The sequence below is a fragment of the Mesoplodon bidens genome (assembly GCF_964165515.1).
Source record: "Mesoplodon bidens genome assembly, contig: HAP1_SCAFFOLD_200, whole genome shotgun sequence".
Lineage (NCBI taxonomy): Eukaryota > Metazoa > Chordata > Mammalia > Artiodactyla > Ziphiidae > Mesoplodon > Mesoplodon bidens.
In genome coordinates this window covers 493,331-565,052 of record NW_027672322.1, presented here as the reverse complement: position 1 = coordinate 565,052, position 71,722 = coordinate 493,331, and positions in this window count along the sequence as shown.

Genomic DNA, 71,722 nt, shown 5'->3' with positions numbered 1-71,722 from the left:
CAGGGTGTCCCGTGTGGCACGAACAGCCTCAAACATAGCAGGCTCTACTGTGGTTTCTAAGGCTTTCCTCTCTGAAACCGCGGCACTTTTACCCAAAGAACTCTGCCTTAAATGCAGGTGGAACACAAGCTGCATTTCTCCCACACTGTACACGAAGGGCCTTTCCCCGAATGAACTTCTATATGCAGGGTGTCCACAGTGCAGCGAACTGCCTCAAGCAAGGCAGGCTCTAGTAAGGACTGTAAGCATTTCCTCTCCCAAAACACGCAGTTTTACCCGAAGAACTCTGCTTTAGTTGCCGGTGGAACACAAGCAGCTTTTCTCCCACAGTGTACCCAAAGGGCCTTTGCCCGTAAGAACTTCTATGCTCAAGGTGTCCCGCGTGGAGTGAAATGCCTGAACCAAGGCAGGCTCTAGTGAGGCCTGTAAGCATTTCCTCTCCCAAAACACGGCAGTTTTACCCAAAGAACTCTGCTTTAGTACCAGCTGTATCACAAGCAGCATTTCTAAATCAGTGCACACAATGGGCATTTCCCGAATGATCTTGTTGTATACGCAGGGTGTCCCGCGTGCAGCGAACAGCCTCAACCATGGCAGGCTCTACTGTGGTCCCTAAGGCTTTCCTCTCTGAAAACACGGCACTTTTACCCAAAGAACTCTGCCTTAATTGCAGGTGGAACACAAGCTGCATTTCTCCCACACTGTACACAAAGGGCCCTTCCCTGAATGAACTTCTATATGCAGGGTGTCCCACGTGCAGCGAACTGCCTCAAGCAAGGCAGGCTCTAGTAAGCACTGTAAGCATTTCCTCTCTCAAAACGCGCAGTTTTAACCGAAGAAGTTTGCTTTAGTTGCCGGGGGAACATAAGCACCTTTTCTCCCACAGTGTACCCAAAGGGCCTTTGCCCGAAAGAACTACTATGCTCAAGGTGACCCGCATGGAGTGAAATGCCTAAACAAAGGCAGGCTCTAGTGAGGCCTCTAAACATTTCCTCTCCCAAAACACGGCAGTTTTACCCAAAGAACTCTGCTTTAGTTGCAGGTGGAACACAAGCAGCATTTCTGCCACTGTGTACTCTTTGGGCTCTTCCACGAATGAACTTCTATATGCAGGGTTTCCCACGTGGTGAGAACTGCCTCAACCAAGGCAGGCTGTAGTGAGGACTGTAAGCATTTCCTCTCCCAAAACACGCAGTTTTAACGGAAGAACTCTGCTTTAGTTGCAGTTGGAACACAAGCACCTTTTATCCCAGGGTGTACACAATGCTCCTTTCCCCAAATGAAACTCTATATGCAGGTTGTCCCGCGTGGAGTGAACTACTTCAATCAAGGCAGGCTCTGCTTATGCCTCTAAGAGTTTCCTCTCCCAAAACACGCAGTTTTGCCCAAAGAACTCTGCTTTAGTTGCCGGTGGAACACAAGCAGCTTTTCTCTCACAGTGTACCCAAAGGGCCTTTGCCCGACAGTACTTCTATGCTCAAGGTGGCCTGCATGCAGTGAAATGCCTAAACCAAGGCAGGCTCTAGAGAGGGCTCTAAGCATTTCCTCTCCCAAAACACGGCAGTTTTACCCAAAGAACTCTGCTTTAGTTCCAGGTGGAACACAAGCAGCATTTCTGCCACTGTGTACTCTTTGGGCTCTTCCACGAATGAACTTCTATATGCAGGGTTTCCCACGTGGAGCGAACTGCCTCAACCAAGGCAGGCTGTACTGAGTACTGTAAACATTTCCTCTCCCAAAATATGCAGTTTTAACGGAAGAACTCTGCTTTAGTTGCAGGTGGAACACAAGCAGCATTTCTCCCACAGTGTACACAATGCCCTTTCCCAGAAGAAGTTCTATACTCAAGGTATCCCGCGTGGAGTGAAATGCCTAAACCAAGCCAGGCTCTAGTGAGGCCTCTAAGCATTTCCCCTCCCAAAACACGGCAGTTTTACCCAAAGAAATCTGCTTTAATTACTGTTGTAACACAAGCAGCATTTCTCCATCAGTGCACACAATGGGCACTTACACGAATGTACTTGTTCTGTATGCAGGGTGTCCCGCGTGGAGCGAACTGCCTCAACCAAGGCAGGCTCTAGTAAGGACTCTAAGCATTTCCTCTCCCAAAACACGCAGTTTTACCCGAAGAACTCTGCTTTAGTTGCACGTGGAACACAAGCAGTTTTTCTCCCAGAGTGTACACAATGGGCCTTAACCCGAATGAATTTCCATACGCAGTTTGTCCCGCATGGAGTGAACTGCCTCAACCAAGGCAGGCTGTACTGAGTACTGTAAGCATTTCCTCTCCCAAATATGCAGTTTTAGCGGAAGAACTCTGCTTTAGTTGCAGGTGGAACACAAGCAGCATTTCTCCCACAGTGTACACAATGCCCTTTCCCAGAAGAAGTTCTATACTCAAGGTATCCCGCGTGGAGTGAAATGCCTAAACCAAGCCAGGCTCTAGTGAGGCCTCTAAGCATTTCCCCTCCCAAAACACGGCAGTTTTACCCAAAGAAATCTGCTTTAATTCCTGTTGTAACACAAGCAGCATGTCTCCATTGTGCACACAATGGGCACTTCCCCGAATGTACTTGTTCTGTATGCAGGGTGTCCCGCGTGGAGCGAACTGCCTCAACCAAGGCAGGCTCTAGTAAGGACTCTAAGCATTTCCTCTCCCGAAACACGCAGTTTTACCCGAAGAACTCTGCTTTAGTTGCAGGTGGAACACAAGCAGTTTTTCTCCCAGAGTATACACAATGGGCCTTAACCTGAATGAATTTCCATACGCAGGTTGTCCCGCATGGAGTGAACTACCTCAACCAAGGCAGGCTCTACTTATGCCTCTAAGCGTTTCCTCTCCCAAAACACGCAGTTTTACCCGAAGAACTCTGCTTTAGTTGCAGGAGGAACACAAGCATCTTTTCTCCCACAGTGTACCCAAAGGGCCTTTGCCCGAAAGAAATTCTATACTCAAGGTGTCTCACGTGGAGTGAAATGCCTAAACCAAGGCAGGCTCTAGTGAGGCCTCTAAGCATTTCCTCCCCAAAACACGGCAGATTTACCCGAAGAACTCTGCTTTAGTTCCAGGTGTAACACAAGCAGCATTTCTCCATCAGTGCACACAATGGGCACTTCCCCGAATGAACTTGTTCTATACGCAGGGTGTCCCGCGTGGAGCGAACAGCGTCAACCATGGCAGGCCCTACTGCAGTCTCTAAGCATATCCTCCCCGAAAACCTGTCAGTTTTACCCGAAGAACTCTGCTTTAGTTCCAGGTGTACGACAAGCAGCATTTCTCCATCAGTGCACACAAAGGGCACTTCCCCGAATGAACTTGTTCTATATGCAGGGTGTCCCGTGTGGCGCGAACAGCCTCAAACATGGCAGGCTCTACTGTGGTTTCTAAGGCTTTCCTCTCTGAAAACGCGGCACTTTTACCCAAAGAAATCTGCCTTAAATGCAGGTGGAACACAAGCTGCATTTCTCCCACACTGTACACAAAGGGCCTTTCCCCGAATGAACTTCTATATGCAGGGTGTCCAGCGTGCAGCGAACTGCCTCAAGCAAGGCAGGCTCTAGTAAGGACTGTAAGCATTTCCTCTCCCAAAACACGCAGTTTTACCCGAAGAACTCTGCTTTAGTTGCCTGTGGAACACAAGCGGCATTTCTCCATCAGTGCACACAATGGGCACTTCCCCGAATGTACTTGTTCTGTATGCAGGGTGTCCCGCGTGGAGCGAACTGCCTCAACCAAGGCAGGCTCTAGTAAGGACTCTAAGCATTTCCTCTCCCGAAACACGCAGTTTTACCCGAAGAACTCTGCTTTAGTTGAAGGTGGAACACAAGCAGTTTTTCTCCCAGAGTGTACACAATGGGTCTTAACCCGAATGAATTTCCATACGCAGGTTGTCCCGCATGGAGTGAACTACCTCAACCAAGGCAGGCTCTACTTATGCCTCTAAGCGTTTCCTTTCCAAAAACACGCAGTTTTACACGAAGAACTCTGCTTTAGTTGCAGGAGGAACACAAGCATCTTTTCTCCCACAGTGTACCCAAAGGACCTTTGCCCGAAAGAAATTCTATACTCAAGGTGTCTCACGTGCAGTGAAATGCGTAAACCAAGGCAGGCTCTAGTGAGGCCTCTAAGCATTTCCTCCCCGAAAACACGGCAGATTTACCCGAAGAACTCTGCTTTATTTCCAGGTATAACACAAGCATCATTTCTCCATCAGTGCACACAATGGGCACTTCCCCGAATGAACTTGTTCTATACGCAGGGTGTCCCGCGTGGAGCGAACAGCGTCAACCATGGCAGGCCCTACTGCAGTCTCTAAGCATATCCTCCCCGAAAACCTGTCAGTTTTACCCGAAGAACTCTGCTTTAGTTCCAGGTGTACGACAAGCAGCATTTCTCCATCAGTGCACACAATGGGCACTTCCCCGAATGAACTTGTTCTATATGCAGGGTGTCCCGTGTGGCGCGAACAGCCTCAAACATGGCAGGCTCTACTGTGGTTTCTAAGGTTTCCTCACTGAAAACGCGGCACTATTACCCAAAGAAATCTGCCTTAAATGCAGGTGGAACACAAGCTGCATTTCTCCCACACTGTACACAAAGGGCCTTTCCCCGAATGAACTTCTATATGCAGGGTGTCCAGCGTGCAGCGAACTGCCTCAAGCAAGGCAGGCTCTAGTAAGGACTGTAAGCATTTCCTCTCCCAAAACAAGCAGTTTTACCCGAAGAACTCTGCTTTAGTTGCCGGTGGAACACAAGCAGCTTTTCTCCCACAGTGTACCCAAAGGGCCTTTGCCCGTAAGAACTTCTATGCTCAAGGTGTCCCGCGTGGAGTGAAATGCCTGAACCAAGGCAGGCTCTAGTGAGGCCTGTAAGCATTTCCTCTCCCAAAACACGGCAGTTTTACCCAAAGAACTCTGCTTTAGGACCAGGTGTATCACAAGCAGCATTTCTCAATCAGTGCACACAATGGGCATTTCCCGAATAATCTTGTTGTATACGCAGGGGGTCCCGCGTGCAGCGAACAGCCTCAACCATGGCAGGCTCTACTGTGGTCCCTAAGGCTTTCCTCTGTGAAAACACGGCACTTTTACCCAAAGAACTCTGCCTTAATTGGAGGTGGAACACAAGCTGCATTTCTCCCACACTGTACACAGAGGGCCCTTCCCTGAATGAACTTCTATATGCAGGGTGTCCCACGTGCAGCGAACTGCCTCAAGCAAGGCAGGCTCTAGTAAGCACTGTAAGCATTTCCTCTCCCAAAACACGCAGTTTTACCCGAAGAAGTCTGCTTTAGTTGCCGGTGGAACACAAGCAGCTTTTCTCCCACAGTGTACCCAAAGGGCCTTTGCCCAAAAGAAATACTATGCTCAAGGTGACCCGCATGGAGTGAAATGCCTAAACAAAGGCAGGCCCTAGTGAGGCCTCTAAACATTTCCTCTCTCAAAACACGGCAGTTTTCCCCAAAGAACTCTGCTTTAGTTGCAGGTGGAACACAAGCAGCATTTCTGCCACTGTGTACTCTTTGGGCTCTTCCACGAATGAACATCTATATGCAGGGTTTCCCACGTGGAGAGAACTGCCTCAACCAAGGCAGGCTGTAGTGAGGACTGTAAGCATTTCCTCTCCCAAAACACGCAGTTTTAACGGAAGAACTCTGCTTTAGTTGCAGTTGGAACACAAGCACCTTTTATCCCAGGGTGTACACAATGCTCCTTTCCCCAAATGAAACTCTATACGCAGGGTGTCCCGCGTGGAGTGAACTACCTCAATCAAGGCAGGCTCTACTTATGCCTCTAAGAGTTTCCTCTCCCAAAACATGCAGTTTTGCCCGAAGAACTCTGCTTTAGTTGCCGGTGGAACACAAGCAGCTTTTCTCTCACAGTGTACCCAAAGGGCCTTTGCCCGAAAGAACTTCTATGCTCAAGGTGGCCCGCATGCAGTGAAATGCCTAAACCAAGGCAGGCTCTAGAGAGGGCTCTAAGCATTTCCTCTCCCAAAACACGGCAGTTTTACCCAAAGAACTCTGCTTTAGTTCCAGGTGGAACACAAGCAGCATTTCTGCCACTGTGTACTCTTTGGGCTCTTCCACGAATGAACTTCTATATGCAGGGTTTCCTCGTGGACCAAACTGCCTCAACTAAGGCAGGCTGTACTGAGTACTGTAAGCATTTCCTCTCCCAAAATATGCAGTTTAACGGAAGAACTCTGCTTTAGTTGCAGGTGGAACACAAGCAGCTTTTCTCCCACAGTGTACACAATGCCCTTTCCCAGAAGAAGTTCTATACTCAAGGTATCCCGCGTGGAGTGAAATGCCTAAACCAAGCCAGGCTCTAGTGAGGCCTCTAAGAATCTCCCCTCCCAAAACACGGCAGACTTACCCAACGAAATCTGCTTTAATTCCTGTTGTAACACAAGCAGCATTTCTCCATCAGTGCACACAATGGGCACTTCCCCGAATGTACTTGTTCTGTATGCAGGGTGTCCCGCGTGGAGCGAACTGCCTCAACCAAGGCAGGCTCTAGTAAGGACTCTAAGCATTTCCTCTCCCAAAACACGCAGTTTTACCCGAAGAACTCTGCTTTAGTTGCCGGTGGAACACAAGCAGCTTTTCTCCCACAGTGTACCCAAAGGGCCTTTGCCCGTAAGAACTTCTATGCTCAAGGTGTCCCGCGTGGAGTGAAATGCCTGAACCAAGGCAGGCTCTAGTGAGGCCTGTAAGCATTTCCTCTCCCAAAACACGGCAGTTTTACCCAAAGAACTCTGCTTTAGTACCAGGTGTATCACAAGCAGCATTTCTCAATCAGTGCACACAATGGGCATTTCCCGAATGAACTTGTTGTATACGCAGGGTGTCCAGCGTGCAGCGAACAGCCTCAACAATGGCAGGCTCTACTGTGGTCCCTAAGGCTTTCCTCTCTGAAAACGCGGCACTTTTACCCAAAGAACTCTGCCTTAATTGCAGGTGGAACACAAGCTGCATTTCTCCCACACTGTACACAAAGGGCCCTTCCCTGAATGAACTTCTATATGCACGGTGACCCACGTGCAGCGAACTGCCTCAAGCAAGGCAGGCTCTAGTAAGCACTGTAAGCATTTCATCTCCCAAAACACGCAGTTTTACCCAAAGAAGTATACTTTAGTTGCCAGTGGAACACAAGCAGCTTTTCTCCCACAGTGTACACAAAGGGCCTTTGCCCGAAAGAACTACTATGCTCAAGGTGACCCGCATGGAGTGAAATGGCTAAACCAAGGCAGGCTCTAGTGAGGCCTCTATACATTTCCTCTCCCAAAACACGGCAGTTTTACCCAAAGAACTCTGCTTTAGTTGCAGGTGGAACACAAGCAGCATTTCTGCCACTGTGTACTCTTTGGGCTCTTCCACGAATGAACATCTATATGCAGGGTTTCCCACGTGGAGAGAACTGCCTCAACCAAGGCAGGCTGTAGTGAGGACTGTAAGCCTTTCCTCTCCCAAAACACGCAGTTTTAACGGAAGAACTCTGCTTTAGTTGCAGTTGGAACATAAGCACCTTTTATCCCAGGGTGTACACAATGCTCCTTTCCCCAAATGAAACTCTATACGCAGGGTGTCCCGCGTGGAGTGAACTACCTCAATCAAGGCAGGCTCTACTTATGCCTCTAAGAGTTTCCTCTCCCAAAACACGCAGTTTTGCCCGAAGAAATCTGCTTTAGTTGCCGGTGGAACACAAGCAGCTTTTCTCTCACAGTGTACCCAAAGGTCCTTTGCCCGAAAGAACTTCTATGCTCAAGGTGGCCCGCATGCAGTGAAATGCCTAAACCAAGGCAGGCTCTAGAGAGGGCTCTAAGCATTTCCTCTCCCAAAACACGGCAGTTTTACCCAAAGAACTCTGCTTTAGTTCCAGGTGGAACACAAGCAGCATTTCTGCCACTGTGTACTCTTTGGGCTCTTCCACGAATGAACTTCTATATGCAGGGTTTCCCTCGTGGAGCGAACTGCCTCAACCAAGGCAGGCTGTACTGAGTACTGTAAGCATTTCCTCTCCCAAAATATGCAGTTTTAACGGAAGAACTCTGCTTTAGTTGCAGGTGGAACACAAGCAGCATTTCTCCCACAGTGTACACAATGCCCTTTCCCAGAAGAAGTTCTATACTCAAGGTATCCCGCGTGGAGTTAAATGCCTAAACCAAGCCAGGCTCTAGTGAGGCCTCTAAGCATCTCCCCTCCCAAAACACGGCAGACTTACCCAACGAAATCTGCTTTAATTCCTGTTGTAACACAAGCAGCATTTCTCCATCAGTGCACACAATGGGCACTTCCCCGAATGTACTTGTTCTGTATGCAGGGTGTCCCGTGTGGAGCGAACTGCCTCAACCAAGGCAGGCTCTAGTAAGGACTCTAAGCATTTCCTCTCCCGAAACACGCAGTTTTACCCAAAGAACTCTGCTTTAGTTGCAGGTGTAACACAAGCAGTTTTTCTCCCAGAGTGTACACAATGGGTCTTAACCTGAATGAATTTCCATACGCAGGTTGTCCCGCATGGAGTGAACTACCTCAACCAAGGCAGGCTCTACTTATGCCTCTAAGCGTTTCCTCTCCCAAAACACGCAGTTTTACCCGAAGAACTCTGCTTTAGTTGCAGGAGGAACACAAGCATCTTTTCTCCCACAGTGTACCCAAAGGGCCTTTGCCCGAAAGAAATTCTATACTCAAGGTGTCTCACGTGGAGTGAAATGCCTAAACCAAGGCAGGCTCTAGTGAGGCCTCTAAGCATTTCCTCCCCGAAAACACGGCAGATTTACCCGAAGAACTCTGCTTTAGTTCCAGGTGTAACACAAGCAGCATTTCTCCATCAGTGCACACAATGGGCACTTCCCCGAATGAACTTGTTCTATACGCAGGGTGTCCCGCGTGGAGCGAACAGCGTCAACCATGGCAGGCCCTACTGCAGTCTCTAAGCATTTCCTCCCCGAAAACCTGTCAGTTTTACCCGAAGAACTCTGCTTTAGTTCCAGGTGTAACACAAGCAGCATTTCTCCATCAGAGCACACAATGGGCACTTTCCCAAATGAACTTGTTCTATATGCAGGGTGTCCCGTGTGGCGCGAACAGCCTCAAACATAGCAGGCTCTACTGTGGTTTCTAAGGCTTTCCTCTCTGAAAACGCGGCACTTTTACCCAAAGAACTCTGCCTTAAATGCAGGTGGAACACAAGCTGCAATTCTCCCACACTGTACACGAAGGGCCTTTCCCCGAATGAACTTCTATATGCCGGGTGTCCACAGTGCAGCGAACTGCCTCAAGCAAGGCAGGCTCTAGTAAGGACTGTAAGCATTTCCTCTCCCAAAACACGCAGTTTTACCCGAAGAACTCTGCTTTAGTTGCCGGTGGAACACAAGCAGCTTTTCTCCCACAGTGTACCCAAAGGGCCTTTGCCCGTAAGAAATTCTATGCTCAAGGTGTCCCGCGTGGAGTGAAATGCCTGAACCAAGGCAGGCTCTAGTGAGGCCTCTAAGCATTTCCCCTCCCAAAACACGGCAGTTTTACCCAAAGAAATCTGCTTTAATTCCTGTTGTAACACAAGCAGCATTTCTCCATCAGTGCACACAATGGGCACTTCCCCGAATGTACTTGTTCTGTATGCAGGGTGTCCCGCGTGGAGCGAACTGCCTCAACCAAGGCAGGCTCTAGTAAGGACTCTAAGCATTTCCTCTCCCAAAACACGCAGTTTTACCCGAAGAACTCTTCTTTAGTTGAAGGTGGAACACAAGCAGTTTTTCTCCCAGAGTGTACACAATGGGCCTTAACCCGAATGAATTTCCATACGCAGGTTGTCCCGCATGGAGTGAACTACCTCAACCAAGGCAGGCTCTACTTATGCCTCTAAGCGTTTCCTCTCCCAAAACACGCAGTTTTACCCGAAGAACTCTGCTTTAGTTGCAGGAGGAACACAAGCATCTTTTCTCCCACAGTGTACCCAAAGGGCCTTTGCCCGAAAGAAATTCTATACTCAAGGTGTCTCACGTGGAGTGAAATGCCTAAACCAAGGCAGGCTCTAGTGAGGCTTCTAAGCATTTCCTCCCCAAAACACGGCAGATTTACCCGAAGAACTCTGCTTTAGTTCCAGGTGTAACACAAGCAGCATTTCTCCATCAGTGCACACAATGGGCACTTCCCCGAATGAACTTGTTCTATACGCAGGGTGTCCCGCGTGGAGCGAACAGCGTCAACCATGGCAGGCCCTACTGCAGTCTCTAAGCATATCCTCCCCGAAAACCTGTCAGTTTTACCTGAAGAACTCTGCTTTAGTTCCAGGTGTACGACAAGCAGCATTTCTCCATCAGTGCACACAATGGGCACTTCCCCGAATGAACTTGTTCTATATGCAGGGTGTCCCGTGTGGCGCGAACAGGCTCAAACATGGCAGGCTCTACTGTGGTTTCTAAGGCTTTCCTCTCTGAAAATGCGGCACTTTTACCCAAAGAAATCTGCCTTAAATGCAGGTGGAACACAAGCTGCATTTCTCCCACACTGTACACAAAGGGCCTTTCCCCGAATGAACTTATATATGCAGGGTGTCCAGCGTGCAGCGAACTGCCTCAAGCAAGGCAGGCTCTAGTAAGGACTGTAAGCATTTCCTCTCCCAAAACACGCAGTTTTACCCGAAGAACTCTGCTTTAGTTGCCGGTGGAACACAAGCAGCTTTTCTCCCACAGTGTACCCAAAGGGCCTTTGCCCGTAAGAACTTCTATGCTCAAGGTGTCCCGCGTGGAGTGAAATGCCTGAAACAAGGCAGGCTCTAGTGAGGCCTGTAAGCATTTCCTCTCCCAAAACACGGCAGTTTTACCCAAAGAACTCTGCTTTAGTACCAGGTGTATCACAAGCAGCATTTCTCCATCAGTGCACACAATGGGCACTTCCCCGAATGAACTTGTTCTATACGCAGGGTGTCCCGCGTGGAGCGAACAGCGTCAACCATGGCAGGCCCTACTGCAGTCTCTAAGCATTTCCTCCCCGAAAACCTGTCAGTTTTACCCGAAGAACTCTGCTTTAGTTCCAGGTGTAACACAAGCAGCATTTCTCCATCAGAGCACACAATGGGCACTTTCCCGAATGAACTTGTTCTATATGCAGTGTGTCCCGTGTGGCGCGAACAGCCTCAAACATAGCAGGCTCTACTGTGGTTTCTAAGGCTTTCCTCTCTGAAAACGCGGCACTTTTACCCAAAGAACTCTGCCTTAAATGCAGGTGGAACACAAGCTGCAATTCTCCCACACTGTACACGAAGGGCCTTTCCCCGAATGAACTTCTATATGCCGGGTGTCCACAGTGCAGCGAACTGCCTCAAGCAAGGCAGGCTCTAGTAAGGACTGTAAGCATTTCCTCTCCCAAAACACGCAGTTTTACCCGAAGAACTCTGCTTTAGTTGCCGGTGGATCACAAGCAGCTTTTCTCCCACAGTGTACCCAAAGGGCCTTTGCCCGTAAGAACTTCTATGCTCAAGGTGTCCCGCGTGGAGTGAAATGCCTGAACCAAGGCAGGCTCTAGTGAGGCCTCTAAGCATTTCCCCTCCCAAAACACGGCAGTTTTACCCAAAGAAATCTGCTTTAATTCCTGTTGTAACACAAGCAGCATTTCTCCATCAGTGCACACAATGGGCACTTCCCCGAATGTACTTGTTCTGTATGCAGGGTGTCCCGCGTGGAGCGAACTGCCTCAACCAAGGCAGGCTCTAGTAAGGACTCTAAGCATTTCCTCTCCCAAAACACACAGTTTTACCCGAAGAACTCTGCTTTAGTTGAAGGTGGAACACAAGCAGTTTTTCTCCCAGAGTGTACACAATGGGCCTTAACCCGAATGAATTTCCATACGCAGGTTGTCCCGCATGGAGTGAACTACCTCAACCAAGGCAGGCTCTACTTATGCCTCTAAGCGTTTCCTCTCCCAAAACACGCAGTTTTACCCGAAGAACTCTGCTTTAGTTGCAGGAGGAACACAAGCATCTTTTCTCCCACAGTGTACCCAAAGGGCCTTTGCCCGAAAGAAATTCTATACTCAAGGTGTCTCACGTGGAGTGAAATGCCTAAACCAAGGCAGGCTCTAGTGAGGCCTCTAAGCATTTCCTCCCCAAAACACGGCAGATTTACCCGAAGAACTCTGCTTTAGTTCCAGGTGTAACACAAGCAGCATTTCTCCATCAGTGCACACAATGGGCACTTCCCCGAATGAACTTGTTCTATACGCAGGGTGTCCCGCGTGGAGCGAACAGCGTCAACCATGGCAGGCCCTACTGCAGTCTCTAAGCATATCCTCCCCGAAAACCTGTCAGTTTTACCCGAAGAACTCTGCTTTAGTTCCAGGTGTACGACAAGCAGCATTTCTCCATCAGTGCACACAATGGGCACTTCCCCGAATGAACTTGTTCTATATGCAGGGTGTCCCGTGTGGCGCGAACAGCCTCAAACATGGCAGGCTCTACTGTGGTTTCTAAAGCTTTCCTCTCTGAAACCGCGGCACTTTTACCCAAAGAAATCTGCCTTAAATGCAGGTGGAACACAAGCTGCATTTCTCCCACACTGTACACAAAGGGCCTTTCCCCGAATGAACTTCTATATGCAGGGTGTCCAGCGTGCAGCGAACTGCCTCAAGCAAGGCAGGCTCTAGTAAGGACTGTAAGCATTTCCTCTCCCAAAACACGCAGTTTTACCCGAAGAACTCTGCTTTAGTTGCCGGTGGAACACAAGCAGCTTTTCTCCCACAGTGTACCCAAAGGGCCTTTGCCCGTAAGAACTTCTATGCTCAAGGTGTCCCGCGTGGAGTGAAATGCCTGAACCAAGGCAGGCTCTAGTGAGGCCTGTAAGCATTTCCTCTCCCAAAACACGGCAGTTTTACCCAAAGAACTCTGCTTTAGGACCAGGTGTATCACAAGCAGCATTTCTCAATCAGTGCACACAATGGGCATTTCCCGAATGATCTTGTTGTATACGCAGGGTGTCCCGCGTGCAGCGAACAGCCTCAACCATGGCAGGCTCTACTGTGGTCCCTAAGGCTTTCGTCTCTGAAAACACGGCACTTTTACCCAAAGAACTCTGCCTTAATTGCAGGTGGAACACAAGCTGCATTTCTCCCACACTGTACACAAAGGGCCCTTCCCTGAATGTACTTCTATATGCAGGGTGTCCCACGTGCAGCGAACTGCCTCAAGCAAGGCAGGCTCTAGTAAGCACTGTAAGCATTTCCTCTCCCAAAACACGCAGTTTTACCCGAAGAAGTCTGCTTTAGTTGCCGGTGGAACACAAGCAGCTTTTTTCCCACAGTGTACCCAAAGGGCCTTTGCCCGAAAGAACTACAATGCTCAAGGTGACCCGCATGGAGTGAAATGCCTAAACAAAGGCAGGCTCTAGTGAGGCCTCTAAACATTTCCTCTCCCAAAACACGGCAGTTTTACCCAAAGAACTCTGCTTTAGTTGCAGGTGGAACACAAGCAGCATTTCTGCCACTGTGTACTCTTTGGGCTCTTCCACGAATGAACTTCTATATGCAGGGTTTCCCACGTGGAGAGAACTGCCTCAACCAAGGCAGGCTGTAGTGAGGACTGTAAGCATTTCCTCTCCCAAAACACGCAGTTTTAACGGAAGAACTCTGCTTTAGTTGCAGTTGGAACACAAGCACCTTTTATCCCAGGGTGTACACAATGCTCCTTTCCCCAAATGAAACTCTATATGCAGGGTGTCCCGCGTGGAGTGAACTACCTCAATCAAGGCAGGCTCTGCTTATGCCTCTAAGAGTTTCCTCTCCCAAAACACGCAGTTTTGCCCGAAGAACTCTGCTTTAGTTGCCGGTGGAACACAAGCAGCTTTTCTCTCACAGTGTACCCAAAGGGCCTTTGCCCAAAAGAATTTCTATGCTCAAGGTGGCCTGCATGCAGTGAAATGCCTAAACCAAGGCAGGCTCTAGAGAGGGCTCTAAGCATTTCCTCTCCCAAAACACGGCAGTTTTACCCAAAGAACTCTGCTTTAGTTCCAGGTGGAACACAAGCAGCATTTCTGCCACTGTGTACTCTTTGGGCTCTTCCACGAATGAACTTCTATATGCAGGGTTTCCCTCGTGGAGCGAACTGCCTCAACCAAGGCAGGCTGTACTGAGTACTGTAAGCATTTCCTCTCCCAAAATATGCAGTTTTAACGGAAGAACTCTGCTTTAGTTGCAGGTGGAACACTAGCAGCATTTCTCCCAAAGTGTACACAATGCCCTTTCCCAGAAGAAGTTCTATACTCAAGGTATCCCGCGTGGAGTTAAATGCCTAAACGAAGCCAGGCTCTAGTGAGGCCTCTAAGCATTTGCCCTCCCAAAACACGGCAGTTTTACCCAAAGAAATCTGCTTTAATTCCTGTTGTAACACAAGCAGCATTTCTCCATCAGTGCACACAATGGGCACTTCCCCGAATGTACTTGTTCTGTATGCAGGGTGTCCCGCGTGGAGCGAACTGCCTCAACCAAGGCAGGCTCTAGTAAGGACTCTAAGCATTTCCTCTCCCGAAACACGCAGTTTTAACGGAAGAACTCTGCTTTAGTTGCAGGTGGAACACAAGCAGTTTTTCTCCCAGAGTGTACACAATGGGTCTTAACCCGAATGAATTTCCATACGCAGGTTGTCCCGCATGGAGTGAACTACCTCAACCAAGGCAGGCTCTACTTATGCCTCTAAGCGTTTCCTCTCCCAAAACACGCAGTTTTACCCGAAGAACTCTGCTTTAGTTGCAGGAGGAACACAAGCATCTTTTCTCCCACAGTGTCCCCAAAGGGCCTTTGCCCAAAAGAAATTCTATACTCAAGGTGTCTCACGTGGAGTGAAATGCCTAAACCAAGGCAGGCTCTAGTGAGGCCTCTAAGCATTTCCTCCCCGAAAACACGGCAGATTTACCCGAAGAACTCTGCTTTAGTTCCAGGTGTAACACAAGCAGCATTTCTCCATCAGTGCACACAATGGGCACTTCCCCGAATGAACTTGTTCTATACGCAGGGTGTCCCGCGTGGAGCGAACAGCGTCAACCATGGCAGGCCCTACTGCAGTCTCTAAGAATTTCCTCCCCGAAAACCTGTCAGTTTTACCCGAAGAACTCTGCTTTAGTTCCAGGTGTAACACAAGCAGCATTTCTCCATCAGAGCACACAATGGGCACTTTCCCGAATGAACTTGTTCTATATGCAGGGTGTCCCGTGTGGCGCGAACAGCCTCAAACATAGCAGGCTCTACTGTGGTTTCTAAGGCTTTCCTCTCTGAAAACGCGGCACTTTTACCCAAAGAACTCTGCCTTAAATGCAGGTGGAACACAAGCTGCATTTCTCCCACACTGTACACGAAGGGCCTTTCCCCGAATGAACTTCTATATGCCGGGTGTCCACAGTGCAGCGAACTGCCTCAAGCAAGGCAGGCTCTAGTAAGGACTGTAAGCATTTCCTCTCCCAAAACACGCAGTTTTACCCGAAGAACTCTGCTTTAGTTGCCGGTGGAACACAAGCAGCTTTTCTCCCACAGTGTACCCAAAGGGCCTTTGCCCGTAAGAACTTCTATGCTCAAGGTGTCCCGCGTGGAGTGAAATGCCTGAACCAAGGCAGGCTCTAGTGAGGCCTGTAAGCATTTCCTCTCCCAAAACACGGCAGTTTTACCCAAAGAACTCTGCTTTAGGACCAGGTGTATCACAAGCAGCATTTCTCAATCAGTGCACACAATGGGCATTTCCCGAATGATCTTGTTGTATACGCAGGGTGTCCCGCATGCAGCGAACAGCCTCAACCATGGCAGGCTCTACTGTGGTCCCTAAGGCTTTCCTCTCTGAAAACACGGCACTTTTACCCAAAGAACTCTGCCTTAATTGCAGGTGGAACACAAGCTGCATTTCTCCCACACTGTACACAAAGGGCCCTTCCCTGAATGTACTTCTATATGCAGGGTGTCCCACGTGCAGCGAACTGCCTCAAGCAAGGCAGGCTCTAGTAAGCACTGTAAGCATTTCCTCTCCCAAAACACGCAGTTTTACCCGAAGAAGTCTGCTTTAGTTGCCGGTGGAACACAAGCAGCTTTTCTCCCACAGTGTACCCAAAGGGCCTTTGCCCGAAAGAACTACAATGCTCAAGGTGACCCGCATGGAGTGAAATGCCTAAACAAAGGCAGGCTCTAGTGAGGCCTCTAAACATTTCCTCTCCCCAAACACGGCAGTTTTACCCAAAGAACTCTGCTTTAGTTGCAGGTGGAACACAAGCAGCATTTCTGCCACTGTGTACTCTTTGGGCTCTTGCACGAATGAACTTCTATATGGAGGGTTTCCCACGTGGAGAGAACTGCCTCAACCAAGGCAGGCTGTAGTGAGGACTGTAAGCATTTCCTCTCCCAAAACACGCAGTTTTAACGGAAGAACTCTGCTTTAGTTGCGGTTGGAACACAAGAACCTTTTATCCCAGGGTGTACACAATGCTCCTTTCCCCAAATGAAACTCTATATGCAGGGTGTCCCGCGTGGAGTGAACTACCTCAATCAAGGCAGGCTCTGCTTATGCCTCTAAGAGTTTCCTCTCCCAAAACACGCAGTTTTGCCCGAAGAAATCTCCTTTAGATGCCGGTGGAACACAAGCAGCTTTTCTCTCACAGTGTACCCAAAGGGCCTTTGCCCGAAAGAACTATGCTCAAGGTGGCCTGCATGCAGTGAAATGCCTAAACCAAGGCAGGCTCTAGAGAGGGCTCTAAGCATTTCCTCTCCCAAAACACGGCAGTTTTACCCAAAGAACTCTGCTTTAGTTCCAGGTGGAACACAAGCAGCATTTCTGCCACTGTGTACTCTTTGGGCTCTTCCACGAATGAACTTCTATATGCAGGGTTTCCCTCGTGGAGCGAACTGCCTCAACCAAGGCAGGCTGTACTGAGTACTGTAAGCATTTCCTCTCCCAAAATATGCAGTTTGAACGGAAGAACTCTGCTTTAGTTGCAGGTGGAACACAAGCAGCATTTCTCCCACAGTGTACACAATGCCCTTTCCCAGAAGAAGTTCTATACTCAAGGTATCCCGCGTGGAGTTAAATGCCTAAACCAAGCCAGGCTCTAGTGAGGCCTCTAAGCATTTCCCCTCCCAAAACACGGCAGTTTTACCCAAAGAAATCTGCTTTAATTCCTGTTGTAACACAAGCAGCATTTCTCCATCAGTGCACACAATGGGCACTTCCCCGAATGTACTTGTTCTGTATGCAGGGTGTCCCGCGTGGAGCGAACTGCCTCAACCAAGGCAGGCTCTAGTAAGGACTCTAAGCATTTCCTCTCCCAAAACACGCAGTTTTACCCGAAGAACTCTGCTTTAGTTGCAGGTGGAACACAAGCAGTTTTTCTCCCAGAGTGTACACAATGGGCCTTAACCCGAATGAATTTCCATACGCAGGTTGTCCCGCATGGAGTGAACTACCTCAACCAAGGCAGGCTCTACTTATGCCTCTAAGCGTTTCCTCTCCCAAAACACGCAGTTTTACCCGAAGAACTCTGCTTTAGTTGCAGGAGGAACACAAGCATCTTTTCTCCCACAGTGTACCCAAAGGGCCTTTGCCCGAAAGAAATTCTATACTCAAGGTGTCTCACGTGGAGTGAAACGCCTAAACCAAGGCAGGCTCTAGTGAGGCCTCTAAGCATTTCCTCCCCAAAACACGGCAGATTTACCCGAAGAACTCTGCTTTAGTTCCAGGTGTAACACAAGCAGCATTTCTCCATCAGTGCACACAATGGGCACTTCCCCGAATGAACTTGTTCTATACGCAGGGTGTCCCGCGTGGAGCGAACAGCGTCAACCATGGCAGGCCCTACTGCAGTCTCTAAGCATATCCTCCCCGAAAACCTGTCAGTTTTACCCGAAGAACTCTGCTTTAGTTCCAGGTGTACGACAAGCAGCATTTCTCCATCAGTGCACACAATGGGCACTTCCCCGAATGAACTTGTTCTATATGCAGGGTGTCCCGTGTGGCGCGAACAGCCTCAAACATGGCAGGCTCTACTGTGGTTTCTAAGGCTTTCCTCTCTGAAAACGCGGCACTTTTACCCAAAGAAATCTGCCTTAAATGCAGGTGGAACACAAGCTGCATTTCTCCCACACTGTACACAAAGGGCCTTTCCCCGAATGAACTTCTATATGCAGGGTGTCCAGCGTGCAGCGAACTGCCTCAAGCAAGGCAGGCTCTAGTAAGGACTGTAAGCATTTCCTCTCCCAAAACACGCAGTTTTACCCGAAGAACTCTGCTTTAGTTGCCGGTGGAACACAAGCAGCTTTTCTCCCACAGTGTACCCAAAGGGCCTTTGCCCGTAAGAACTTCTATGCTCAAGGTGTCCCGCGTGGAGTGAAATGCCTGAACCAAGGCAGGCTCTAGTGAGGCCTGTAAGCATTTCCTCTCCCAAAACACGGCAGTTTTACCCAAAGAACTCTGCTTTAGGACCAGGTGTATCACAAGCAGCATTTCTCAATCAGTGCACACAATGGGCATTTCCCGAATGATCTTGTTGTATACGCAGGGTGTCCCGCGTGCAGCGAACAGCCTCAACCATGGCAGGCTCTACTGTGGTCCCTAAGGCTTTCATCTCTGAAAACACGGCACTTTTACCCAAAGAACTCTGCCTTAATTGCAGGTGGAACACAAGCTGCATTTCTCCCACACTGTACACAAAGGGCCCTTCCCTGAATGTACTTCTATATGCAGGGTGTCCCACGTGCAGCGAACTGCCTCAAGCAAGGCAGGCTCTAGTAAGCACTGTAAGCATTTCCTCTCCCAAAACACGCAGTTTTACCCGAAGAAGTCTGCTTTAGTTGCCGGTGGAACACAAGCAGCTTTTTTCCCACAGTGTACCCAAAGGGCCTTTGCCCGAAAGAACTACAATGCTCAAGGTGACCCGCATGGAGTGAAATGCCTAAACAAAGGCAGGCTCTAGTGAGGCCTCTAAACATTTCCTCTCCCAAAACACGGCAGTTTTACCCAAAGAACTCTGCTTTAGTTGCAGGTGGAACACAAGCAGCATTTCTGCCACTGTGTACTCTTTGGGCTCTTCCACGAATGAACTTCTATATGCAGGGTTTCCCACGTGGAGAGAACTGCCTCAACCAAGGCAGGCTGTAGTGAGGACTGTAAGCATTTCCTCTCCCAAAACACGCAGTTTTAACGGAAGAACTCTGCTTTAGTTGCAGTTGGAACACAAGCACCTTTTATCCCAGGGTGTACACAATACTCCTTTCCCCAAATGAAACTCTATATGCAGGGTGTCCCGCGTGGAGTGAACTACCTCAATCAAGGCAGGCTCTGCTTATGCCTCTAAGAGTTTCCTCTCCCAAAACACGCAGTTTTGCCCGAAGAAATCTCCTTTAGATGCCGGTGGAACACAAGCAGCTTTTCTCTCACAGTGTACCCAAAGGGCCTTTGTCCGAAAGAACTTCTATGCTCAAGGTGGCCTGCATGCAGTGAAATGCCTAAACCAAGGCAGGCTCTAGAGAGGGCTCTAAGCATTTCCTCTCCCAAAACACGGCAGTTTTACCCAAAGAACTCTGCTTTAGTTCCAGGTGGAACACAAGCAGCATTTCTGCCACTGTGTACTCTTTGGGCTCTTCCACGAATGAACTTCTATATGCAGGGTTTCCCTCGTGGAGCGAACTGCCTCAACCAAGGCAGGCTGTACTGAGTACTGTAAGCATTTCCTCTCCCAAAATATGCAGTTTGAACAGAAGAACTCTGCTTTAGTTGCAGGTGGAACACAAGCAGCATTTCTCCCACAGTGTACACAATGCCCTTTCCCAGAAGAAGTTCTATACTCAAGGTATCCCGCGTGGAGTTAAATGCCTACACCAAGCCAGGCTCTAGTGAGGCCTCTAAGCATTTCCCCTCCCAAAACACGGCAGTTTTACCCAAAGAAATCTGCTTTAATTCCTGTTGTAACACAAGCAGCATTTCTCCATCAGTGCACACAATGGGCACTTCCCCGAATGTACTTGTTCTGTATGCAGGGTGTCCCGCGTGGAGCGAACTGCCTCAACCAAGGCAGGCTCTAGTAAGGACTCTAAGCATTTCCTCTCCCGAAACACGCAGTTTTACCCGAAGAACTCTGCTTTAGTTGCAGGTGTAACACAAGCAGTTTTTCTCCCAGAGTGTACACAATGGGTATTAACCTGAATGAATTTCCATACGCAGTTTGCCCCGCATGGAGTGAACTACCTCAACCAAGGCAGGCTCTACTTATGCCTCTAAGCGTTTCCTCTCCCAAAACACGCAGTTTTACCCGAAGAACTCTGCTTTAGTTGCAGGAGGAACACAAGCATCTTTTCTCCCACAGTGTACCCAAAGGGCCTTTGCCCGAAAGAAATTCTATACTCAAGGTGTCTCACGTGGAGTGAAATGCCTAAACCAAGGCAGGCTCTAGTGAGGCCTCTAAGCATTTCCTCCCCGAAAACACGGCAGATTTACCCGAAGAACTCTGCTTTAGTTCCAGGTGTAACACAAGCAGCATTTCTCCATCAGTGCACACAATGGGCACTTCCCCGAATGAACTTGTTCTATACGCAGGGTGTCCCGCGTGGAGCGAACAGCGTCAACCATGGCAGGCCCTACTGCAGTCTCTAAGCATTTCCTCCCCGAAAACCTGTCAGTTTTACCTGAAGAACTCTGCTTTAGTTCCAGGTGTAACACAAGCAGCATTTCTCCATCAGAGCACACAATGGGCACTTTCCCGAATGAACTTGTTCTATATGCAGGTTGTCCCGTGTGGCGCGAACAGCCTCAAACATAGCAGGCTCTACTGTGGTTTCTAAGGCTTTCCTCTCTGAAAACGCGGCACTTTTACCCAAAGAAATCTGCCTTAAATGCAGGTGGAACACAAGCTGCATTTCTCCCACACTGTACACAAAGGGCCTTTCCCCGAATGAACTTCTATATGCAGGGTGTCCAGCGTGCAGCGAACTGCCTCAAGTAAGGCAGGCTCTAGTAAGGACTGTAAGCATTTCCTCTCCCAAAACACGCAGTTTTACCCGAAGAACTCTGCTTTAGTTGCCGGTGGAACACAAGCAGCTTTTCTCCCACAGTGTACCCAAAGGGCCTTTGCCCGTAAGAACTTCTATGCTCAAGGTGTCCCGCGTGGAGTGAAATGCCTGAACCAAGGCAGGCTCTAGTGAGGCCTGTAAGCATTTCCTCTCCCAAAACACGGCAGTTTTACCCAAAGAACTCTGCTTTAGTACCAGGTGTATCACAAGCAGCATTTCTCAATCAGTGCACACAATGGGCATTTCCCGAATGATCTTGTTGTATACGCAGGGTGTCCCGCGTGCAGCGAACAGCCTCAACCATGGCAGGCTCTACTGTGGTCCCTAAGTCTTTCCTCTCTGAAAAAACGGCACTTTTACCCAAAGAACTCTGCCTTAATTGCAGGTGGAACACAAGCTGCATTTCTCCCACACTGTACACAAAGGGCCCTTCCCTGAATGTACTTCTATATGCAGGGTGTCCCACGTGCAGCGAACTGCCTCAAGCAAGGCAGGCTCTAGTAAGCACTGTAAGCATTTCCTCTCCCAAAACACGCAGTTTTACCCGAAGAAGTCTGCTTTAGTTGCCGGTGGAACACAAGCAGCTTTTCTCCCACAGTGTACCCAAAGGGCCTTTGCCCGAAAGAACTACAATGCTCAAGGTGACCCGCATGGAGTGAAATGCCTAAACAAAGGCAGGCTCTAGTGAGGCCTCTAAACATTTCCTCTCCCAAAACACGGCAGTTTTACCCAAAGAACTCTGCTTTAGTTGCAGGTGGAACACAAGCAGCATTTCTGCCACTGTGTACTCTTTGGGCTCTTCCACGAATGAACTTCTATATGCAGGGTTTCCCACGTGCAGAGAACTGCCTCAACCAAGGCAGGCTGTAGTGAGGACTGTAAGCATTTCCTCTCCCAAAACACGCAGTTTTAACGGAAGAACTCTGCTTTAGTTGCAGTTGGAACACAAGCACCTTTTATCCCAGGGTGTACACAATGCTCCTTTCCCCAAATGAAACTCTATATGCAGGGTGTCCCGCGTGGAGTGAACTACCTCAATCAAGGCAGGCTCTACTTATGCCTCTAAGAGTTTCCTCTCCCAAAACACGCAGTTTTGCCCGAAGAACTCTGCTTTAGTTGCCGGTGGAACACAAGCAGCTTTTCTCTCACAGTGTACCTAAAGGGCCTTTGCCCGAAAGAACTTCTATGCTCAAGGTGGCCTGCATGCAGTGAAATGCCTAAACCAAGGCAGGCTCTAGAGAGGGCTCTAAGCATTTCCTCTCCCAAAACACGGCAGTTTTACCCAAAGAACTCTGCTTTAGTTCCAGGTGGAACACAAGCAGCATTTCTGCCTCTGTGTACTCTTTGGGCTCTTCCACGAATGAACTTCTATATGCAGGGTTTCCCTCGTGGAGCGAACTGCCTCAACCAAGGCAGGCTGTACTGAGTACTGTAAGCATTTCCTCTCCCAAAATATGCAGTTTGAACGGAAGAACTCTGCTGTAGTTGCAGGTGGAACACAAGCAGCATTTCTCCCACAGTGTACACAAGGCCCTTTCCCAGAAGAAGTTCTATACTCAAGTTATCCCGCGTGGAGTGAAATGCCTAAACCAAGCCAGGCTCTAGTGAGGCCTCTAAGCATCTCCCCTCCCAAAACACGGCAGTCTTACCCGAAGAAATCTGCTTTAATTCCTGTTGTAACACAAGCAGCATTTCTCCATCAGTGCACACAATGGGCACTTCCCCGAATGTACTTGTTCTGTATGCAGGGTGTCCCGCGTGGAGCGAACTGCCTCAAGCAAGGCAGGCTCTAGTAAGGACTCTAAGCATTTCCTCTCCCAAAACACGCAGTTTTACCCGAAGTACTCTGCTTTAGTTAAAGGTGGAACACAAGCAGTTTTTCTCCCAGAGTGTACACAATGGGTCTTAACCCGAATGAATTTCCATACGCAGGTTGTCCCGCATGGAGTGAACTACCTCAACCAAGGCAGGCTCTACTTATGCCTCTAAGCGTTTCCTCTCCCAAAACATGCAGTTTTACCCGAAGAACTCTGCTTTAGTTGCAGGAGGAACACAAGCAGCTTTTCTCCCACAGTGTACCCAAAGGACCTTTGCCCGAAAGAAATTCTATACTCAAGGTGTCTCACGTGGAGTGAAATGCCTAAACCAAGGCAGGCTCTAGTGAGGCCTCTAAGCATTTCCTCCCCGAAAACACGGCAGATTTACCCGAAGAACTCTGCTTTAGTTCCAGGTGTAACACAAGCAGCATTTCTCCATCAGTGCACACAATGGGCACTTCCCCGAATGAACTTGTTCTATACGCAGGGTGTCCCGCGTGGAGCGAACAGCGTCAACCATGGCAGGCCCTACTGCAGTCTCTAAGCATTTCCTCCCCGAAAACCTGTCAGTTTTACCCGAAGAACTCTGCTTTAGTTCCAGGTGTAACACAAGCAGCATTTCTCCATCAGAGCACACAATGGGCACTTTCCCGAATGAACTTGTTCTATATGCAGGGTGTCCCGTGTGGCGCGAACAGCCTCAAACATAGCAGGCTCTACTGTGGTTTGTAAGGCTTTCCTCTCTGAAAACGCGGCACTTTTACCCAAAGAACTCTGCCTTAAATGCAGGTGGAACACAAGCTGCAATTCTCCCACACTGTACACGAAGGGCCTTTCCCCGAATGAACTTCTATATGCCGGGTGTCCACAGTGCAGCGAACTGCCTCAAGCAAGGGAGGCTCTAGTAAGGACTGTAAGCATTTCCTCTCCCAAAACACGCAGTTTTACCCGAAGAACTCTGCTTTAGTTGCCGGTGGAACACAAGCAGCTTTTCTCCCACAGTGTACCCAAAGGGCCTTTGCCCGTAAGAACTTCTATGCTCAAGGTGTCCCGCGTGGAGTGAAATGCCTGAACCAAGGCAGGCTCTAGTGAGGCCTCTAAGCATTTCCCCTCCCAAAACACGGCAGTTTTACCCAAAGAAATCTGCTTTAATTCCTGTTGTAACACAAGCAGCATTTCTCCATCAGTGCACACAATGGGCACTTCCCCGAATGTACTTGTTCTGTATGCAGGGTGTCCCGCGTGGAGCGAACTGCCACAACCAAGGCAGGCTCTAGTAAGGACTCTAAGCATTTCCTCTCCCAAAACACGCAGTTTTACCCGAAGAACTCTCCTTTAGTTGCAGGTGGAACACAAGCAGTTTTTCTCCCAGAGTGTACACAATGGGCCTTAACCCGAATGAATTTCCATACGCAGGTTGTCCTGCATGGAGTGAACTACCTCAACCAAGGCAGGCTCTACTTATGCCTCTAAGCGTTTCCTCTCCCAAAACACGCAGTTTTACCCGAAGAACTCTGCTTTAGTTGCCGGTGGAACACAAGCAGCTTTTCTCCCACAGTGTAGCCAAAGGGCCTTTGCCCGTAAGAACTTCCATGCTCAAGGTGTCCCGCGTGGAGTGAAATGCCTGAACCAAGGCAGGCTCTAGTGAGGCCTGTAAGCATTTCCTCTCCCAAAACACGGCAGTTTTACCCAAAGAACTCTGCTTTAGGACCAGGTGTATCACAAGCAGCATTTCTCAATCAGTGCACACAATGGGCATTTCCCGAATGATCTTGTTGTATACGCAGGGTGTCCCGCGTGCAGCGAACAGCCTCAACCATGGCAGGCTCTACTGTGGTCCCTAAGGCTTTCCTCTGTGAAAACACGGCACTTTTACCCAAAGAACTCTGCCTTAATTGGAGGTGGAACACAAGCTGCATTTCTCCCACACTGTACACAGAGGGCCCTTCCCTGAATGAACTTCTATATGCAGGGTGTCCCACGTGCAGCGAACTGCCTCAAGCAAGGCAGGCTCTAGTAAGCACTGTAAGCATTTCCTCTCCCAAAACACGCAGTTTTACCCGAAGAAGTCTGCTTTAGTTGCCGGTGGAACACAAGCAGCTTTTCTCCCACAGTGTACCCAAAGGGCCTTTGCCCGAAAGAAATACTATGCTCAAGGTGACCTGCATGGAGTGAAATGCCTAAACAAAGGCAGGCCCTAGTGAGGCCTCTAAACATTTCCTCTCTCAAAACACGGCAGTTTTACCCAAAGAACTCTGCTTTAGTTGCAGGTGGAACACAAGCAGCATTTCTGCCACTGTGTACTCTTTGGGCTCTTCCACGAATGAACATCTATATGCAGGGTTTCCCACGTGGAGAGAACTGCCTCAACCAAGGCAGGCTGTAGTGAGGACTGTAAGCATTTCCTCTCCCAAAACACCCAGTTTTAATGGAAGAACTCTGCTTTAGTTGCAGTTGGAACACAAGCACCTTTTATCCCAGGGTGTACACAATGCTCCTTTCCCCAAATGAAACTCTATACGCAGGGTGTCCCGCGTGGAGTGAACTACCTCAATCAAGGCAGGCTCTGCTTATGCCTCTAAGAGTTTCCTCTCCCAAAACACGCAGTTTTGCCCGAAGAACTCTGCTTTAGTTGCCGGTGGAACACAAGCAGCTTTTCTCTCACAGTGTACCCAAAGGTCCTTTGCCCGAAAGAACTTCTATGCTCAAGGTGGCCCGCATGCAGTGAAATGCCTAAACCAAGGCAGGCTCTAGAGAGGGCTCTAAGCATTTCCTCTCCCAAAACACGGCAGTTTTACCCAAAGAACTCTGCTTTAGTTCCAGGTGGAACACAAGCAGCATTTCTGCCACTGTGTACTCTTTGGGCTCTTCCACGAATGAACTTCTATATGCAGGGTTTCCTCGTGGACAAAACTGCCTCAACTAAGGCAGGCTGTACTGAGTACTGTAAGCATTTCCTCTCCCAAAATATGCAGTTTAACGGAAGAACTCTGCTTTAGTTGCAGGTGGAACACAAGCAGCATTTCTCCCACAGTGTACACAATGCCCTTTCCCAGAAGAAGTTCTATACTCAAGGTATCCCGCGTGGAGTTAAATGCCTAAACCAAGCCAGGCTCTAGTGAGGCCTCTAAGCATTTCCCCTCCCAAAACACGGCAGTTTTACGCAAAGAAATCTGCTTTAATTCCTGTTGTAACACAAGCAGCATTTCTCCATCAGTGCACACAATGGGCACTTCCCCGAATGTACTTGTTCTGTATGCAGGGTGTCCCGCGTGGAGCGAACTGCCTCAACCAAGGCAGGCTCTAGTAAGGACTCTAAGCATTTCCTCTCCCGAAACACGCAGTTTTAACAGAAGAACTCTGCTTTAGTTGCAGGTGGAACACAAGCAGTTTTTCTCCCAGAGTGTACACAATGGGTCTTAACCCGAATGAATTTCCATACGCAGGTTGTCCCGCATGGAGTGAACTACCTCAACCAAGGCAGGCTCTACTTATGCCTCTAAGCGTTTCCTCTCCCAAAACACGCAGTTTTACCCGTAGAACTCTGCTTTAGTTGCAGGAGGAACACAAGCATCTTTTCTCCCACAGTGTACCCAAAGGGCCTTTGCCCGAAAGAAATTCTATACTCAAGGTGTCTCACGTGGAGTGAAATGCCTAAACCAAGGCAGGCTCTAGGGAGGCCTCTAAGCATTTCCTCCCCGAAAACACGGCAGATTTACCCGAAGAACTCTGCTTTAGTTCCAGGTGTAACACAAGCAGCATTTCTCCATCAGTGCACACAATGGGCACTTCCCCGAATGAACTTGTTCTATACGCAGGGTGTCCCGCGTGGAGCGAACAGCGTCAACCATGGCAGGCCCTACTGCAGTCTCTAAGCATTTCCTCCCAGAAAACCTGTCAGTTTTACCCGAAGAACTCTGCTTTAGTTCCAGGTGTAACACAAGCAGCATTTCTCCATCAGAGCACACAATGGGCACTTTCCCGAATGAACTTGTTCTATATGCAGGGTGTCCCGTGTGGCGCGAACAGCCTCAAACATAGCAGGCTCTACTGTGGTTTCTAAGGCTTTCCTCTCTGAAAACGCGGCACTTTTACCCAAAGAACTCTGCCTTAAATGCAGGTGGAACACAAGCTGCAATTCTCCCACACTGTACACGAAGGGCCTTTCCCCGAATGAACTTCTATATGCCGGGTGTCCACAGTGCAGCGAACTGCCTCAAGCAAGGCAGGCTCTAGTAAGGACTGTAAGCATTTCCTCTCCCAAAACACGCAGTTTTACCCGAAGAACTCTGCTTTAGTTGCCGGTGGAACACAAGCAGCTTTTCTCCCACAGTGTACCCAAAGGACTTTTGCCCGTAAGAACTTCTATGCTCAAGGTGTCCCGCGTGGAGTGAAATGCCTGAACCAAGGCAGGCTCTAGTGAGGCCTCTAAGCATTTGCCCTCCCAAAACACGGCAGTTTTACCCAAAGAAATCTGCTTTAATTCCTGTTGTAACACAAGCAGCATTTCTCCATCAGTGCACACAATGGGCACTTCCCCGAATGTACTTGTTCTGTATGCAGGGTGTCCCGCGTGGAGCGAACTGCCTCAACCAAGGCAGGCTCTAGTAAGGACTCTAAGCATTTCCTCTCCCAAAACACGCAGTTTTACCCGAAGAACTCTGCTTTAGTTGCAGGTGGAACACAAGCAGTTTTTCTCCCAGAGTGTACACAATGGGCCTTAACCCGAATGAATTTCCATACGCAGGTTGTCCCGCAAGGAGTGAACTACCTCAACCAAGGCAGGCTCTACTTATGCCTCTAAGCGTTTCCTCTCCCAAAACACGCAGTTTTACCCGAAGAACTCTGCTTTAGTTGCAGGAGGAACACAAGCATCTTTTCTCCCACAGTGTACCCAAAGGGCCTTTGCCCGAAAGAAATTCTATACTCAAGGTGTCTCACGTGGAGTGAAATGCCTAAACCAAGGCAGGCTCTAGTGAGGCCTGTAAGCATTTCCTCCCCAAAACACGGCAGATTTACCCGAAGAACTCTGCTTTAGTTCCAGGTGTAACACAAGCAGCATTTCTCCATCAGTGCACACAATGGGCACTTCCCCGAATGAACTTGTTCTATACGCAGGGTGTCCCGCGTGGAGCGAACAGCGTCAACCATGGCAGGCCCTACTGCAGTCTCTAAGCATATCCTACCCGAAAACCTGTCAGTTTTACCCGAAGAACTCTGCTTTAGTTCCAGGTGTACGACAAGCAGCATTTCTCCATCAGTGCACACAATGGGCACTTCCCCGAATGAACTTGTTCTATATGCAGGGTGTCCCGTGTGGCGCGAACAGCCTCAAACATGGCAGGCTCTACTGTGGTTTCTAAGGCTTTCCTCTCTGAAAACACGGCACTTTTACCCAAAGAAATCTGCCTTAAATGCAGGTGGAACACAAGCTGCATTTCTCCCACACTGTACACAAAGGGCCTTTCCCCGAATGAACTTCTATATGCAGGGTGTCCAGCGTGCAGCGAACTGCCTCAAGCAAGGCAGGCTCCAGTAAGGACTGTAAGCATTTCCTCTCCCAAAACACGCAGTTTTACCCGAAGAAGTCTGCTTTAGTTGACGGTGGAACACAAGCAGCTTTTCTCCCACAGTGTACCCAAAGGGCCTTTGCCCGTAAGAACTTCTATGCTCAAGGTGTCCCGCGTGGAGTGAAATGCCTGAACCAAGGCAGGCTCTAGTGAGGCCTGTAAGCATTTCCTCTCCCAAAACACGGCAGTTTTACCCAAAGAACTCTGCTTTAGGACCAGGTGTATCACAAGCAGCATTTCTCAATCAGTGCACACAATGGGCATTTCCCGAATGATCTTGTTGTATACGCAGGGTGTCCCGCGTGCAGCGAACAGCCTCAACCAAGGCAGGCTCTACTGTGGTCCCTAAGGCTTTCGTCTCTGAAAACACGGCACTTTTACCCAAAGAACTCTGCCTTAATTGCAGGTGGAACACAAGCTGCATTTCTCCCACACTGTACACAAAGGGCCCTTCCCTGAATGTACTTCTATATGCAGGGTGTCCCACGTGCAGCGAACTGCCTCAAGCAAGGCAGGCTCTAGTAAGCACTGTAAGCATTTCCTCTCCCAAAACACGCAGTTTTACCCGAAGAAGTCTGCTTTAGTTGCCGGTGGAACACAAGCAGCTTTTCTCCCACAGTGTACCCAAAGGGCCTTTGCCCGAAAGAACTACAATGCTCAAGGTGACCCGCATGGAGTGAAATGCCTAAACAAAGGCAGGCTCTAGTGAGGCCTCTAAACATTTCCTCTCCCAAAACACGGCAGTTTTACCCAAAGAACTCTGCTTTAGTTGCAGGTGGAACACAAGCAGCATTTCTGCCACTGTGTACTCTTTGGGCTCTTCCACGAATGAACTTCTATATGCAGGGTTTCCCACGTGGAGAGAACTGCCTCAACCAAGGCAGGCTGTAGTGAGGACTGTAAGCATTTCCTCTCCCAAAACACGCAGTTTTAACGGAAGAACTCTGCTTTAGTTGCAGTTGGAACACAAGCACCTTTTATCCCAGGGTGTACACAATGCTCCTTTCCCCAAATGAAACTCTATATGCAGGGTGTCCCGCGTGGAGTGAACTACCTCAATCAAGGCAGGCTCTACTTATGCCTCTAAGAGTTTCCTCTCCCAAAACACGCAGTTTTGCCCGAAGAACTCTGCTTTAGTTGCCGGTGGAACACAAGCAGCTTTTCTCTCACAGTGTACCTAAAGGGCCTTTGCCCGAAAGAACTTCTATGCTCAAGGTGGCCTGCATGCAGTGAAATGCCTAAACCAAGGCAGGCTCTAGAGAGGGCTCTAAGCATTTCCTCTCCCAAAACACGGCAGTTTTACCCAAAGAACTCTGCTTTAGTTCCAGGTGGAACACAAGCAGCATTTCTGCCTCTGTGTACTCTTTGGGCTCTTCCACAAATGAACTTCTAAATGCAGGGTTTCCCTCGTGGAGCGAACTGCCTCAACCAAGGCAGGCTGTACTGAGTACTGTAAGCATTTCCTCTCCCAAAATATGCAGTTTGAACGGAAGAACTCTGCTGTAGTTGCAGGTGGAACACAAGCAGCATTTCTCCCACAGTGTACACAAGGCCCTTTCCCAGAAGAAGTTCTATACTCAAGGTATCCCGCGTGGAGTGAAATGCCTAAACCAAGCCAAGCTCTAGTGAGGCCTCTAAGCATCTCCCCTCCCAAAACACGGCAGTCTTACCCGAAGAAATCTGCTTTAATTCCTGTTGTAACACAAGCAGCATTTCTCCATCAGTGCACACAATGGGCACTTCCCCGAATGTACTTGTTCTGTATGCAGGGTGCCCCGCGTGGAGCGAACTGCCTCAAGCAAGGCAGGCTCTAGTAAGGACTCTAAGCATTTCCTCTCCCGAAACACGCAGTTTTACCCGAAGTACTCTGCTTTAGTTGCAGGTGGAACACAAGCAGTTTTTCTCCCAGAGTGTACACAATGGGTCTTAACCCGAATGAATTTCCATACGCAGGTTGTCCAGCATGGAGTGAACTACCTCAACCAAGGCAGGCTCTACTTATGCCTCTAAGCGTTTCCTCTCCCAAAACATGCAGTTTTACCCGAAGAACTCTGCTTTAGTTGCAGGAGGAACACAAGCAGCTTTTCTCCCACAGTGTACCCAAAGGGCCTTTGCCCGAAAGAAATTCTATACTCAAGGTGTCTCACGTGGAGTGAAATGCCTAAACCAAGGCAGGCTCTAGTGAGGCCTCTAAGCATTTCCTCCCCGAAAACACGGCAGATTTACCCGAAGAACTCTGCTTTAGTTCCAGGTGTAACACAAGCAGCATTTCTCCATCAGTGCACACAATGGGCATTTCCCCGAATGAACTTGTTCTATACGCAGGGTGTCCCGCGTGGAGCGAACAGCGTCAACCATGGCAGGCCCTACTGCAGACTCTAAGCATATCCTCCCCGAAAAACTGTCAGTTTTACCCGAAGAACTCTGCTTTAGTTCCAGGTGTACGACAAGCAGCATTTCTCCATCAGTGCACACAATGGGCACTTCCCCGAATGAACTTGTTCTATATGCAGGTTGTCCCGTGTGGCGCGAACAGCCTCAAACATGGCAGGCTCTACTGTGGTTTCTAAGGCATTCCTCTCTGAAAACGAGGCACTTTTACCCGAAGAACTCTGCTTTAGTACCAGGTGTATCACAAGCAGCATTTCTCAATCAGTGCACACAATGGGCATTTCCCAAATGAACTTGTTGTATACGCAGGGTGTCCCGCGTGCAGCGAACAGCCTCAACCATGGCAGGCTCTACTGTGGTCCCTAAGGCTTTCCTCTCTGAAAACACGGCACTTTTACCCAAAGAACTCTGCCTTAATTGCTGGTGGAACACAAGCTGCATTTCTCCCACACTGTACACAAAGGGCCCTTCCCTGAATGAACTTCTATATGCAGCGTGTCCCACGTGCAGCGAACTGCCTCAAGCAAGGCAGGCTCTAGTAAGCACTGTAAGCATTTCCACTCCCAAAACACGCAGTTTTACCCGAAGAAGTCTGCTTTAGTTGCCGGTGGAACACAAGAAGCTTTTCTCCCACAGTGTACCCAAAGGGCCTTTGCCCGTAAGAAATTCTATGCTCAAGGTGTCCCGCGTGGAGTGAAATGCCTGAACCAAGGCAGGCTCTAGTGAGGCCTGTAAGCATTGCCTCTCCCAAAACACGGCAGTTTTACCCAAAGAACTCTGCTTTAGTTGCAGGTGGAACACAAGCAGCATTTCTGCCACTGTGTACTCTTTAGGCTCTTCCACGAATGAACTTCTATATGCAGGGTTTCCCACGTGGAGAGAACTGCCTCAACCAAGGCAGGCTGTAGTGAGAACTGTAAGCATTTCCTCTCCCAAAACACGCAGTTTTAACGGAAGAACTCTGCTTTAGTTGCAGTTGGAAAACAAGCACCTATTATCCCAGGGTGTACACAATGCTCCTTTCCCCAAATGAAACACTATATGCAGGGTGTCCCGCGTGGAGTGAACTACCTCAATCAAGGCAGGCTCTGCTTATGCCTCTAAGATTTTCCTCTCCCAAAACACGCAGTTTTGCCCAAAGAACTCTGCTTTAGTTGCCGGTGGAACACAAGCAGCTTTTCTCTCACAGTGTACCCAAAGGGCCTTTGGCCGACAGTATTTCTATGCTCAAGGTGGCCTGCATGCAGTGAAATGCCTAAACCAAGGCAGGCTCTAGAGAGGGCTCTAAGCATTTCCTCTCCCAAAACACGGCAGTTTTACCCAAAGAACTCTGCTTTAGTGCCAGGTGGAACACAAGCAGCATTTCTGCCACTGTGTACTCTTTGGGCTCTTCCACGAATGAACTTCTATATGCAGGGTTTCCCACGTGGAGCGAACTGCCTCAACCAAGGCAGGCTGTACTGAGTACTGTAAGCATTTCCTCTCCCAAAATATGCAGTTTGAACGGAAGAACTCTGCTTTAGTTGCAGGTGGAACACAAGCAGCATTTCTCCCACAGTGTACACAATGCCCTTTCCCAGAAGAAGTTCTATACTCAAGGTATCCCGCGTGGAGTGAAATGCCTAAACCAAGCCAGGCTCTAGTGAGGCCTCTAAGCATTTCCCCTCACAAAACACGGCAGTTTTACCCAAAGAAATCTGCTTTAATTCCTGTTGTAACACAAGCAGCATTTCTCCATCAGTGCACACAATGGGCACTTCCCCGAATGTACTTGTTCTGTATGCAGGGTGTCCCGCGTGGAGCGAACTGCCTCAACCAAGGCAGGCTCTAGTAAGGACTCTAAGCATTTCCTCTCCCAAAACACGCAGTTTTACCCGAAGAACTCTGCTTTAGTTGCAGGTGGAACACAAGCAGTTTTTCTCCCAGAGTGTACACAATGGGCCTTAACCCGAATGAATTTCCATACGCAGGTTGTCCCGCATGGAGTGAACTACCTCAACCAAGGCAGGCTCTACTTATGCCTCTAAGCGTTTCCTCTCCCAAAACACGAAGATTTACCCGAAGAACTCTGCTTTAGTTGCAGGAGGAACACAAGCATCTTTTCTCCCACAGTGTACCCAAAGGGCCTTTGCCCGAAAGAAATTCTATACTCAAGGTGTCTCACGTGGAGTGAAATGCCTAAACCAAGGCAGGCTCTAGTGAGGCCTCTAAGCATTTCCTCCCCGAAAACACGGCAGATTTACCCGAAGAACTCTGCTTTAGTTCCAGGTGTAACACAAGCAGCATTTCTCCATCAGTGCACACAATGGGCACTTCCCCGAATGAACTTGTTCTATACGCAGGGTGTCCCGCGTGGAGCGAACAGCGTCAACCATGGCAGGCCCTACTGCAGTCTCTACGCATATCCTCCCCGAAAACCTGTCAGTTTTACCCGAAGAACTCTGCTTTAGTTCCAGGTGTACGACAAGCAGCATTTCTCCATCAGTGCACACAATGGGCACTTCCCCGAATGAACTTGTTCTATATGCAGGGTGTCCCGTGTGGCGCGAACAGGCTCAAACATGGCAGGCTCTACTGTGGATTCTAAGGCTTTCCTCTCTGAAAACGCGGCACTTTTACCCAAAGAAATCTGCCTTAAATGCAGGTGGAACACAAGCTGCATTTCTCCCACACTGTACACAAAGGGCCTTTCCCCGAATGAACTTCTATATGCAGGGTGTCCAGCGTGCAGCGAACTGCCTCAAGCAAGGCAGGCTCTAGTAAGGACTGTAAGCATTTCCTCTCCCAAAACACGCAGTTTTACCCGAAGAACTCTGCTTTAGTTGCCGGTGGAACACAAGCAGCTTTTCTCCCACAGTGTACCCAAAGGGCCTTTGCCCGAAAGAACTACAATGCTCAAGGTGACCCGCATGGAGTGAAATGCCTAAACAAAGGCAGTCTCTAGTGAGGCCTCTAAACATGTCCTCTCCCAAAACACGGCAGTTTTACCCAAAGAACTCTGCTTTAGTTGCAGTTGGAACACAAGCAGCATTTCTGCCACTGTGTACTCTTTGGGCTCTTCCACGAATGAACTTCTATATGCAGGGTTTCCCACGTGGAGAGAACTGCCTCAACCAAGGCAGGCTGTAGTGAGGACTGTAAGCATTTCCTCTCCCAAAACACGCAGTTTTAACGGAAGAACTCTGCTTTAGTTGCAGTTGGAACACAAGCACCTTTTATCCCAGGGTGTACACAATGCTCCTTTCCCCAAATGAAACTCTATATGCAGGGTGTCCCGCGTGGAGTGAACTACCTCAATCAAGGCAGGCTCTGCTTATGCCTCTAAGAGTTTCGTCTCCCAAAACACGCAGTTTTGCCCGAAGAACTCTGCTTTAGTTGCCGGTGGAACACAAGCAGCTTTTCTCTAACAGTGTACCCTAAGGGCCTTTGCCCGAAAGAACTTCTATGCTCAAGGTGGCCTGCATGCAGTGAAATGCCTAAACCAAGGCAGGCTCTAGAGAGGGCTCTAAGCATTTCCTCTCCCAAAACACGGCAGTTTTACCCAAAGAATTCTGCTTTAGTTCCAGGTGGAACACAAGCTGCATTTCTGCCTCTGTGTACTCTTTGGGCTCTTCCACGAATGAACTTCTATATGCAGGGTTTCCCTCGTGGAGCGAACTGCCTCAACCAAGGCAGGCTGTACTGAGTACTGTAAGCATTTCCTCTCCCAAAATATGCAGTTTGAACGGAAGAACTCTGCTTTAGTTGAAGGTGGAACACAAGCAGCATTTCTCCCACAGTGTACAGAAGGCCCTTTCCCAGAAGAAGTTCTATACTCAAGGTATCCCGCGTGGAGTGAAATGCCTAAACCAAGCCAGGCTCTAGTGAGGCCTCTAAGCATCTCCCCTCCCAAAACACGGCAGTTTTACCCAAAGAAATCTGCTTTAATTCCTGTTGTAACACAAGCAGCATTTCTCCATCAGTGCACACAATGGGCACTTCCCCGAATGTACTTGCTCTGTATGCAGGGTGTCCCGCGTGGAGCGAACTGCCTCAACCAAGGCAGGCTCTAGTAAGGACTCTAAGCATTTCCTCTCCCGAAACACGCAGTTTTACCCGAAGAACTCTGCTTTAGTTGCAGGTGGAACACAAGCAGTTTTTCTCCCAGAGTGTACACAATGGGTCTTAACCTGAATGAATTTCCATACGCAGGTTGTCCCGCATGGAGTGAACTACCTCAACCAAGGCAGGCTCTACTTATGCCTCTAAGCGTTTCCTCTCCCAAAACACGCAGTTTTACCCGAAGAACTCTGCTTTAGTTGCAGGAGAAACACAAGCATCTTTTCTCCCACAGTGTACCCAAAGGGCCTTTGCCCGAAAGAAATTCTATACTCAAGGTGTCTCACGTGGAGTGAAATGCCTAAACCAAGGCAGGCTCTAGTGAGGCCTCTAAGCATTTCCTCCCCGAAAACACGGCAGATTTACCCGAAGAACTCTGCTTTAGTTCCAGGTGTAACACAAGCAGCATTTCTCCATCAGTGCACACAATGGGCACTTCCCCGAATGAACTTGTTCTATATGCAGGGTGTCCCGTGTGGCGCGAACAGCCTCAAACATAGCAGGCTCTACTGTGGTTTCTAAGGCTTTCCTCTCTGAAAACGCGGCACTTTTACCCAAAGAACTCTGCCTTAAATGCAGGTGGAACACAAGCTGCATTTCTCCCACAATGTACACGAAGGGCCTTTCCCCAAATGAACTTCTATATGCAGGGTGTCCACAGTGCAGCGAACTGCCTCAAGCAAGGCAGGCTCTAGTAAGGACTGTAAGCATTTCCTCTCCCAAAACACGCAGTTTTGCCCGAAGAACTCTGCTTTAGTTGCCGGTGGAACACAAGCAGCTTTTCTCTAACAGTGTATCCTAAGGGCCTTTGCCCGAAAGAACTTCTATGCTCAAGGTGGCCTGCATGCAGTGAAATGCCTAAACCAAGGCAGGCTCTAGAGAGGGCTCTAAGCATTTCCTCTCCCAAAACACGGCAGTTTTACCCAAAGAACTCTGCTTCAGTTCCAGGTGGAACACAAGCAGCATTTCTGCCACTGTGTACTCTTTGGGCTCTTCCACGAATGAACTTCTATATGCAGGGTTTCCCTCGTGGAGCGAACTGCCTCAACCAAGGCAGGCTGTACTGAGTACTGTAAGCATTTCCTCTCCCAAAATATGCAGTTTTAATGGAAGAACTCTGCTTTAGTTGCAGGTGGATCACAAGCAGCATTTCTCCCACAGTGTACACAATGCCCTTTCCCAGAAGAAGTTCTATACTCAAGGTATCCCGAGTGGAGTAAAATGCCTAAACCAAGCCAGGCTCTAGTGAGGCCTCTAAGCATTTCCCCTCCCAAAACACGGCAGTTTTACCCAAAGAAATCTGCTTTAATTCCTGTTGTAACACAAGCAGCATTTCTCCAGCAGTGCACACAATGGGCACTTCCCCGAATGTACTTGTTCTGTATGCAGGGTGTCCCGCGTGGAGCGAACTGCCTCAACCAAGGCAGGCTCTAGTAAGGACTCTAAGCATTTCCTCTCCCGAAACACGCAGTTTTAACGGAAGAACTCTGCTTTAGTTGCAGATGGAACACAAGCAGTTTTTCTCCCAGAGTGTACACAATGGGCCTTAACCCGAATGAATTTCCATACGCAGGTTGTCCCGCATGGAGTGAACTACCTCAACCAAGGCAGGCTCTACTTATGCCTCTAAGCGTTTCCTCTCCCAAAACACGCAGTTTTACCCGAAGAACTCTGCTTTAGTTGCAGGAGGAACACAAGCATCTTTTCTCCCACAGTGTACCCAAAGGGCCTTTGCCCGAAAGAAATTCTATACTCAAGGTGTCTCACGTGGAGTGAAATGCCTAAACCAAGGCAGGCTCTAGTGAGGCCTCTAAGCATTTCCTCCCCGAAAACACGGCAGATTTACCCGAAGAACTCTGCTTTAGTTCCAGGTGTAACACAAGCAGCATTTCTCCATCAGTGCACACAATGGGCACTTCCCCGAATGAACTTGTTCTATACGCAGGGTGTCCCGCGTGGAGCGAACAGCGTCAACCATGGCAGGCCCTACTGCAGTCTTTAAGCATATCCTCCCCGAAAACCTGTCAGTTTTACCCGAAGAACTCTGCTTTAGTTCCAGGTGTACGACAAGCAGCATTTCTCCATCAGTGCACACAATGGGCACTTCCCCGAATGAACTTGTTCTATATGCAGGGTGTCCCGTGTGGCGCGAACAGCCTCAAAAATGGCAGGCTCTACTGTGGTTTGTAAAGCTTTCCTCTCTGAAAACGCGGCACTTTTACCCAAAGAAATCTGCCTTAAATGCAGGTGGAACACAAGCTGCATTTCTCCCACACTGTACACAAAGGGCCTTTCCCCGAATGAACTTCTATATGCAGGGTGTCCAGCGTGCAGCGAACTGCCTCAAGCAAGGCAGGCTCTAGTAAGGACTGTAAGCATTTCCTCTCCCAAAACACGCAGTTTTACCCGAAGAACTCTGCTTTAGTTGCCGGTGGAACACAAGCAGCTTTTCTCCCACAGTGTACCCAAAGGGCCTTTGCCCGTAAGAACTTCTATGCTCAAGGTGTCCCGCGTGGAGAGAAATGCCTGAACCAAGGCAGGCTCTAGTGAGGCCTGTAAGCATTTCCTCTCCCAAAACACGGCAGTTTTACCCAAAGAACTCTGCTTTAGTACCAGGTGTATCACAAGCAGCATTTCTCAATCAGTGCACACAATGGGCATTTCCCGAATGATCTTGTTGTATACGCAGGGTGTCCCGCGTGAAGCGAACAGCCTCAACCATGGCAGGCTCTACTGTGGTCCCTAAGGCTTTCGTCTCTGAAAACACGGCACTTTTACCCAAAGAACTCTGCCTTAATTGCAGGTGGAACACAAGCTGCATTTCTCCCACACTGTACACAAAGGGCCCTTCCCTGAATGTACTTCTATATGCAGGGTGTCCCACGTGCAGCGAACTGCCTCAAGCAAGGCAGGCTCTAGTAAGCACTGTAAGCATTTCCTCTCCCAAAACACGCAGTTTTACCCGAAGAAGTCTGCTTTAGTTGCCGGTGGAACACAAGCAGCTTTTCTCCCACAGTGTACCCAAAGGGCCTTTGCCCGAAAGAACTACAATGCTCAAGGTGACCCGCATGGAGTGAAATGCCTAAACAAAGGCAGGCTCTAGTGAGTCCTCTAAACATTTCCTCTCCCAAAACACGGCAGTTTTACCCAAAGAACTCTGCTTTAGTTGCAGGTGGAACACAAGCAGCATTTCTGCCACTGTGTACTCTTTGGGCTCTTCCACGAATGAACTTCTATATGCAGGGTTTCCCACGTGGAGAGAACTGCCTCAACCAAGGCAGGCTGTAGTGAGGACTGTAAGCATTTCCTCTCCCAAAACACGCAGTTTTAACGGAAGAACTCTGCTTTAGTTGCAGTTGGAACACAAGCACCTTTTATCCCAGGGTGTACACAATGCTCCTTTCCCCAAATGAAACTCTATATGCAGGGTGTCCCGCGTGGAGTGAACTACCTCAATCAAGGCAGGCTCTGCTTATGCCTCTAAGAGTTTCCTCTCCCAAAACACGCAGTTTTGCCCGAAGAACTCTGCTTTAGTTGCCGGTGGAACACAAGCAGCTTTTCTCTCACAGTGTACCCAAAGGGCCTTTGCCCGAAAGAACTTCTATGCTCAAGGTGGCCTGCATGCAGTGAAATGCCTAAACCAAGGCAGGCTCTAGAGAGGGCTCTAAGCATTTCCTCTCCCAAAACACGGCAGTTTTACCCAAAGAACTCTGCTTTAGTTCCAGGTGGAACACAAGCAGCATTTCTGCCACTGTGTACTCTTTGGGCTCTTCCACGAATGAACTTCTATATGCAGGGTTTCCCTCGTGGAGCGAACTGCCTCAACCAAGGCAGGCTGTACTGAGTACTGTAAGCATTACCTCTCCCAAAATATGCAGTTTTAACGGAAGAACTCTGCTTTAGTTGCAGGTGGAACACAAGCAGCATTTCTCCCACAGTGTACACAATGCCCTTTCCCAGAAGAAGTTCTATACTCAAGGTATCCCGCGTGGAGTTAAATGCCTAAACCAAGCCAGGCTCTAGTGAGGCCTCTAAGCATTTCCCCTCCCAAAACACGGCAGTTTTACCCAAAGAAATCTGCTTTAATTCCTGTTGTAACACAAGCAGCATTTCTCCATCAGTGCACACAATGGGCACTTCCCCGAATGTACTTGTTCTGTATGCAGGGTGTCCCGCGTGGAGCGAACTGCCTCAACCAAGGCAGGCTCTAGTAAGGACTCTAAGCATTTCCTCTCCCGAAACACGCAGTTTTAACGGAAGAACTCTGCTTTAGTTGCAGGTGGAACACAAGCAGTTTTTCTCCCAGAGTGTACACAATGGGCCTTAACCCGAATGAATTTCCATACGCAGGTTGTCTCGCATGGAGTGAACTACCTCAACCAAGGCAGGCTCTACTTATGCCTCTAAGCGTTTCCTCTCCCAAAACACGAAGTTTTACCCGAAGAACTCTGCTTTAGTTGCAGGAGGAACACAAGCATCTTTTCTCCCACAGTGTACCCAAAGGGCCTTTGCCCGAAATAAATTCTATACTCAAGGTGTCTCACGTGGAGTGAAATGCCTAAACCAAGGCAGGCTCTAGTGAGGCCTCTAAGCATTTCCTCCCCGAAAACACGGCAGATTTACCCGAAGAAATCTGCTTTAGTTCCAGGTGTAACACAAGCAGCATTTCTCCATCAGTGCACACAATGGGCACTTCCCCGAATGAACTTGTTGTATATGCAGGTTGTCCCGTGTGGCGCGAACAGCCTCAAACATGGCAGGCTCTACTGTGGTTTCTAAGGCTTTCCTCTCTGAAAACGCGGCACTTTTACCCAAAGAAATCTGCCTTAAATGCAGGTGGAACACAAGCTGCATTTCTCCCACACTGTACACAAAGGGCCTTTCCCCGAATGAACTTCTATATGCAGGGTGTCCAGCGTGCAGCGAACTGCCTCAAGCAAGGCAGGCTCTAGTAAGGACTGTAAGCATTTCCTCTCCCAAAACACGCAGTTTTACCCGAAGAACTCTGCTTTAGTTGCCGGTGGAACACAAGCAGCTTTTCTCCCACAGTGTACCCAAAGGGCCTTTGCCCGTAAGAACTTCTATGCTCAAGGTGTCCCGCGTGGAGTGAAATGCCTGAACCAAGGCAGGCTCTAGTGAGGCCTGTAAGCATTTCCTCTCCCAAAACACGGCAGTTTTACCCAAAGAACTCTGCTTTAGTACCAGGTGTATCACAAGCAGCATTTCTCAATCAGTGCACACAATGGGCATTTCCCGAATGAACTTGTTGTATACGCAGGGTGTCCCGCGTGCAGCGAACAGCCTCAACAATGGCAGGCTCTACTGTGGTCCCTAAGGCTTTCCTCTCTGAAAACGCGGCACTTTTACCCAAAGAACTCTGCCTTAATTGCAGGTGGAACACAAGCTGCATTTCTCCCACACTGTACACAAAGGGCCCTTCCCTGAATGAACTTCTATATGCAGGGTGACCCACGTGCAGCGAACTGCCTCAAGCAAGGCAGGCTCTAGTAAGCACTGTAAGCATTTCATCTCCCAAAACACGCAGTTTTACCCGAAGAAGTATACTTTAGTTGCCAGTGGAACACAAGCAGCTTTTCTCCCACAGTGTACCCAAAGGGCCTTTGCCCGAAAGAACTACTATGCTCAAGGTGACCCGCATGGAGTGAAATGGCTAAACCAAGGCAGGCTCTAGTGAGGCCTCTAAACATTTCCTCTCCCAAAACACGGCAGTTTTACCCAGAGAACTCTGCTTTAGTTCCAGGTGGAACACAAGCAGCATTTCTGCCACTGTGTACTCTTTGGGCTCTTCCACAAATGAACATCTATATGCAGGGTTTCCCACGTGGAGAGAACTGCCTCTACCAAGGCAGGCTGTAGTGAGGACTGTAAGCATTTCCTCTCCCAAAACACGCAGTTTTAACGGAAGAACTCTGCTTTAGTTGCAGTTGGAACATAAGCACCTTTTATCCCAGGGTGTACACAATGCTCCTTTCCCCAAATGAAACTCTATACGCAGGGTGTCCCGCGTGGAGTGAACTACCTCAATCAAGGCAGGCTCTACTTATGCCTCTAAGAGTTTCCTCTCCCAAAACACGCAGTTTTGCCCGAAGAAATCTGCTTTAGTTGCCGGTGGAACACAAGCAGCTTTTCTCTCACAGTGTACCCAAAGGTCCTTTGCCCGAAACAACTTCTATGCTCAAGGTGGCCTGCATGCAGTGAAATGCCTAAACCAAGGCAGGCTCTAGAGAGGGCTCTAAGCATTTCCTCTCCCAAAACACGGCAGTTTTATCCAAAGAACTCTGCTTTAGTTCCAGGTGGAACACAAGCTGCATTTCTGCCACTGTGTACTCTTTGGGCTCTTCCACGAATGAACGTCTATATGCAGGGGTCCCTCGTGGAGCGAACTGCCTCAACCAAGGCAGGCTGTCCTGAGTACTGTAAGCATTTCCTCTCCCAAAATATGCAGTTTTAACGGAAGAACTCTGCTTTAGTTGCAGGTGGAACACAAGCAGCATTTCTCCCACAGTGTACACAATGCCCTTTCCAAGAAGAAGTTCTATACTCAAGGTATCCCGCGTGGAGTTAAATGCCTAAACCAAGCCAGGCTCTAGTGAGGCCTCTAAGCATTTCCCCTCCCAAAACACGGCAGTTTTACCCAAAGAAATCTGCTTTAATTCCTGTTGTAACACAAGCAGCATTTCTCCATCAGTGCACACAATGGGCACTTCCCCGAATGTACTTGTTCTGTATGCAGGGTGTCCCGCGTGGAGCGAACTGCCTCAACCAAGGCAGGCTCTAGTAAGGACTCTAAGCATTTCCTCTCCCGAAACACGCAGTTTTACCCGAAGAACTCTGCTTTAGTTGCAGGTGGAACACAAGCAGTTTTTCTCCCAGGGTGTACACAATGGGTCTTAACCCGAATGAATTTCCATACGCAGGTTGTCCCGCATGGAGTGAACTACCTCAACCAAGGCAGGCTCTACTTATGCCTCTAAGCGTTTCCTCTCCCAAAACATGCAGTTTTACCCGAAGAACTCTGCTTTAGTTGCAGGAGGAACACAAGCATCTTTTCTCCCACAGTGTACCCAAAGGGCCTTTGCCCGAAAGAAATTCTATACTCAAGGTGTCTCACGTGGAGTGAAATGCCTAAACCAAGGCAGGCTCTAGTGAGGCCTCTAAGCATTTCCTCCCCGAAAACACGGCAGATTTACCCGAAGAACTCTGCTTTAGTTCCAGGTGTAACACAAGCAGCATTTCTCCATCAGTGCACACAATGGGCACTTCCCCGAATGAACTTGTTCTATACGCAGGGTGTCCCGCGTGGAGCGAACAGCGTCAACCATGGCAGGCCCTACTGCAGTTTCTAAGAATTTCCTCCCCGAAAACCTGTCAGTTTTACCCGAAGAACTCTGCTTTAGTTCCAGGTGTAACACAAGCAGCATTTCTCCATCAGAGCACACAATGGGCACTTTCCCGAATGAACTTGTTCTATATGCAGGGTGTCCCGTGTGGCGCGAACAGCCTCAAACATAGCAGGCTCTACTGTGGTTTCTAAGGCTTTCCTCTCTGAAAACGCGGCACTTTTACCCAAAGAACTCTGCCTTAATTGCAGGTGGAACACAAGCTGCATTTCTCCCATACTGTTCACAAAGGGCCCTTCCCTGAATGAATTTCTCTATGCAGGGTGTTCCACGTGCAGCGAACTGCCTCAAGCAAGGCAGGCTCTAGTAAGCACTGTAAGCATTTCCTCTCTCAAAACACGCAGTTTTACCCGAAGAAGTTTGCTTTAGTTGCCGGTGGAACACAAGCAGCTTTTCTCCCACAGTGTACCCAAAGGGCCTTTGCCCGAAAGAACTACTATGCTCAAGGTGACCCGCATGGAGTGAAATGCCTAAACAAAGGCAGGCTCTAGTGAGGCCTCTAAACATTTCCTCTCCCAAAACACGGCAGTATTACCCAAAGAACTCTGCTTTAGTTGCAGGTGGAACACAAGCAGCATTTCTGCCACTGTGTACTCTTTGGGCTCTTCCACGAATGAACTTCTATATGCAGGGTTTCCCACGTGGAGAGAACTGCCTCAACCAAGGCAGGCTGTAGTGAGGACTGTAAGCATTTCCTCTCCCAAAACACGCAGTTTTAACGGAAGAACTCTGCTTTAGTTGCAGTTGGAACACAAGCACCTTTTATCCCAGGGTTTACACAATGCTCCTTTCCCCAAATGAAACTCTATATGCAGGGTGTCCCGCGTGGAGTGAACTACCTCAGTCAAGGCAGGCTCTACTTAGGCCTCTAAGAGTTTCCTCTCCCAAAACACGCAGTTTTGCCCGAAGAACTCTGCTTTAGTTGCCGGTGGAACACAAGCAGCTTTTCTCTCACAGTGTACCCAAAGGGCCTTTGCCCGAAAGAACTTCTATGCTCAAGGTGGCCTGCATGCAGTGAAATGCCTAAACCAAGGCAGGCTCTAGAGAGGGCTCTAAGCATTTCCTCTCCCAAAACACGGCAGTTTTACCCAAAGAACTCTGCTTTAGTTCCAGGTGGAACACAAGCAGCATTTCTGCCACTGTGTACTCTTTGGGCTCTTCCACGAATGAACATCTATATGCAGGGTTTCCCACGTGGAGAGAACTGCCTCAACCAAGGCAGGCTGTAGTGAGGACTGTAAGCATTTCCTCTCCCAAAACACGCAGTTTTAACGGAAGAACTCTGCTTTAGTTGCAGTTGGAACATAAGCACCGTTTATCCCAGGGTGTACACAATGCTCCTTTCCCCAAATGAAACTCTATACGCAGGGTGTCCCGCGTGGAGTGAACTACCTCAATCAAGGCAGGCTCTACTTATGCCTCTAAGAGTTTCCTCTCCCAAAACACGCAGTTTTGCCCGAAGAAATCTGCTTCAGTTGCCGGTGGAACACAAGCAGCTTTTCTCTCACAGTGTAACCAAAGGTCCTTTGCCCGAAAGAACTTCCATGCTCAAGGTGGCCCGCATGCAGTGAAATGCCTAAACCAAGGCAGGCTCTAGAGAGGGCTCTAAGCATTTCCTCTCCCAAAACACGGCAGTTTTACCCAAAGAACTCTGCTTTAGTTCCAGGTGGAACACAAGCAGCATTTCTGCCACTGTGTACTCTTTGGGCTCTTCCACGAATGAACTTCTATATGCAGGGTTTCCCTCGTGGAGCGAACTGCCTCAACCAAGGCAGGCTGTACTGAGTACTGTAAGCATTTCCTCTCCCAAAATATGCAGTTTTAACGGAGGAACTCTGCTTTAGTTGCAGGTGGAACACAAGCAGCATTTCTCCCACAGTGTACAGAAGGCCCTTTCCCAGAAGAAGTTCTATACTCAAGGTATCCCGCGTGGAGTTAAATGCCTAAACCAAGCCAGGCTCTAGTGAGGCCTCTAAGCATTTCCCCTCCCAAAACACGGCAGTTTTACCCAAAGAAATCTGCTTTAATTCCTGTTGTAACACAAGCAGCATTTCTCCATCAGTGCACACAATGGGCACTTCCCCGAATGTACTTGTTCTGTATGCAGGGTGTCCCGCGTGGAGCGAACTGCCTCAACCAAGGCAGGCTCTAGTAAGGACTCTAAGCATTTCCTCTCCCGAAACACGCAGTTTTAACGGAAGAACTCTGCTTTAGTTGCAGGTGGAACACAAGCAGTTTTTCTCCCAGAGTGTACACAATGGGCCTTAACCCGAATGAATTTCCATACGCAGGTTGTCCCGCATGGAGTGAACTACCTCAACCAAGGCAGGCTCTACTTATGCCTCTAAGCGTTTCCTCTCCCAAAACACGCAGTTTTACCCGAAGAACTCTGCTTTAGTTGCAGGAGGAACACAAGCATCTTTTCTCCCACAGTGTACCCAAAGGGCCTTTGCCCGAAAGAAATTCTATACTCAAGGTGTCTCACGTGGAGTGAAATGCCTAAACCAAGGCAGGCTCTAGTGAGGCCTCTAAGCATTTCCTCCCCGAAAACACGGCAGATTTACCCGAAGAACTCTGCTTTAGTTCCAGGTGTAACACAAGCAGCATTTCTCCATCAGTGCACACAATGGGCACTTCCCCGAATGAACTTGTTCTATACGCAGGGTGTCCCGCGTGGAGCGAACAGCGTCAACCATGGCAGGCCCTACTGCAGACTCTAAGCATATCCTCCCCGAAAACCTGTCAGTTTTACCCGAAGAAATCGGCTTTAGTTCCAGGTGTACGACAAGCTGCATTTCTCCATCAGTGCACACAATGGGCACTTCCCCGAATGAACTTGTTCTATATGCAGATTGTCCCGTGTGGCGCGAACAGCCTCAAACATGGCAGGCTCTACTGTGGTTTCTAAGGCTTTCCTCTCTGAAAACGCGGCACTTTTACCCAAAGAAATCTGCCTTAAATGCAGGTGGAACACAAGCTGCATTTCTCCCACACTGTACACAAAGGGCCTTTCTCCGAATGAACTTCTATATGCAGGGTGTCCAGCGTGCAGCGAAGTGCCTCAAGCAAGGCAGGCTCTAGTAAGGACTGTAAGCATTTCCTCTCCCAAAACACGCAGTTTTACCCGAAGAACTCTGCTTTAGTGCCAGGTGGAACACAAGCAGCATTTCTGCCACTGTGTACTCTTTGGGCTCTTCCACGAATGAACTTCTATATGCAGGGTTTCCCACGTGGAGCGAACTGCCTCAACCAAGGCAGGCTGTACTGAGTACTGTAAGCATTTCCTCTCCCAAAATATGCAGTTTTAACGGAAGAACTCTGCTTTAGTTGCAGGTGGAACACAAGCAGCATTTCTCCCACAGTGTACACAATGCCCTTTCCCAGAAGAAGTTCTATACTCAAGGTATCCCGCGTGGAGTTAAATGCCTAAACCAAGCCAGGCTCTAGTGAGGCCTCTAAGCATTTCCCCTCCCAAAACATGGCAGTTTTACCCAAAGAAATCTGCTTTAATTCCTGTTGTAACACAAGCATCATTTCTCCATCAGTGCACACAATGGGCACTTCCCCGAATGAACTTGTTCTATACGCAGGGTGTCCCGCGTGGAGCGAACAGCGTCAACCATGGCAGGCCCTACTGCAGTCTCTAAGAATTTCCTCCCCGAAAACCTGTCAGTTTTACCCGAAGAACTCTGCTTTAGTTCCAGGTGTAACACAAGCAGCATTTCTCCATCAGAGCACACAATGGGCACTTTCCCGAATGAACTTGTTCTATATGCAGGGTGTCCCGTGTGGCGCGAACAGCCTCAAACATAGCAGGCTCTACTGTGGTTTCTAAGGCTTTCCTCTCTGAAAACGCGGCACTTTTACCCAAAGAACTCTGCCTTAAATGCAGGTGGAACACAAGCTGCATTTCTCCCACACTGTACACGAAGGGCCTTTCCCCAAATGAACTTCTATATGCAGGGTGTCCACAGTGCAGCGAACTGCCTCAAGCAAGGCAGGCTCTAGTAAGGACTGTAAGCATTTCCTCTCCCAAAACACGCAGTTTTACCCGAAGAACTCTGATTAGTTGCCGGTGGAACACAAGCAGCTTTTCTCCCACAGTGTACCCAAAGGGCCTTTGCCCGTAAGAACTTCTATGCTCAAGGTGTCCCGCGTGGAGTGAAATGCCTGAACCAAGGCAGGCTCTAGTGAGGCCTGTAAGCATTTCCTCTCCCAAAACACGGCAGTTTTACCCAAAGAACTCTGCTTTAGGACCAGGTGTATCACAAGCAGCATTTCTCAATCAGTGCACACAATGGGCATTTCCCGAATGATCTTGTTGTATACGCAGGGTGTCCCGCGTGCAGCGAACAGCCTCAACCATGGCAGGCTCTACTGTGGTCCCTAAGGCTTTCCTCTCTGAAAACACGGCACTTTTACCCAAAGAACTCTGCCTTAACTGCAGGTGGACCACAAGCTGCATTTCTCCCACACTGTACACAAAGGGCCCTTCCGTGAATGAACTTCTATATGCAGGGTGTCCCACGTGCAGCGAACTGCCTCAAGCAAGGCAGGCTCTAGTAAGCACTGTAAGCATTTCCTCTCCCAAAACACGCAGTTTTACCCGAAGAAGTCTGCTTTAGTTGCCGGTGGAACACAAGCAGCTTTTCTCCCACAGTGTACCCAAAGGGCCTTTGCCCGAAAGAACTACAATGCTCAAGGTGACCCGCATGGAGTGAAATGCCTAAACAAAGGCAGGCTCTAGTGAGGCCTCTAAACATTTCCTCTCCCAAAACACGGCAGTTTTACCCAAAGAACTCTGCTTTAGTTGCAGGTGGAACACAAGCAGCATTTCTGCCACTGTGTACTCTTTGGGCTCTTCCACGAATGAACTTCTATATGCAGGGTTTCCCACGTGGAGAGAACTGCCTCAACCAAGGCAGGCTGTAGTGAGGACTGTAAGCATTTCCTCTCCCAAAACACGCAGTTTTAACGGAAGAACTCTGCTTTAGTTGCAGTTGGAACACAAGCACCTTTTATCCCAGGGTGTACACAATGCTCCTTTCCCCAAATGAAACTCTATATGCAGGGTGTCCCGCGTGGAGTGAACTACCTCAATCAAGGCAGGCTCTGCTTATGCCTCTAAGAGTTTCCTCTCCCAAAACACGCAGTTTTGCCCGAAGAACTCTGCTTTAGTTTCCGGTGGAACACAAGCAGCTTTTCTCTCACAGTGTACCCAAAGGGCCTTTGCCCGAAAGAACTTCTATGCTCAAGGTGGCCTGCATGCAGTGAAATGCCTAAACCAAGGCAGGCTCTAGAGAGGGCTCTAAGCATTTCCTCTCCCGAAACACGGCAGTTTTACCCAAAGAACTCTGCTTTAGTTCCAGGTGGAACACAAGCAGCATTTCTGCCACTGTGTACTCTTTGGGCTCTTCCACGAATGAACTTCTATATGCAGGGTTTCCCTCGTGGAGCGAACTGCCTCAAGCAAGGCAGGCTGTACTGAGTACTGTAAGCATTTCCTCTCCCAAAATATGCAGTTTTAACGGAGGAACTCTGCTTTAGTTGCAGGTGGAACACAAGCAGCTTTTCTCCCACAGTGTACGCAATGCCCTTTCCCAGAAGAAGTTCTATACTCAAGGTATCCCGCGTGGAGTTAAATGCCTAAACCAAGCCAGGCTCTAGTGAGGCCTCTAAGCATTTCCCCTCCCAAAACACGGCAGTTTTACCCAAAGAAATCTGCTTTAATTCCTGTTGTAACACAAGCAGCATTTCTCCATCAGTGCACACAATGGGCACTTCCCCGAATGTACTTGTTCTGTATGCAGGGTGTCCCGCATGGAGCGAACTGCCTCAACCAAGGCAGGCTCTAGTAAGGTCTCTAAGCATTTCCTCTCCCGAAACACGCAGTTTTACCCGAAGAACTCTGCTTTAGTTGCAGGTGTAACACAAGCAGTTTTTCTCCCAGAGTGTACACAATGGGTCTTAACCTGAATGAATTTCCATACGCAGGTTGTCCCGCATGGAGTGAACTACCTCAACCAAGGCAGGCTCTACTTATGCCTCTAAGCGTTTCCTCTCCCAAAACACGCAGTTTTACCCGAAGAACTCTGCTTTAGTTGCAGGAGGAACACAAGCATCTTTTCTCCCACAGTGTACCCAAAGGGCCTTTGCCCGAAAGAAATTCTATACTCAAGGTGTCTCACGTGGAGTGAAATGCCTAAACCAAGGCAGGCTCTAGTGAGGCCTCTAAGCATTTCCTCCCCGAAAACACGGCAGATTTACCCGAAGAACTCTGCTTTAGTTCCAGGTGTAACACAAGCATCATTTCTCCATCAGTGCACACAATGGGCACTTCCCCGAATGAACTTGTTCTATACGCAGGGTGTCCCGCGTGGAGCGAACAGCGTCAACCATGGCAGGCCCTACTGCAGTCTCTAAGAATTTCCTCCCCGAAAACCTGTCAGTTTTACCCGAAGAACTCTGCTTTAGTTCCAGGTGTAACACAAGCAGCATTTCTCCATCAGAGCCCACAATGGGCACTTTCCCGAATGAACTTGTTCTATATGCAGGGTGTCCCGTGTGGCGCGAACAGCCTCAAACATAGCAGGCTCTACTGTGGTTTCTAAGGCTTTCCTCTCTGAAAACGCGGCACTTTTACCCAAAGAACTCTGCCTTAAATGCAGGTGGAACACAAGCTGCATTTCTCCCACACTGTACACGAAGGGCCTTTCCCCAAATGAACTTCTATATGCAGGGTGTCCACAGTGCAGCGAACTGCCTCAAGCAAGGCAGGCTCTAGTAAGGACTGTAAGCATTTCCTCTCCCAAAACACGCAGTTTTACCCGAAGAACTCTGATTAGTTGCCGGTGGAACACAAGCAGCTTTTCTCCCACAGTGTACCCAAAGGGCCTTTGCCCGTAAGAACTTCTATGCTCAAGGTGTCCCGCGTGGAGTGAAATGCCTGAACCAAGGCAGGCTCTAGTGAGGCCTGTAAGCATTTCCTCTCCCAAAACACGGCAGTTTTACCCAAAGAACTCTGCTTTAGGACCAGGTGTATCACAAGCAGCATTTCTCAATCAGTGCACACAATGGGCATTTCCCGAATGATCTTGTTGTATACGCAGGGTGTCCCGCGTGCAGCGAACAGCCTCAACCATGGCAGGCTCTACTGTGGTCCCTAAGTCTTTCCTCTCTGAAAACACGGCACTTTTACCCAAAGAACTCTGCCTTAACTGCAGGTGGACCACAAGCTGCATTTCTCCCACACTGTACACAAAGGGCCCTTCCCTGAATGAACTTCTATATGCAGTGTGTTCCACGTGCAGCGAACTTCCTCAAGCAAGGCAGGCTCTAGTAAGCACTGTAAGCATTTCCTCCCTCAAAACACGCAGTTTTACCCGAAGAAGTTTGCTTTAGTTGCCGGTGGAACACAAGCAGCTTTTCTCCCACAGTGTACCCAAAGGGCCTTTGCCCGAAAGAACTACTATGCTCAAGGTGACCCGCATGGAGTGAAATGCCTAAACAAAGGCAGGCTCTAGTGAGGCCTCTAAACATTTCCTCTCCCAAAACACGGCAGTTTTACCCAAAGAACTCCGCTTTAGTTGCAGGTGGAACACAAGCAGCATTTCTGCCACTGTGTACTCTTTGGGCTCTTCCACGAATGAACTTCTATATGCAGGGTTTCCCACGTGGAGAGAACTGCCTCAACCAAGGCAGGCTGTAGTGAGGACTGTAAGCATTTCCTCTCCCAAAACACGCAGTTTTAATGGAAGAACTCTGCTTTAGTTGCAGTTGGAACACAAGCACCTTTTATCCCAGGGTGTACACAATGCTCCTTTCCCCAAATGAAACTCTATATGCAGGGTGTCCCGCGTGGAGTGAACTACCTCAATCAAGGCAGGCTCTGCTTATGCCTCTAAGAGTTTCCTCTCCCAAAACACGCAGTTTTGCCCAAACAACTCTGCTTTAGTTGCCGGTGGAACACAAGCAGCTTTTCTCTCACAGTGTACCCAAAGGGCCTTTGCCCGACAGTACTTCTATGCTCAAGGTGGCCTGCATGCAGTGAAATGCCTAAACCAAGGCAGGCTCTAGAGAGGGCTCTAAGCATTTCCTCTCCCAAAACACGGCAGTTTTACCCAAAGAACTCTGCTTTAGTTCCAGGTGGAACACAAGCAGCATTTCTGCCACTGTGTACTCTTTGGGCTCTTCCACGAATGAACTTCTATATGCAGGGTTTCCCACGTGGAGCGAACTGCCTCAACCAAGGCAGGCTGTACTGAGTACTGTAAGCATTTCCTCTCCCAAAATATGCAGTTTGAACGGAAGAACTCTGCTTTAGTTGCAGGTGGAACACAAGCAGCATTTCTCCCACAGTGTACACAATGCCCTTTCCCAGAAGAAGTTCTATACTCAAGGTATCCCGCGTGGAGTGAAATGCCTAAACCAAGCCAGGCTCTAGTGAGGCCTCTAAGCATTTCCCCTCCCAAAACACGGCAGTTTTACCCAAAGAAATCTGCTTTAATTCCTGTTGTAACACAAGCAGCATGTCTCCATCAGTGCACACAATGGGCACTTCCCCGAATGTACTTGTTCTGTATGCAGGGTGTCCCGCGTGGAGCGAACTGCCTCAACCAAGGCAGGCTCTAGTAAGGACTCTAAGCATTTCCTCTCCCGAAACACGCAGTTTTACCCGAAGAACTCTGCTTTAGTTGCAGGTGGAACACAAGCAGTTTTTCTCCCAGAGTATACACAATGGGCCTTAACATGAATGACTTTCCATACGCAGGTTGTCCCGCATGGAGTGAACTACCTCAACCAAGGCAGGCTCTACTTATGCCTCTAAGCGTTTCCTCTCCCTAAACACGCAGTTTTACCCGAAGAACTCTGCTTTAGTTGCAGGAGGAACACAAGCATCTTTTCTCCCACAGTGTACCCAAAGGGCCTTTGCCCGAAAGAAATTCTATACTCAAGGTGTCTCACGTGGAGTGAAATGCCTAAACCAAGGCAGGCTCTAGTGAGGCCTCTAAGCATTTCCTCCCCGAAAACACGGCAGATTTACCCGAAGAACTCTGCTTTAGTTCCAGGTGTAACACAAGCAGCATTTCTCCATCAGTGCACACAATGGGCACTTCCCCGAATGAACTTGTTCTATACGCAGGGTGTCCCGCGTGGAGCGAACAGCGTCAACCATGGCAGGCCCTACTGCAGACTCTAAGCATATCCTCCCCGAAAACCTGTCAGTTTTACCCGAAGAACTCGGCTTTAGTTCCAGGTGTACGACAAGCTGCATTTCTCCATCAGTGCACACAATGGGCACTTCCCCGAATGAACTTGTTCTATATGCAGGTTGTCCCGTGTGGCGCGAACAGCCTCAAACATGGCAGGCTCTACTGTGGTTTCTAAGGCTTTCCTCTCTGAAAACGCGGCACTTTTACCCAAAGAAATCTGCCTTAAATGCAGGTGGAACACAAGCTGCATTTCTCCCACACTGTACACAAAGGGCCTTTCCCCGAATGAACTTCTATATGCAGGGTGTCCAGCGTGCAGCGAAGTGCCTCAAGCAAGGCAGGCTCTAGTAAGGACTGTAAGCATTTCCTCTCCCAAAACACGCAGTTTTACCCGAAGAACTCTGCTTTAGTTGCCGGTGGAACACAAGCAGCTTTTCTCCCACAGTGTACCCAAAGGGACTTTGCCCGTAAGAACTTTTATGCTCAAGGTGTCCCGCGTGGAGTGAAATGCCTGAACCAAGGCAGGCTCTAGTGAGGCCTGTAAGCATTTCCTCTCCCAAAACACGGCAGTTTTACCCAAAGAACTCTGCTTTAGTACCAGGTGTATCACAAGCAGCATTTCTCAATCAGTGCACACAATGGGCATTTCCCGAATGATCTTGTTGTATACGCAGGGTGTCCCGCGTGCAGCGAACAGCCTCAACCATGGCAGGCTCTACTGTGGTCCCTAAGGCTTTCCTCTCTGAAAACACGGCACTTTTACCCAAAGAACTCTGCCTTAATTGCAGGTGGAACACAAGCTGCATTTCTCCCACACTGTACACAAAGGGCCCATCCCTGAATGTACTTCTATATGCAGGGTGTCCCACGTGCAGCGAACTGCCTCAAGCAAGGCAGGCTCTAGTAAGCACTGTAAGCATTTCCTCTCCCTAAACACGCAGTTTTACCCGAAGAAGTCTGCTTTAGTTGCCGGTGGAACACAAGCAGCTTTTCTCCCACAGTGTACCCAAAGGGCCTTTGCCCGAAAGAACTACAATGCTCAAGGTGACCCGCATGGAGTGAAATGCCTAAACAAAGGCAGGCTCTAGTGAGGCCTCTAAACATTTCCTCTCCCAAAACACGGCAGTTTTACCCAAAGAACTCTGCTTTAGTTGCAGGTGGAACACAAGCAGCATTTCTGCCACTGTGTACTCTTTGGGCTCTTCCACGAATGAACTTCTATATGCAGGGTTTCCCACGTGGAGAGAACTGCCTCAACCAAGGCAGGCTGTAGTGAGGACTGTAAGCATTTCCTCTCCCAAAACACGCAGTTTTAACGGAAGAACTCTGCTTTAGTTGCAGTTGGAACACAAGCACCTTTTATCCCAGGGTGTACACAATGCTCCTTTCCCCAAATGAAACTCTATATGCAGGGTGTCCCGCGTGGAGTGAACTACCTCAATCAAGGCAGGCTCTGCTTATGCCTCTAAGAGTTTCCTCTCCCAAAACACGCAGTTTTGCCCGAAGAACTCTGCTTTAGTTGCCGGTGGAACACAAGCAGCTTTTCTCTCACAGTGTACCCAAAGGGCCTTTGCCCGAAAGAAATTCTATGCTCAAGGTGGCCTGCATGCAGTGAAATGCCTAAACCAAGGCAGGCTCTAGAGAGGGCTCTAAGCATTTCCTCTCCCAAAACACGGCAGTTTTACCCAAAGAACTCTGCTTTAGTTCCAGGTGGAACACAAGCAGCATTTCTGCCACTGTGTACTCTTTGGGCTCTTCCACGAATGAACTTCTATATGCAGGGTTTCCCTAGTGGAGCGAACTGCCTCAACCAAGGCAGGCTGTACTGAGTACTGTAAGCATTTCCTCTCCCAAAATATGCAGTTTTAACGGAAGAACTCTGCTTTAGTTGCAGGTGGAACACAAGCAGCATTTCTCCCACAGTGTACACAATGCCCTTTCCCAGAAGAAGTTCTATACTCAAGGTATCCCGCGTGGAGTTAAATGCCTAAACCAAGCCAGGCTCTAGTGAGGCCTCTAAGCATTTGCCCTCCCAAAACACGGCAGTTTTACCCAAAGAAATCTGCTTTAATTCCTGTTGTAACACAAGCAGCATTTCTCCATCAGTGCACACAATGGGCACTTCCCCGAATGAACTTGTTCTATACGCAGGGTGTCCCGCGTGGAGCGAACAGCGTCAACCATGGCAGGCCCTACTGCAGTCTTTAAGCATATCCTCCCCGAAAACCTGTCAGTTTTACCCGAAGAACTCTGCTTTAGTTCCAGGTGTACGACAAGCAGCATTTCTCCATCAGTGCACACAATGGGCACTTCCCCGAATGAACTTGTTCTATATGCAGGGTGTCCCGTGTGGCGCGAACAGCCTCAAACATGGCAGGCTCTACTGTGGTTTCTAAGGCTTTCCTCTCTGAAAACGCGGCACTTTTACCCAAAGAAATCTGCCTTAAATGCAGGTGGAACACAAGCTGCATTTCTCCCACACTGTACACAAAGGGCCTTTCCCCGAATGAACTTCTATATGCAGGGTGTCCACAGTGCAGCGAACTGCCTCAAGCAAAGCAGGCTCTAGTAAGGACTGTAAGCATTTCCTCTCCCAAAACACGCAGTTTTACCCGAAGTACTCTGCTTTAGTTGCCGGTGGAACACAAGCAGCTTTTCTCCCACAGTGTACCCAAAGGGCCTTTGCCTGTAAGAACTTCTATGCTCAAGGTGTCCCGCGTGGAGTGAAATGCCTGAACCAAGGCAGGCTCTAGTGAGGCCTGTAAGCATTTCCTCTCCCAAAACACGGCAGTTTTACCCAAAGAACTCTGCTTTAGTACCAGGTGTATCACAAGCAGCATTTCTCAATCAGTGCACACAATGGGCATTTCCCGAATGATCTTGTTGTATACGCAGGGTGTCCCGCGTGCAGCGAACAGCCTCAACCATGGCAGGCTCTACTGTGGTCCCTAAGGCTTTCCTCTCTGAAAACACGGCACTTTTACCCAAAGAACTCTGCCTTAATTGCATGTGGAACACAAGCTGCATTTCTCCCACACTGTACACAAAGGGCCCTTCCGTGAATGAACTTCTATATGCAGGGTGTCCCACGTGCAGCGAACTGCCTCAAGCAAGGCAGGCTCTAGTAAGCACTGTAAGCATTTCCTCTCCCAAACCACGCAGTTTTACCCGAAGAAGTCTGCTTTAGTTGCCGGTGGAACACAAGCAGCTTTTCTCCCACAGTGTACCCAAAGGGCCTTTGCCCGAAAGAACTACAATGCTCAAGGTGACCCGCATGGAGTGAAATGCCTAAACAAAGGCAGGCTCTAGTGAGGCCTCTAAACATTTCCTCTCCCAAAACACGGCAGTTTTACCCAAAGAACTCTGCTTTAGTTGCAGGTGGAACACAAGCAGCATTTCTGCCACTGTGTACTCTTTGGGCTCTTCCACGAATGAACTTCTATATGCAGGGTTTCCCACGTGGAGAGAACTGCCTCAACCAAGGCAGGCTGTAGTGAGGACTGTAAGCATTTCCTCTCCCAAAACACGCAGTTTTAACGGAAGAACTCTGCTTTAGTTGCAGTTGGAACACAAGCACCTTTTATCCCAGGGTGTACACAATGCTCCTTTCCCCAAATGAAACTCTATATGCAGGGTGTCCCGCGTGGAGTGAACTACCTCAATCAAGGCAGGCTCTGCTTATGCCTCTAAGAGTTTCCTCTCCCAAAACACGCAGTTTTGCCCGAAGAACTCTGCTTTAGTTGCCGGTGGAACACAAGCAGCTTTTCTCTCACAGTGTACCCAAAGGGCCTTTGCCCGAAAGAACTTCTATGCTCAAGGTGGCCTGCATGCAGTGAAATGCCTAAACCAAGGCAGGCTCTAGAGAGGGCTCTAAGCATTTCCTCTCCCGAAACACGGCAGTTTTACCCAAAGAACTCTGCTTTAGTTCCAGGTGGAACACAAGCAGCATTTCTGCCACTGTGTACTCTTTGGGCTCTTCCACGAATGAACTTCTATATGCAGGGTTTCCCTCGTGGAGCGAACTGCCTCAAGCAAGGCAGGCTGTACTGAGTACTGTAAGCATTTCCTCTCCCAAAATATGCAGTTTTAACGGAAGAACTCTGCTTTAGTTGCAGGTGGAACACAAGCAGCTTTTCTCCCACAGTGTACGCAATGCCCTTTCCCAGAAGAAGTTCTATACTCAAGGTATCCCACGTGGAGTTAAATGCCTAAACCAAGCCAGGCTCTAGTGAGGCCTCTAAGCATTTCCCCTCCCAAAACACGGCAGTTTTACCCAAAGAAATCTGCTTTAATTCCTGTTGTAACACAAGCAGCATTTCTCCATCAGTGCACACAATGGGCACTTCCCCGAATGTACTTGTTCTGTATGCAGGGTGTCCCGCGTGGAGCGAACTGCCTCAACCAAGGCAGGCTCTAGTAAGGTCTCTAAGCATTTCCTCTCCCGAAACACGCAGTTTTACCCGAAGAACTCTGCTTTAGTTGCAGGTGTAACACAAGCAGTTTTTCTCCCAGAGTGTACACAATGGGTCTTAACCTGAATGAATTTCCATACGCAGGTTGTCCCGCATGGAGTGAACTACCTCAACCAAGGCAGGCTCTACTTATGCCTCTAAGCGTTTCCTCTCCCAAAACACGCAGTTTTACCCGAAGAACTCTGCTTTAGTTGCAGGAGGAACACAAGCATCTTTTCTCCCACAGTGTACCCAAAGGGCCTTTGCCCGAAAGAAATTCTATACTCAAGGTGTCTCACGTGGAGTGAAATGCCTAAACCAAGGCAGGCTCTAGTGAGGCCTCTAAGCATTTCCTCCCCGAAAACACGGCAGATTTACCCGAAGAACTCTGCTTTAGTTCCAGGTGTAACACAAGCAGCATTTCTCCATCAGTGCACACAATGGGCACTTCCCCGAATGAACTTGTTCTATACGCAGGGTGTCCCGCGTGGAGCGAACAGCGTCAACCATGGCAGGCCCTACTGCAGTCTCTAAGAATTTCCTCCCCGAAAACCTGTCAGTTTTACCCGAAGAACTCTGCTTTAGTTCCAGGTGTAACACAAGCAGCATTTCTCCATCAGAGCACACAATGGGCACTTTCCCGAATGAACTTGTTCTATATGCAGGGTGTCCCGTGTGGCGCGAACAGCCTCAAACATAGCAGGCTCTACTGTGGTTTCTAAGGCTTTCCTCTCTGAAAACGCGGCACTTTTACCCAAAGAACTCTGCCTTAAATGCAGGTGGAACACAAGCTGCATTTCTCCCACACTGTACACGAAGGGCCTTTCCCCAAATGAACTTCTATATGCAGGGTGTCCACAGTGCAGCGAACTGCCTCAAGCAAGGCAGGCTCTAGTAAGGACTGTAAGCATTTCCTCTCCCAAAACACGCAGTTTTACCCGAAGAACTCTGATTAGTTGCCGGTGGAACACAAGCAGTTTTCTCCCACAGTGTACCCAAAGGGCCTTTGCCCGTAAGAACTTCTATGCTCAAGGTGTCCCGCGTGGAGTGAAATGCCTGAACCAAGGCAGGCTCTAGTGAGGCCTGTAAGCATTTCCTCTCCCAAAACACGGCAGTTTTACCCAAAGAACTCTGCTTTAGGACCAGGTGTATCACAAGCAGCATTTCTCAATCAGTGCACACAATGGGCATTTCCCGAATGATCTTGTTGTATACGCAGGGTGTCCCGCGTGCAGCGAACAGCCTCAACCATGGCAGGCTCTACTGTGGTCCCTAAGGCTTTCCTCTCTGAAAACACGGCACTTTTACCCAAAGAACTCTGCCTTAACTGCAGGTGGACCACAAGCTGCATTTCTCCCACACTGTACACAAAGGGCCCTTCCCTGAATGAACTTCTATATGCAGTGTGTTCCACGTGCAGCGAACTTCCTCAAGCAAGGCAGGCTCTAGTAAGCACTGTAAGCATTTCCTCCCTCAAAACACGCAGTTTTACCCAAAGAAGTTTGCTTTAGTTGCCGGTGGAACACAAGCAGCTTTTCTCCCACAGTGTACCCAAAGGGCCTTTGCCCGAAAGAACTACTATGCTCAAGGTGACCCGCATGGAGTGAAATGCCTAAACAAAGGCAGGCTCTAGTGAGGCCTCTAAACATTTCCTCTCCCAAAACACGGCAGTTTTACCCAAAGAACTCTGCTTTAGTTGCAGGAGGAACACAAGCATCTTTTCTCCCACAGTGTACCCAAAGGGCCTTTGCCCGAAAGAAATTCTATACTCAAGGTGTCTCACGTGGAGTGAAATGCCTAAACCAAGGCAGGCTCTAGTGAGGCCTCTAAGCATTTCCTCCCCAAAACACGGCAGATTTACCCGAAGAACTCTGCTTTAGTTCCAGGTGTAACACAAGCAGCATTTCTCCATCAGTGCACACAATGGGCACTTCCCCGAATGAACTTGTTCTATACGCAGGGTGTCCCGCGTGGAGCGAACAGCGTCAACCATGGCAGGCTCTACTGTGGTCCCTAAGGCTTTCCTCTGTGAAAACACGGCACTTTTACCCAAAGAACTCTGCCTTAATTGGAGGTGGAACACAAGCTGCATTTCTCCCACACTGTACACAGAGGGCCCTTCCCTGAATGAACTTCTATATGCAGGGTGTCCCACGTGCAGCGAACTGCCTCAAGCAAGGCAGGCTCTAGTAAGCACTGTAAGCATTTCCTCTCCCAAAACACGCAGTTTTACCCGAAGAAGTCTGCTTTAGTTGCCGGTGGAACACAAGCAGCTTTTCTCCCACAGTGTACCCAAAGGGCCTTTGCCCGAAAGAACTACTATGCTCAAGGTGACCTGCATGGAGTGAAATGCCTAAACAAAGGCAGGCCCTAGTGAGGCCTCTAAACATTTCCTCTCTCAAAACACGGCAGTTTTCCCCAAAGAACTCTGCTTTAGTTGCAGGTGGAACACAAGCAGCATTTCTGCCACTGTGTACTCTTTGGGCTCTTCCACGAATGAACATCTATATGCAGGGTTTCCCACGTGGAGAGAACTGCCTCAACCAAGGCAGGCTGTAGTGAGGACTGTAAGCATTTCCTCTCCCAAAACACGCAGTTTTAACGGAAGAACTCTGCTTTAGTTGCAGTTGGAACACAAGCACCTTTTATCCCAGGGTGTACACAATGCTCCTTTCCCCAAATGAAACTCTATACGCAGGGTGTCCCGCGTGGAGTGAACTACCTCAATCAAGGCAGGCTCTACTTATGCCTCTAAGAGTTTCCTCTCCCAAAACATGCAGTTTTGCCCGAAGAACTCTGGTTTAGTTGCCGGTGGAACACAAGCAGCTTTTCTCTCACAGTGTACCTAAAGGGCCTTTGCCCGAAAGAACTTCTATGCTCAAAGTGGCCCGCATGCAGTGAAATGCCTAAACCAAGGCAGGCTCTAGAGAGGGCTCTAAGCATTTCCTCTCCCAAAACACGGCAGTTTTACCCAAAGAACTCTGCTTTAGTTCCAGGTGGAAAACAAGCAGCATTTCTGCCACTGTGTACTCTTTGGGCTCTTCCACGAATGAACTTCTATATGCAGGGTTTCCTCGTGGACCAAACTGCCTCAACTAAGGCAGGCTGTACTGAGTACTGTAAGCATTTCCTCTCCCAAAATATGCAGTTTAACGGAAGAACTCTGCTTTAGTTGCAGGTGGAACACAAGCAGCTTTTCTCCCACAGTGTACACAATGCCCTTTCCCAGAAGAAGTTCTATACTCAAGGTATCCCGCGTGGAGTTAAATGCCTAAACCAAGCCAGGCTCTAGTGAGGCCTCTAAGCATTTCCCCTCCCAAAACACGGCAGTTTTACCCAAAGAAATCTGCTTTAATTCCTGTTGTAACACAAGCAGCATTTCTCCATCAGTGCACACAATGGGCACTTCCCCGAATGTACTTGTTCTGTATGCAGGGTGTCCCGCGTGGAGCGAACTGCCTCAACCAAGGCAGGCTCTAGTAAGGACTCTAAGCATTTCCTCTCCCAAAACACGCAGTTTTACCCGAAGAACTCTGCTTTAGTTGCAGGTGGAACACAAGCAGTTTTTCTCCCAGAGTGTACACAATGGGCCTTAACCCGAATGAATTTCCATACGCAGGTTGTCCCGCATGGAGTGAACTACCTCAACCAAGGCCGGCTCTACTTATGCCTCTAAGCGTTTCCTCTCCCAAAACACGCAGTTTTACCCGAAGAACTCTGCTTTAGTTGCAGGAGGAACACAAGCATCTTTTCTCCCACAGTGTACCCAAAGGGCCTTTGCCCGAAAGAAATTCTATACTCAAGGTGTCTCACGTGGAGTGAAATGCCTAAACCAAGGCAGGCTCTAGTGAGGCCTCTAAGCATTTCCTCCCCAAAACACGGCAGATTTACCCGAAGAACTCTGCTTTAGTTCCAGGTGTAACACAAGCAGCATTTCTCCATCAGTGCACACAATGGGCACTTCCCCGAATGAACTTGTTCTATACGCAGGGTGTCCCGCGTGGAGCGAACAGCGTCAACCATGGCAGGCCCTACTGCAGTCTCTAAGCATTTCCTCCCCGAAAACCTGTCAGTTTTACCCGAAGAACTCTGCTTTAGTTCCAGGTGTAACACTAGCAGCATTTCTCCATCAGAGCACACAATGGGCACTTTCCCGAATGAACTTGTTCTATATGCAGGGTGTCCCGTGTGGCGCGAACAGCCTCAAACATAGCAGGCTCTACTGTGGTTTCTAAGGCTTTCCTCTCTGAAAACGCGGCACTTTTACCCAAAGAACTCTGCCTTAAATGCAGGTGGAACACAAGCTGCATTTCTCACTCACTGTACACGAAGGGCCTTTCCCCGAATGAACTTCTATATGCAGGGTGTCCACAGTGCAGCGAACTGCCTCAAGCAAGGCAGGCTCTAGTAAGGACTGTAAGCATTTCCTCTCCCAAAACACGCAGTTTTACCCGAAGAACTCTGCTTTAGTTGCCGGTGGAACACAAGCAGCTTTTCTCCCACAGTGTACCCAAAGGGCCTTTGCCCGTAAGAACTTCTATGCTCAAGGTGTCCCGCGTGGAGTGAAATGCCTGAACCAAGGCAGGCTCTAGTGAGGCCTGTAAGCATTTCCTCTCCCAAAACACGGCAGTTTTACCCAAAGAACTCTGCTTTAGGACCAGGTGTATCACAAGCAGCATTTCTCAATCAGTGCACACAATGGGCATTTCCCGAATGAACTTGTTGTATACGCAGGGTGTCCCGCGTGCAGCGAACAGCCTCAACCATGGCAGGCTCTACTGTGGTCCCTAAGGCTTTCCTCTCTGAAAACACGGCACTTTTACCCAAAGAACTCTGCCTTAATTGCAGGTGGAACACAAGCTGCATTTCTCCCACACTGTACACAAAGGGCCCTTCCCTGAATGAACTTCTATATGCAGTGTGTTCCACGTGCAGCGAACTGCCTCAAGCAAGGCAGGCTCTAGTAAGCACTGTAAGCATTTCCTCTCTCAAAACACGCAGTATTACCCGAAGAAGTTTGCTTTAGTTGCCGGTGGAACACAAGCAGCTTTTCTCCCACAGTGTACCCAAAGGGCCTTTGCCCGAAAGAACTACTATGCTCAAGGTGACCCGCATGGAGTGAAATGCCTAAACAAAGGCAGGCTCTAGTGAGGCCTCTAAACATTTCCTCTCCCAAAACACGGCAGTTTTACCCAAAGAACTCTGCTTTAGTTGCAGGTGGAACACAAGCAGCATTTCTGCCACTGTGTACTCTTTGGGCTCTTCCACGAATGAACTTCTATATGCAGGGTTTCCCACGTGGAGAGAACTGCCTCAACCAAGGCAGGCTGTAGTGAGGACTGTAAGCATTTCCTCTCCCAAAACACGCAGTTTTAACGGAAGAACTCTGCTTTAGTTGCAGTTGGAACACAAGCACCTTTTATCCCAGGGTGTACACAATGCTCCTTTCCCCAAATGAAACTCTATATGCAGGGTGTCCCGCGTGGAGTGAACTACCTCAATCAAGGCAGGCTCTGCTTATGCCTCTAAGAGTTTCCTCTCCCAAAACACGCAGTTTTGCCCAAACAACTCTGCTTTAGTTGCCGGTGGAACACAAGCAGCTTTTCTCTCACAGTGTACCCAAAGGGCCTTTGCCCGACAGTACTTCTATGCTCAAGGTGGCCTGCATGCAGTGAAATGCCTAAACCAAGGCAGGCTCTAGAGAGAGCTCTAAGCATTTCCTCTCCCAAAACACGGCAGTTTTACCCAAAGAACTCTGCTTTAGTTCCAGGTGGAACACAAGCAGCATTTCTGCCACTGTGTACTCTTTGGGCTCTTCCACGAATGAACTTCTATATGCAGGGTGTCCCACGTGGAGCGAACTGCCTCAACCAAGGCAGGCTGTACTGAGTACTGTAAGCATTTCCTCTCCCAAAATATGCAGTTTGAACGGAAGAACTCTGCTTTAGTTGCAGGTGGAACACAAGCAGCATTTCTCCCACAGTGTACACAATGCCCTTTCCCAGAAGAAGTTCTATACTCAAGGTATCCCGCGTGGAGTGAAATGCCTAAACCAAGCCAGGCTCTAGTGAGGCCTCAAAGCATTTCCCCTCCCAAAACACGGCAGTTTTACCCAAAGAAATCTGCTTTAATTCCTGTTGTAACACAAGCAGCATGTCTCCATCAGTGCACACAATGGGCACTTCCCTGAATGTACTTGTTCTGTATGCAGGGTGTCCCGCGTGGAGCGAACTGCCTCAACCAAGGCAGGCTCTAGTAAGGACTCTAAGCATTTCCTCTCCCGAAACACGCAGTTTTACCCGAAGAACTCTGCTTTAGTTGCAGGTGGAACACAAGCAGTTTTTCTCCCAGAGTATACACAATGGGCCTTAACCTGAATGAATTTCCTTACGCAGGTTGTCCCGCATGGAGTGAACTACCGCAACCAAGGCAGGCTCTACTTATGCCTCTAAGCGTTTCCTCTCCAAAAACACGCAGTTTTACCCGAAGAACTCTGCTTTAGTTGCAGGAGGAACACAAGCATCTTTTCTCCCACAGTGTACCCAAAGGACCTTTGCCCGAAAGAAATTCTATACTCAAGGTGTCTCACGTGGAGTGAAATGCCTAAACCAAGGCAGGCTCTAGTGAGGCCTCTAAGCATTTCCTCCCCAAAACACGGCAGATTTACCCGAAGAACTCTGCTTTAGTTCCAGGTGTAACACAAGCAGCATTTCTCCATCAGTGCACACAATGGGCACTTCCCCGAATGAACTTGTTCTATACGCAGGGTGTCCCGCGTGGAGCGAACAGCGTCAACCATGGCAGGCCCTACTGCAGTCTCTAAGCATATCCTCCCCGAAAACCTGTCAGTTTTACCCGAAGAACTCTGCTTTAGTTCCAGGTGTACGACAAGCAGCATTTCTCCATCAGTGCACACAATGGGCACTTCCCCGAATGAACTTGTTCTATATGCAGGGTGTCCCGTGTGGCGCGAACAGGCTCAAACATGGCAGGCTCTACTGTGGTTTCTAAGGCTTTCCTCTCTGAAAACGCGGCACTTTTACCCAAAGAACTCTGCCTTAAATGCAGGTGGAACACAAGCTGCATTTCTCCCACACTGTACACAAAGGGCCTTTCCCCGAATGAACTTCTATATGCAGGGTGTCCAGCGTGCAGCGAACTGCCTCAAGCAAGGCAGGCTCTAGTAAGGACTGTAAGCATTTCCTCTCCCAAAACACGCAGTTTTACCCGAAGAACTCTGCTTTAGTTGCCTGTGGAACACAAGCAGCATTTCTCCATCAGTGCACACAATGGGCACTTCCCCGAATGTACTTGTTCTGTATGCAGGGTGTCCCGCGTGGAGCGAACTGCCTCAACCAAGGCAGGCTCTAGTAAGGACTCTAAGCATTTCCTCTCCCGAAACACGCAGTTTTACCCGAAGAACTCTGCTTTAGTTGAAGGTGGAACACAAGCAGTTTTTCTCCCAGAGTGCACACAATGGGTCTTAACCCGAATGAATTTCCATACGCAGGTTGTCCCGCATGGAGTGAACTACCTCAACCAAGGCAGGCTCTACTTATGCCTCTAAGCGTTTCCTCTCCAAAAACACGCAGTTTTACCCGAAGAACTCTGCTTTAGTTGCAGGAGGAACACAAGCATCTTTTCTCCCACAGTGTACCCAAAGGACCTTTGCCCGAAAGAAATTCTATACTCAAGGTGTCTCACGTGCAGTGAAATGCCTAAACCAAGGCAGGCTCTAGTGAGGCCTCTAAGCATTTCCTCCCCGAAAACACGGCAGATTTACCCGAAGAACTCTGCTTTATTTCCAGGTATAACACAAGCATCATTTCTCCATCAGTGCACACAATGGGCACTTCCCCGAATGAACTTGTTCTATACGCAGGGTGTCCCGCGTGGAGCGAACAGCGTCAACCATGGCAGGCCCTACTGCAGTCTCTAAGCATATCCTCCCCGAAAACCTGTCAGTTTTACCCGAAGAACTCTGCTTTAGTTCCAGGTGTACGACAAGCAGCATTTCTCCATCAGTGCACACAATGGGCACTTCCCCGAATGAACTTGTTCTATATGCAGGGTGTCCCGTGTGGCGCGAACAGCCTCAAACATGGCAGGCTCTACTGTGGTTTCTAAGTCTTTCCTCACTGAAAACGCGGCACTTTTACCCAAAGAAATCTGCCTTAAATGCAGGTGGAACACAAGCTGCATTTCTCCCACACTGTACACAAAGGGCCTTTCCCCGAATGAACTTCTATATGCAGGGTGTCCAGCGTGCAGCGAACTGCCTCAAGCAAGGCAGGCTCTAGTAAGGACTGTAAGCATTTCCTCTCCCAAAACAAGCAGTTTTACCCGAAGAACTCTGCTTTAGTTGCCGGTGGAACACAAGCAGCTTTTCTCCCACAGTGTACCCAAAGGGCCTTTGCCCGAAAGAACTACTATGCTCAAGGTGACCCGCATGGAGTGAAATGCCTAAACAAAGGCAGGCTCTAGTGAGGCCTCTAAACATTTCCTCTCCCAAAACACGGCAGTTTTACCCAAAGAACTCTGCTTTAGTTGCAGGTGGAACACAAGCAGCATTTCTGCCACTGTGTACTCTTTGGGCTCTTCCACGAATGAACTTCTATATGCAGGGTTTCCCACGTGGAGAGAACTGCCTCAACCAAGGCAGGCTGTAGTGAGGACTGTAAGCATTTCCTCTCCCAAAACACGCAGTTTTAATGGAAGAACTCTGCTTTAGTTGCAGTTGGAACACAAGCACCTTTTATCCCAGGGTGTACACAATGCTCCTTTCCCCAAATGAAACTCTATATGCAGGGTGTCCCGCGTGGAGTGAACTACCTCAATCAAGGCAGGCTCTGCTTATGCCTCTAAGAGTTTCCTCTCCCAAAACACGCAGTTTTGCCCAAACAACTCTGCTTTAGTTGCCGGTGGAACACAAGCAGCTTTTCTCTCACAGTGTACCCAAAGGGCCTTTGCCCGACAGTACTTCTATGCTCAAGGTGGCCTGCATGCAGTGAAATGCCTAAACCAAGGCAGGCTCTAGAGAGGGCTCTAAGCATTTCCTCTCCCAAAACACGGCAGTTTTACCCAAAGAACTCTGCTTTAGTTCCAGGTGGAACACAAGCAGCATTTCTGCCACTGTGTACTCTTTGGGCTCTTCCACGAATGAACTTCTATATGCAGGGTTTCCCACGTGGAGCGAACTGCCTCAACCAAGGCAGGCTGTACTGAGTACTGTAAGCATTTCCTCTCCCAAAATATGCAGTTTGAACGGAAGAACTCTGCTTTAGTTGCAGGTGGAACACAAGCAGCATTTCTCCCACAGTGTACACAATGCCCTTTCCCAGAAGAAGTTCTATACTCAAGGTATCCCGCGTGGAGTGAAATGCCTAAACCAAGCCAGGCTCTAGTGAGGCCTCTAAGCATTTCCCCTCCCAAAACACGGCAGTTTTACCCAAAGAAATCTGCTTTAATTCCTGTTGTAACACAAGCAGCATGTCTCCATCAGTGCACACAATGGGCACTTCCCCGAATGTACTTGTTCTGTATGCAGGGTGTCCCGCGTGGAGCGAACTGCCTCAACCAAGGCAGGCTCTAGTAAGGACTCTAAGCATTTCCTCTCCCGAAACACGCAGTTTTACCCGAAGAACTCTGCTTTAGTTGCAGGTGGAACACAAGCAGTTTTTCTCCCAGAGTATACACAATGGGCCTTAACCTGAATGAATTTCCATACGCAGGTTGTCCCGCATGGAGTGAACTACCTCAACCAAGGCAGGCTCTACTTATGCCTCTAAGCGTTTCCTCTCCCAAAACACGCAGTTTTACCCGAAGAACTCTGCTTTAGTTGCAGGAGGAACACAAGCATCTTTTCTCCCACAGTGTACCCAAAGGGCCTTTGCCCGAAAGAAATTCTATACTCAAGGTGTCTCACGTGGAGTGAAATGCCTAAACCAAGGCAGGCTCTAGTGAGGCCTCTAAGCATTTCCTCCCCAAAACACGGCAGATTTACCCGAAGAACTCTGCTTTAGTTCCAGGTGTAACACAAGCAGCATTTCTCCATCAGTGCACACAATGGGCACTTCCCCGAATGAACTTGTTCTATACGCAGGGTGTCCCGCGTGGAGCGAACAGCGTCAACCATGGCAGGCCCTACTGCAGTCTCTAAGCATATCCTCCCCGAAAACCTGTCAGTTTTACCCGAAGAACTCTGCTTTAGTTCCAGGTGTACGACAAGCAGCATTTCTCCATCAGTGCACACAATGGGCACTTCCCCGAATGAACTTGTTCTATATGCAGGGTGTCCCGTGTGGCGCGAACAGGCTCAAACATGGCAGGCTCTACTGTGGTTTCTAAGGCTTTCCTCTCTGAAAACGCGGCACTTTTACCCAAAGAAATCTGCCTTAAATGCAGGTGGAACACAAGCTGCATTTCTCCCACACTGTACACAAAGGGCCTTTCCCCGAATGAACTTCTATATGCAGGGTGTCCAGCGTGCAGCGAACTGCCTCAAGCAAGGCAGGCTCTAGTAAGGACTGTAAGCATTTCCTCTCCCAAAACACGCAGTTTTACCCGAAGAACTCTGCTTTAGTTGCCTGTGGAACACAAGCAGCATTTCTCCATCAGTGCACACAATGGGCACTTCCCCGAATGTACTTGTTCTGTATGCAGGGTGTCCCGCGTGGAGCGAACTGCCTCAACCAAGGCAGGCTCTAGTAAGGACTCTAAGCATTTCCTCTCCCGAAACACGCAGTTTTACCCGAAGAACTCTGCTTTAGTTGAAGGTGGAACACAAGCAGTTTTTCTCCCAGAGTGTACACAATGGGTCTTAACCCGAATGAATTTCCATACGCAGGTTGTCCCGCATGGAGTGAACTACCTCAACCAAGGCAGGCTCTACTTATGCCTCTAAGCGTTTCCTCTCCCAAAACACGCAGTTTTACCCGAAGAACTCTGCTTTAGTTGCAGGAGGAACACAAGCATCTTTTCTCCCACAGTGTACCCAAAGGACCTTTGCCCGAAAGAAATTCTATACTCAAGGTGTCTCACGTGCAGTGAAATGCCTAAACCAAGGCAGGCTCTAGTGAGGCCTCTAAGCATTTCCTCCCCGAAAACACGGCAGATTTACCCGAAGAACTCTGCTTTATTTCCAGGTATAACACAAGCATCATTTCTCCATCAGTGCACACAATGGGCACTTCCCCGAATGAACTTGTTCTATACGCAGGGTGTCCCGCGTGGAGCGAACAGCGTCAACCATGGCAGGCCCTACTGCAGTCTCTAAGCATATCCTCCCCGAAAACCTGTCAGTTTTACCCGAAGAACTCTGCTTTAGTTCCAGGTGTACGACAAGCAGCATTTCTCCATCAGTGCACACAATGGGCACTTCCCCGAATGAACTTGTTCTATATGCAGGGTGTCCCGTGTGGCGCGAACAGCCTCAAACATGGCAGGCTCTACAGTGGTTTCTAAGGCTTTCCTCACTGTAAACGCGGCACTTTTACCCAAAGAAATCTGCCTTAAATGCAGGTGGAACACAAGCTGCATTTCTCCCACACTGTACACAAAGGGCCTTTCCCCGAATGAACTTCTATATGCAGGGTGTCCAGCGTGCAGCGAACTGCCTCAAGCAAGGCAGGCTCTAGTAAGGACTGTAAGCATTTCCTCTCCCAAAACAAGCAGTTTTACCCGAAGAACTCTGCTTTAGTTGCCGGTGGAACACAAGCAGCTTTTCTCCCACAGTGTACCCAAAGGGCCATTGCCCGTAAGAACTTCTATGCTCAAGGTGTCCCGCGTGGAGTGAAATGCCTGAACCAAGGCAGGCTCTAGTGAGGCCTGTAAGCATTTCCTCTCCCAAAACACGGCAGTTTTACCCAAAGAACTCTGCTTTAGTACCAGGTGTATCACAAGCAGCATTTCTCAATCAGTGCACACAATGGGCATTTCCCGAATAATCTTGTTGTATACGCAGGGTGTCCCGCGTGCAGCGAACAGCCTCAACCATGGCAGGCTCTACTGTGGTCCCTAAGGCTTTCCTCTGTGAAAACACGGCACTTTTACCCAAAGAACTCTGCCTTAATTGGAGGTGGAACACAAGCTGCATTTCTCCCACACTGTACACAGAGGGCCCTTCCCTGAATGAACTTCTATATGCAGGGTGTCCCACGTGCAGCGAACTGCCTCAAGCAAGGCAGGCTCTAGTAAGCACTGTAAGCATTTCCTCTCCCAAAACACGCAGTTTTACCCGAAGAAGTCTGCTTTAGTTGCCGGTGGAACACAAGCAGCTTTTCTCCCACAGTGTACCCAAAGGGCCTTTGCCCGAAAGAACTACTATGCTCAAGGTGACCTGCATGGAGTGAAATGCCTAAACAAAGGCAGGCCCTAGTGAGGCCTCTAAACATTTCCTCTCTCAAAACACGGCAGTTTTCCCCAAAGAACTCTGCTTTAGTTGCAGGTGGAACACAAGCAGCATTTCTGCCACTGTGTACTCTTTGGGCTCTTCCACGAATGAACATCTATATGCAGGGTTTCCCACGTGGAGAGAACTGCCTCAACCAAGGCAGGCTGTAGTGAGGACTGTAAGCATTTCCTCTCCCAAAACACGCAGTTTTAACGGAAGAACTCTGCTTTAGTTGCAGTTGGAACACAAGCACCTTTTATCCCAGGGTGTACACAATGCTCCTTTCCCCAAATGAAACTCTATACGCAGGGTGTCCCGCGTGGAGTGAACTACCTCAATCAAGGCAGGCTCTACTTATGCCTCTAAGAGTTTCCTCTCCCAAAACATGCAGTTTTGCCCGAAGAACTCTGGTTTAGTTGCCGGTGGAACACAAGCAGCTTTTCTCTCACAGTGTACCCAAAGGGCCTTTGCCCGAAAGAACTTCTATGCTCAAGGTGGCCCGCATGCAGTGAAATGCCTAAACCAAGGCAGGCTCTAGAGAGGGCTCTAAGCATTTCCTCTCCCAAAACACGGCAGTTTTACCCAAAGAACTCTGCTTTAGTTCCAGGTGGAAAACAAGCAGCATTTCTGCCACTGTGTACTCTTTGGGCTCTTCCACGAATGAACTTCTATATGCAGGGTTTCCTCGTGGACCAAACTGCCTCAACTAAGGCAGGCTGTACTGAGTACTGTAAGCATTTCCTCTCCCAAAATATGCAGTTTAACGGAAGAACTCTGCTTTAGTTGCAGGTGGAACACAAGCAGCTATTCTCCCACAGTGTACACAATGCCCTTTCCCAGAAGAAGTTCTATACTCAAGGTATCCCGCGTGGAGTTAAATGCCTAAACCAAGCCAGGCTCTAGTGAGGCCTCTAAGCATTTCCCCTCCCAAAACACGGCAGTTTTACCCAAAGAAATCTGCTTTAATTCCTGTTGTAACACAAGCAGCATTTCTCCATCAGTGCACACAATGGGCACTTCCCCGAATGTACTTGTTCTGTATGCAGGGTGTCCCGCGTGGAGCGAACTGCCTCAACCAAGGCAGGCTCTAGTAAGGACTCTAAGCATTTCCTCTCCCAAAACACGCAGTTTTACCCGAAGAACTCTGCTTTAGTTGCAGGTGGAACACAAGCAGTTTTTCTCCCAGAGTGTACACAATGGGCCTTAACCCGAATGAATTTCCATACGCAGGTTGTCCCGCATGGAGTGAACTACCTCAACCAAGGCAGGCTCTACTTATGCCTCTAAGCGTTTCCTCTCCCAAAACACGCAGTTTTACCCGAAGAACTCTGCTTTAGTTGCAGGAGGAACACAAGCATCTTTTCTCCCACAGTGTACCCAAAGGGCCTTTGCCCGAAAGAAATTCTATACTCAAGGTGTCTCACGTGGAGTGAAATGCCTAAACCAAGGCAGGCTCTAGTGAGGCCTCTAAGCATTTCCTCCCCAAAACACGGCAGATTTACCCGAAGAACTCTGCTTTAGTTCCAGGTGTAACACAAGCAGCATTTCTCCATCAGTGCACACAATGGGCACTTCCCCGAATGAACTTGTTCTATACGCAGGGTGTCCCGCGTGGAGCGAACAGCGTCAACCATGGCAGGCCCTACTGCAGTCTCTAAGCATTTCCTCCCCGAAAACCTGTCAGTTTTACCCGAAGAACTCTGCTTTAGTTCCAGGTGTAACACTAGCAGCATTTCTCCATCAGAGCACACAATGGGCACTTTCCCGAATGAACTTGTTCTATATGCAGGGTGTCCCGTGTGGCGCGAACAGCCTCAAACATAGCAGGCTCTACTGTGGTTTCTAAGGCTTTCCTCTCTGAAAACGCGGCACTTTTACCCAAAGAACTCTGCCTTAAATGCAGGTGGAACACAAGCTGCATTTCTCACTCACTGTACACGAAGGGCCTTTCCCCGAATGAACTTCTATATGCAGGGTGTCCACAGTGCAGCGAACTGCCTCAAGCAAGGCAGGCTCTAGTAAGGACTGTAAGCATTTCCTCTCCCAAAACACGCAGTTTTACCCGAAGAACTCTGCTTTAGTTGCCGGTGGAACACAAGCAGCTTTTCTCCCACAGTGTACCCAAAGGGCCTTTGCCCGTAAGAACTTCTATGCTCAAGGTGTCCCGCGTGGAGTGAAATGCCTGAACCAAGGCAGGCTCTAGTGAGGCCTGTAAGCATTTCCTCTCCCAAAACACGGCAGTTTTACCCAAAGAACTCTGCTTTAGGACCAGGTGTATCACAAGCAGCATTTCTCAATCAGTGCACACAATGGGCATTTCCCGAATGAACTTGTTGTATACGCAGGGTGTCCCGCGTGCAGCGAACAGCCTCAACCATGGCAGGCTCTACTGTGGTCCCTAAGGCTTTCCTCTCTGAAAACACGGCACTTTTACCCGAAGAACTCTGCCTTAATTGCAGGTGGAACACAAGCTGCATTTCTCCCACACTGTACACAAAGGGCCCTTCCCTGAATGAACTTCTATATGCAGTGTGTTCCACGTGCAGCGAACTGCCTCAAGCAAGGCAGGCTCTAGTAAGCACTGTAAGCATTTCCTCTCTCAAAACACGCAGTATTACCCGAAGAAGTTTGCTTTAGTTGCCGGTGGAACACAAGCAGCTTTTCTCCCACAGTGTACCCAAAGGGCCTTTGCCCGAAAGAACTACTATGCTCAAGGTGACCCGCATGGAGTGAAATGCCTAAACAAAGGCAGGCTCTAGTGAGGCCTCTAAACATTTCCTCTCCCAAAACACGGCAGTTTTACCCAAAGAACTCTGCTTTAGTTGCAGGTGGAACACAAGCAGCATTTCTGCCACTGTGTACTCTTTGGGCTCTTCCACGAATGAACTTCTATATGCAGGGTTTCCCACGTGGAGAGAACTGCCTCAACCAAGGCAGGCTGTAGTGAGGACTGTAAGCATTTCCTCTCCCAAAACACGCAGTTTTAACGGAAGAACTCTGCTTTAGTTGCAGTTGGAACACAAGCACCTTTTATCCCAGGGTGTACACAATGCTCCTTTCCCCAAATGAAACTCTATATGCAGGGTGTCCCGCGTGGAGTGAACTACCTCAATCAAGGCAGGCTCTGCTTATGCCTCTAAGAGTTTCCTCTCCCAAAACACGCAGTTTTGCCCAAACAACTCTGCTTTAGTTGCCGGTGGAACACAAGCAGCTTTTCTCTCACAGTGTACCCAAAGGGCCTTTGCCCGACAGTACTTCTATGCTCAAGGTGGCCTGCATGCAGTGAAATGCCTAAACCAAGGCAGGCTCTAGAGAGGGCTCTAAGCATTTCCTCTCCCAAAACAC